Genomic DNA, 70,607 nt, shown 5'->3' on the forward strand with positions numbered 1-70,607 from the left:
CCACCTGGAGCTGCCATGCCTGCGCTAAGGTGGCTGGGCAGCACAGTTGCCACGTGGCAGAGCTGGGAAGGGTGGTCTCCAGGGGGCTCCTGCCACGTGCGGCCAGTAGCGTGCGCGCTCTTTAAGCCCTTGGGTTACGTGGAAGTCCGTTTCTTCTGCTTTTCCGGAAAAGCTGTCTACACTGGCCCTTTTCCGGAAAAGCTTTTACGGAAAAAGGACTTTTGCCCGAGCGGGATCAGCGTAGCGTTTCCGGAAAAGCAGCTGATTTTGTACAGTACAGCGTCGATGCTTTTCCGGAAATTCAAGCGGCCAGTGTAGACAGCTCGCAGCTTATTCCGGAAAAGCGGCTGATTTTCCTGAATCAGTGGCGCAGTGTAGACACACCCTACAGGTATAGCAGGAGTCTAAGGCTAAGTCTACACTATAGGCTTAAGAGCAGATTCGCTCTTCCGTGAAAAAAAGCAGAAGAACAGACGCATTCCCTGTATGTGGCAGAGTTTTTCTGAGATTATCCCAGAAAATCTCCAGTGTACATATAGCTTTAGGGAGAGATGAGAGATTATGATAGCATAAGAAACTGAAGACTTTGGCTATGTCTACACTGTGGGTGTTTTCTGGGATTATCCCAGAAAAACCCCACCATGTCCAGGGAATGCATTTGCTCGTCCACTTTTTTTAGTGGAATAGCAAATGTACTCTTTCAAGGTGCCCAGTATGCCTCTTTCTACAAGGAATAAGGGCTCCTCTGAAAGAGGAGGCTTTTCCACCAGTTGGCCCTGTCTAGACGCAGCCAAATGGTGGGAAAGCCTCTTCTGGAAAAGCAAGCGGAAAAAGCTACACAAATTGCAGAGCACAATTTGCAAATTTTTTTCCTGAAAAAAACAGCAGCCTCAAATAGTCCTTGAAATGTAAGTTTAGAGAGACAGTAAAGAAGGAGTGAGAATGATGATCATGAAATGTGTCTCACTCTATTGGTTGTGCCAGTTTATAGCCTTCTTACATCCGCTAAGATCCAACCCTCAAAGCCAAAAACAGATTTCCACAGCCCAAGATATTTGTGCGTGTTCATGTTGATTGGAGAATTAAATTAAGACACCTCTTTGAATATGCATGAGTTGTTACAGTGTGGCCTCATGCAAAGGGGTGTTTTTGACTAACACATTCCTATTTTTCTGAGAAAGTAGGATGTTTGCCCCTTCAAGTCAAAGTATTGTTAGGGGCCTACCAATCTTAAACTCAGATAACATGTCATGACATTGCACCTGTGAGACTAGCATCAGATACCATGTACGATATTCTGTATACTGAAAAGAGAATTGTCTGCATGCTGTATTGTACGTCAGCATGTTGGTTTCTTGGTGTCGGCGCAATGGCTTTATGGTTAATCCAGCACATTCTGATATTTAGCATTAAATTCTTTAATATTATATTCTATATATTTAATTCCATACTGCCATATTTAAAAAATATCAAATATACGATGTCTTATAATTAATCTACCCTACTGCCAAAGCTAGCTTGTTACAGGATGAGATCTCATAGGTCCTTGCGTCACTGCTAGAATAGAATGAAAACAATGAAAAGTTATAGATTTGCAGGCAAGGACAGGCTACAGAGGGAGTGAGGAGAATTAGGGTTGGGGAGAGTTTGGTTCTCAGCATTCTGAACACCACCAAAATTTCTGCACTCAATGCTCTCTGTGGTTGAATAGGCCAAAGGCTGCACAGAACTGAAACCTCCAGCAGTTTCCAGGGTCATAGAGACTGCAGCATAGACAGTCCACAAGGAGACATGATATAGAATGTGAGGGGGTGAGGCCCCCCCCAGATATCTCAGGGATACAGTTTGAAACAGAATTCCAGCCACCCCACCCAGAACCAGGGTCGGATTCTCTCCCCAGGGAGGGAGCCCAGCGGGAAAGTGAAGATTGGGGCCTCATTGCCAGCATCAATAAATGTTACCTGCCCCCAGTCACAGTCCAGACAAACCCGGATCCTGCTGGGAGTCTGGCTCAGGGGCAAGGGGCTCGCAGGGCAGGTGAGAGCCCGGAATTCTTCCTCATCCTGCTCCACAGCCCAGATCCCCTCCTCAGGGCTAAGGTTGATCCCTCCCTTCCTGCTCACAGACTCTCTGGCCACCCCCACAGCCCATAATTCCCCATCCCCCACCTCCACCTCCCAGCAATGTCTCCCCGAGGTGAATCCTTCACGGCCCAGCACACAGACCCAAGTGTCAAATCTCTCTGGGTTGTCGGGCAGCCACTGTCGTGTGTCTGCTCGTCTCACACTTTTTCCATCTTCAGAGAGAACAAGTTTGGGATGAGCCGTGTCGGGATCCAGAGTCACATTTGCTGGGGAGAGAGAATCAGAGTGTGAAGGGCAGAGCCCAGCCCTATGGGCGTCTGAGGCCATTTCTCACCGTCCCCAGCAGCCTTGATCTGGCAGGGGCAAGCATGGGCAGTGGTTGTAGCTAGGGGCTGGATGAGTGAGTCCCCCAGCCTTACCTACAGCCCCACCCATTCTGCTGAGGCCCCAGCACAGGGAGGAGAGGGGGTGGGGCAGTGCCGAGTGCACATCCTGCCCCCCTCAGGAAGGGGGCAAGTGCACATGCACCTCAGCCTCCCTGGGCCTGGAGTACCAGGGAGGGAGGAGGCTGCATGGCTCCAACCTCCCTGGCCCCAGAACAGAGGGACAGCAGGTATTTGGGGGCAGCAACACTCCGCCGTTGGTATGCCTACAGCAGGTGTTCTGGGGGCAGATGTGGGTGGGGCCATGCCAGGTGGTTTGGGAAGTCTGTGCCTTTCCCGCCTAGGCTACTAGATGACCATGGGGACAGGCCTGGACCCCAGGGAGCTGCCTGTGTCCTGGGCCCTAAGACTGAGCTGAGCTGTCACTGCAGTGTCTCAGCCTGGGCAATGGGGACCCACTTCAATAATTTCTGATTTGTGAACAGAGGCTGCAGTCTCCTGCCCCCCAGCTCGGGCTGCTCCATCCCCAGGGTCAGGCCCAGAGCAGGAGGGTTCTGTGAGGCAGGGGCAGAGGAGGCAGGTACCAGCTTTCAACCGCAGAGGGAAAATCCCTCCCCTGCTGCAGCCTCCAATCCCCGTCCAGGGCACAGAGGGGAGGGTGCAGCGTGGCGGAATAGCTGCCTCACCCCAGAGAGCAGGGCCTGGGCATTGGGTAGGCCAGCCCCAGCCCAAAGAGAAGGGAGGAGCTGCCAGCATCACAGGGCAAGCGTCTCCCCAAGGCAGGTACTTGCCCCAATGGGAGAGGCCAGCCCTGGCCAGAGGAAAGGCCAGATGGAGAAGAGCAATGCGGGGAGGGTGCCCTGCACTGGGGTAAAGCAGAGGGATGGGGCAGCCTCAGGGCAGGGAGCTCCATGCGGGTGCTGTTCAGGGAGAGGGTTTCTGTGCAGCAGCCTGGGCAGAAACTCAGTCCCACAGCTGGTGTCAGGTGTGTTCATGTAACATCAGCTTGGGACACTGCCCCCCAGAATTCTGGAACCTTGGTAGAATTGTGGGAGTGGGGGGCACAAGGTCCCACAGCCTTCGGCCCCACCCCTTTTATAACCACCCCCTCCTCCTCCTCTTCCAACTGAGGTCCCATCCCCGGACAGGCTGGGAGCCTTGGTCATTGTGGAGATCCCCTGACCCTCCACCTGCCTGGGGTCAAGGACTGGGGGCCCGAGAGCAGCCCCTGGTCCATGGCCCCACTTCTTGGAGTGTGCCACCTAGGGCAGGTGGAGGGGCCAGGGCTCTTCTGGGCATCTCGAGCTTGATAGGGGACAGCCCATTTCTACCTTCTGGCCTGGCCAGGGGGCAGAGCCTAGGGAAGAGGAGCTGGAGTCAGGCTACTGGGAGAGACCAGCACAGGGAAGAGGCTACTGCCCTTCCTGAGGAAGAGGGGAGCTGATCAGCTGCCCCAACACAGGGCTTGCAATATGTGGGGTCAACATGGCTCCTAGCCCTCCAACTATCCCAATATTAGGAAGTATTGGGCCCCCTGGTTCCATGGATCTTGTCACTGATAACTAAGGGTATGTCTACACTACCCCGCTAGTTCGAACTAGCGGGGTAATGTATGCATACCGAACTTGCTAATGAAGCCCGGGATTTGAATTTCCCGGGCTTCATTAGCATAAAGCCGGCGCCGCCATTTTTAAAAGCCGGCTAGTGCGAACCCCGTGCCGCGCGGCTACACGCGGCACGGGCTAGATAGTTCGGAGTAGCTTGCTAGTCCGAACTATCTGTACGCCTCGGGGAACGAGGTGTACAGATAGTTCGGAATGGCTTGCTAGTCCGAACTATCTAGCCCGTGCCACGTGTAGCCGCGCGGCACGGGGTTCGCACTAGCCGGCTTTTAAAAATGGCGGCGCCGGCTTTATGCTAATGAAGCCCGGGAAATTCAAATCCCGGGCTTCATTAGCAAGTTCGGTATGCATACATTACCCCGCTAGTTCGAACTAGCGGGGTAGTGTAGACATACCCTATGTTAGTGTTAGGGCTGTGCATGTCATGGTCATGGTCCATTTGGCTGGTAACTTTAGCTACAACCCTCAGGAAGATAAATACAATCTCCACCTGCAAACTCACCTGGTTTGAAAGCTCCCAGGGATTTTCCTCTTGCTCTCTCCAGTGAGGATGGCAGAGTGTCTGGCAGAGAAAAGGATCAGAGAGGTGAGATTCAAGGCTTTCATGTTTATCCCAGTGTCCCCACTCCACACTACTAGAACGGTGTTTTAATTATGACAGAGGAACAGACAGAGACTCACTCAGATATTTTATATGAAAAGGTCTGAAATTTTATATTTCCTCTCATTCAGGTGCTTCCCAGCAATGGAACCAACATCCCTCCGCTTTGGAACCATCGTGGAAACATAAGAAGATGAGAATATCTATAATAGGTCAGACTAAAGGTCTATCTAATCCAGTATTTTGTTTTCCAACAGTGGCCAATGCCAGGAGCTGCAGAGAGAATGAACAGAGCAGGTGATCCTTCTCCTGTCACCCATTGCCAGCTTTTGACAGAGAATAGGGACACCAATGTTGCCTACCCTGGTTAATAGACATTGATGGACCTATCGGCCATGAATTTATGTAGCTATTATTTGAACCCTGTTATAGTCTTGGGCCTCACAAAATCCTATTTCAAGGAGTTCCACAGGGTGACAGTGCATTGTGTGACGAAAAACTTCCTTTTGTTTGTTTTAAACCTGCTACCTATTAATTTTATTTGATGACCACTGGTTTTTCTCTTATGGGAAGGAATAAATAACCCTCTATTCACTTTCTCCACACAAATCATGATTTTATAAATCTCTATCAAATTTCCCTTTATTTGTCTCTTTCCCAAACTGAAAAGCCCCAGTGTTATTTAGTCTCTCCTCATATGGAAACTTTTCCTTACCCCTAATCATTTTTGTTATTCTTTTCTGAATGTTTTCCAAATCCAATATATCTTTTTTGAGATGGGGTGGCCACATTGGCACACAGTATTCAAGATGTGGGCATACACATCTTGAATACTATCGATTTATATAGAGGCAATAAGATATTTTCCTTATTATCTATTCCTTTTTTAATTATTCCCAACATTCTGTTTGCTTTTTTGACTGCTGCTGCATACTGAGTAGATATTTTTGGAAAACAATTCACAATAACTCCAATTCTCTTTCCAAGATCTTTCTCTTGAGCTTATTTAGTCTCCATAATTTCACATGTATAGTTGGGATTATGTTTTCCAATATGCATTACTTTGCATTTATCAACATTAAAATTAATTTGCCATTTTGTTGCCCACCAAGTTTTGTGACATCCATTTGAAGCTTTTCACAGGCAGCTTTGGTCTTAACTATCTTGAACAGTCTTCTATCATCTGCAAATTTTGCTACTTCCCTCTTTATCCCTTTCTCTAGACCAGTTATGCAGAATATGCTGAATATGATTGGTCCCAGGATGGACCTGTAGGGAAAGTGTTTCCTCTTTCCATTTAGAAAACTGGCCACTGATTCCTACTCTTTGTCCATCCCAGGACAGACAATCTCCAAGTGTGATTTACTTTCCACCTCATCATCCCCTCTGGCCTTTCAGAGTCCAGAGAATTGGTTTCTCTTTTTCATTTACTGATGCATCAAGGATAGACTTTGCCATAAAAGCAACTTTACCCCCTTTGATTTTTTTGGTGCTAACATGATGTTAAGAGCAGGAGCGGCTCTAGATGAGCTGCCAGCAACTGGCGCCCTAGGCGAAATGCGCAATTGGCACATGATCGGCGCCCCCACCTCCAAACCCCTCAATGGCCATTTAATTTGGCACCCTAGGCAACCACCTAGTTCATGCCTATGGACGGGCTGCCACTGGTTAAGAGTTTGCAAAATCTTGGCTCTACTTGTGAGCAGTTGGGTCTGTTTACTCAGCTTCTCTCTGCTTTTGGAACAAATAAATTAATCTACCTGAGTGTCCTAGAACCCAAGTGTGTGCCATTCTCACCCCTCAGTTAAATAGAAGCATAATCTAGTTATGAACCAATTGACCAGCACCATTCTCTTTCCTCAGTCTCAGACACTTAACTCACTTTCCCCTCCTCCATCCCTTGTAGGTACCTTTGAACTTCCTCAGAGTCTCTGATAGCTCAATATTTATCTGGAAGAAACCTCTGACTCGCTCTTCCAGTTCAGGATAAATCACATCTGGTGGCTGGAACTGCCCCGTCTCGCATCTGGAGAGAAATAATGTCACATAGTGATACTGCACTGGGTGACCCAGTTCTTAAGTTCCTGTTAATGAGTCACCGGTCTAATGGGCCTGGAGTTAGAATCTCTCCAATTTTCCAGCCTGAGAGCAGAGGCAGCGCAGCCCTTGGCCATGCAATGTCCCCCTCAAAGGTCCCATTAATAGTCTTGCCTGGAGAGACCAACTCTGGGGGACAAAAGGGGAATTGAGTCTCCATGGCTAACTTACTCCTTGGCCTCTAGGCTCTGACAGTCAGGAGGTTCCCAGGTTAAGTGCTGTAGAAATCTGTCATGTAGGAACTAGACTGAGACACCAGATCCCCCCTTTCCAGCCCATTCCACAAAAGTGTCCAAACAGACCTTGGATGGGACAGACTCTTGGTCCCTGCTGCCCTGGGTGAATGGTGCCCAGTGCCCAGCAGTGACAGGCCCATGTTCCACCCCACAGTCCAGTGGCAGCCAGTCCCCAGGGAGGTGACAGCTCTAGGAAACACTTGAGGTCAGACTGTGCCCCTGAATGGGGAATTCCAGAGTCTGCTGTGCAAGGGTGAGATCCTCAGGCTGACGCTGATCAGAGATTTGTGCCCAGCCTGTGACCTTCCTCTCACATCTGGCTGTAGAGCCATGGAGAGAACATAAGAATGGCCATTCTGGGTCAGACCAAAGGTGCATCCAGCCCAGTGACCTGTCTGTTGATAGTGGCCAATGCCAGGTACCCCAGAGGGAGGGAACTCAACAAATAATCATCATGTGATCCCTCCCCTGTCACCCATTTCCAGACAAACAGAAGCTAGGGACACCATTCCTACCCATCTTGGCTAATAGCCATTGTTGGGCCTAAGTTCCATGAATCTATCTAGCTCTTTTTTAAATCCTGTTAAAGTCCTAGTCTTCACAACATCCTCTGGCAAGGCGTTCCATAGGCAGACTGTGTGATGTGTGAAGAAAAAAAGAGAGTTACTCACCCTGTGCAGTAACGTTTTTTTGAGATGTGTGTCCTCATGGGTGCTCCACTCTGGGTGCTTATGCGTTCTTGCACCAGCAACCAGAGATTTTTCTAACAGTGCCCCTGCCTCGCTGCACACACGCCCTGGAGCCTTCTCATGCCATTGGTGTCCGTTAGGCATGAATGCAGCACAGCCCCCTCTGTTCCTTCTCAGTCCTTGTCACTGGACCCAGAAGGCTCCAAAGCAAGGGAAGGAGGGAGGGTAGTGGAGCACCCATGGGGACACACAACTTAAAGAACCCCCTGTCGTTCCTCAGTGTTCTGTACCTCGGTACCTTCGGTGGTCTGAACAGTCAATGTCAGCATCGTCTGGTCAGGGTCATCCTGGCGCACTCCTGACAGGACCTCTACTCCTACGGGGATGATAAACTTTCCGCTGCGTGTGTAATAATCGGTACTCCCTTTATCTAGGGTTTTAGACCCCGTGCTCGAGTCAACATAGGAGATCTCTGAGAGGCCCCGGAAATGATAGATGCAGGCAAGGTTTGAAATAAATCAAGCAGGTTTATTGTCAAATGCCAAGCTCTACCAGTTGGTAACAGAGATCAGTACAACGTTATACCATTGGGCACTATGGCCCACGTTGACAAGGTACCAACACCGGGCAGGCCTATTGCCATATAACAGATATTAACAGCAGTCAGTCAGAGTTAAGCTACTGTGCATTCTGTAAGTTTAGGCAATGATACCTGCTGTTCAGGTGCCTAGTGTGCCCCCCTCCCCTCCCCAAGGTCGGCCGGAGAACACCCTTTGCAGTGTCCTTTTATAGACAGGTCCAAACTTACATCATTTCTTTACCTATCAGGTTACCACTCTCTGTTGCCTAGTTACCACCCCATACCTTACGGAAGGAGGAATAACTTACCATCCTTCATGCTGTCAATCTCAACCTGGTCCTGAACCTAGGTAGGTATGTGCATTAGTTTTGGGGGAGTCTTTGTACCAAGACATTTCTTATTAAGATGTTTCACTACTCCCCTTTGGCTTACAGTCTGTAGCCAGTGCCTCCCTGTGTCCTTCCATGCTCTACCTAACTTACACAATCACACAATTATCAATAGGGTCTCTTTCTTGGTTCCTGTGTTCCTGAACCAAAGTCTTGCTTTCTAGATTCTAGGCCTGTTGCTGCTTTCATGTTACAGGCCTCTATTCAGGCCTGCTGACTCCATGTTACTGACCCTCAACTTACTACACCCCTATTACTGCACAGGATGAGTAACTCTCTTTTCTTCTTCGAGTGATATCCCTATGAGTGCTCCACTCTGGGTGACTACCAAGCAGTAGTCAAATTGTGGAGGCAGGTTTGGAGCTCTGTCCCTGGAGCTGAGGATAATGATGCTTTTCCATCAGCCATAGATTATATGATGGCAGAGGTAAGCATGTAGGCTGTGTCTACACTAGCGTGATCTTGTGCCAAAGTGGCCACTCTTGCGCAAAAACTTGCTGCCTGTCTACACTGGCCGTGTGTTCTTGCGCAAGTAAACTGACGTTCTACTGTATGAAATCAGGGCTTCTTGCACAAGAACTATGATGCTCCCGCTCAGGAATAAGCCCTTTTGCACAACTGTTCTTGCGCAAGAGGTCAATGTAGACAGGCGACATGAATTTCTTGCACAAGAAAGCGCTATGGTTAAAATGGCCATCAGAGCTTTCTTGCGCAAGGGAGAGTCTACACTGGCATGGATGCTTTTGCGCAAAAGAACATCTCTTGTGCAAAAACACATGCCAGTGTAGACGATCTCTTGCACAACTACTTTAACGCAAGAACTCTTGTGCTAAAGAGTTTTTGCACAAGATCATGTCAGTGTAGATGTAGCCCCAGTGTTTTGCAAATGTGTGATCGAATGACCATGTGGCATCCTTGCAAATGTTCTCTAGAGGCACATTTTTGGGGAAAGCAGTTTGAGGCCACAACCTAGTTGAGTATGTGGTGATAGCGTTTGTTTGCTGAAGGACCATTTGCTTTGTACAGTATAGGGTCCGAGATGAGCCCCCATCACATAAGGGATGCATTGGTAGTAATGGTGACTGTCAGGGCCAGCTGATGAAATAGTATGCCCCGTAGTACATTGTGTGGATGCATTCACCATTCCAATGAACTGAAGATACGTGGTGGGATGGTGACTGTCTTGGAGAGGGAGTCCCTGGAAGGGGTGTAAAGTGTGGCCAGCCAGGACTGGAGGCATTTCATGTGTAGCCTGGCCAATCAGACCATATAAGTGGTGGCCTATTCATGGACTGTTGTAGCAGAGGTCGCATGTGACACCAGTATGAGGTTGTAAACAGCCTCAAATCTCTGCACGGGCAGAGTTGCCTTGGCTGCGATGGTGTTGATGTGAGCTCCTATACATTTTACAGTTTGAGTAGGGTGAAGTGTAGACTTCTGGTATGGAAACCGAGATGAAGTAGAAGACCCATGGTATTGTTGACTATGTCTTGCATTTCCAGGAAGGATGTGCCTTTTATGAGACAGTCATCCAGGTATAGGAATATTATGACTCCCCGATGGCGTAGGAATGTCACAACAATGGCTAGAGTCTTGGAAAAAACTCTAGGAACTGTTGAAAGGCCAAAAGACAGTACTCGATATTGGTAATGGTGTATTGGTAATGATTCCCCACTGAAAATCATAGAAAATGCCTGTGGGCAGGATGTATCATTATGAAAATAAATGTTCTAATGGTCAAGAGCTGAAAGCCATACCCCTTGATCTAGCTCTGGAATAATTGTTGTTAGTGTTACCAGCTTGAACCATTGGTATGCGATGTACTTGAGCCTACTTAAATCCAGAATGGGTCTCCATCCACCATTCTTCTTCTGAGTTAGGAAGTATGTTGAGTAAAACCCTCTCCCTTGAAAAGCCGTTGGTACTGGCTCTATCACACCTATGTGTAGGAGGTGGAGGACCTCTTGTTGAAGGAGGGTCTTGTAAAAGGGGTCCATGAAGAGGGACAGGGAGGGAGGGTGGTTAGGAGGACGAGAAATAAAGGGGATGGAGTAACCCACTTTGATGAGTTCCAATACCCATTGGTCTGATGTTCTTTGTGCCTATTGGTGTAAAAAGGGCTGGAGGCAATGGTTGAACTTGTAACTATTTGGTTGGGGGTGTGACAGTAGTAGGGATGTCTTTCTGGCTCTCGACCAAACCATCAAATCTGCTGCTTTGATAAAGAAGTGGAGGGTTGCTATTGTTGGCGCTGAGGTCTGTGCTGTTGAGGCCTGTGTTTCTGGTGGAAGTCGTATCTGGACTGTGTTCAGTATGGTTCCCTGGCCTTTGGTAGGTGTTATATCTTGTTCTCTTGAAAGGGGGTGCATACATGTCCAGAGGGTCATGCGGGAGTCTTCATTGAATGAAGGACTTCATCTGTTTTCACGGCAAATAGGTTGGTCTTGTCAAAGGGAAGGTCTTCTACTTTCTGCTGAAAGCCCCTAAGTACTCCCAGACGCTTGGAGCCATGATGCTCTCCACATAGCTGAGACTGTGACCCAGGCAGCAGTATCATAGAATCATAGGGCTAGAAGAGACCTCGGGAGGTCATCAAGTTCAGACCCCTGCCCAAAGCAGGACCAATCCCAACTAAATCAACCCAGCCAGGGCTTTGTCAAGCCGAGACTTAAAAACCTCTAGGGATAGATATTGCACCATCTCCCTAAGGAACCCATTCCAGCACTTCACCACCCTCCTAATGAAATAGTTTTTTCTAAGATCCAACCTAGACCTCCTCCACTGTAACTTGGGACCATTTCTTCTTGTTCTACCAATTGTCACTACTGTGAGCAGCCTCTCCCCATACTCTTTGGAACCTCCCTTCAGGAAGTTGAAGGCTGCTATCAAATTCCCCCTCACTCTCCTCTTCTGCAGACTAAATAAGCCCATATCCCTCAGCCACTCCTCATAGATCATGTGCTCCAGCCCCCTAATCATTTTGGTTACACTCCACTGGACCCTTTCCAATGCATCCACACCTTTTCTGCAGTGGGCATAATACTCCAGGGCTGCGTCTAGATTGGCATGATTTTACAGAAATGCTTTTAACGGAAAAGTTTTCCATTAAAAGCATTTTTGGAACAGAGCGTCTAGATTGGCACGGACGCTTTTCCACAAATACACTTTTTGCGGAAAAGCATCCGTGCCATTCTAGACGCGCTTTCCCGCAAAAAAGCCCCGATCGCCATTTTTGCGATCGGGGATTTTTTGCAGAAAGCAAGTCTGAGCTCTTTTTTGCGCAAAAGAGACTTTTGCCTGAACGGGAGAAGAATAGTATTTGCGCAAGAAGCACTGATTTCTTACAGTAGGAAGTCAGTGCTTTTGCGGAAATTCAAGCGGCCAGTGTAGACAGCTGGCAAGTTTTTCTGGAAAAGTGGCTGATTTTCCAGAAAAACTGGCCAGTCTAGACACAGCCCAGATGTGGCCTCACCAGAGCAGAATAAAGGGGAATAATAACTTCTCTAGATCTGCTGGCAATACTCGTCCTAATGCAACCTAATATGCCATTAGCATTCTTGGCTACAAGGGCACACTGCTGTCTCATATCCAGCATCTCATCCACTGTAATTCCCAGGTCCTTTTCTGCTGAACTGTTATGTAGCCAGCTGGTTCCCAGCCTGTAGTAATGCTTGGGATTCTTCCATCCCAAGTGCAGGACTCTGCACTTGTCCTTGTTGAACCTCATCAGATTTCTTTTGGCCCAATCCACTAATTTTTTTAGGTCACTCTGGACCCTATCCCTACCCTTCAATGTTTATCTTAGCATTATCTGAAAACTTGCTGAGGGTGCAAACCAGGTCATTAATAAAGATGTTGAACAAAACCAGCCCTAGAACCAATCCTTGGGGCACTCCACTTGAAACCAACCACCAACCAGACATCATGCCTTTGATCACCACCTGTTGAGTCTGAAAATCTAGCCAGATTTCTATCCATCTTACAGTCCATTTATCCAGTCCATACTTTTTTAACTTGCTGGCAAGAATATTGTGGGAGAGAGTATCAAAAGCTTTGCTAAAGTCAAGGTATATCACATCCACTGACTTCCTCATGTCCACAGAGCCAGTTACCTCATCATAGATGCTAATCAATTTGGCTAGGCATGACTTGCTGTTGGTGTCAGCCATGTCCATGGCAGATTGTAATGCCATGTGGGAGATGATATGCACTTCCTGTGCTCCCCAGATGAATGCCCTATGTGATGACAAAGCCCACCCCACCTCCCTATTTCCAGCAAGACCCTTATGCTGCCTTCCTCCAGTCTTGCCTCAAACGTACTATCCTGCACTCCCCAGGAGAATGCCATATCCTTTAAGTCATGCCAGAACCCACTCACTGCCTTATAGCCAGGGGGTCCCTTGTCCCACCTTTGAGAAAAATCAGCCTCTTGTGCTCTGAAAGAAACTTTTAAAGATCCTGGAATTTAGAATAGTAGGAGTAATCATAATTGACCAGTATCACAGTGTAATTTGCTGCTCTAAGGATCAAGGTAGCTGAAGAATAGATGTAACGCTCCCGCCCCCTTTCCTGGGGGGGAGGGGGCCACTAGGCTCCGCTATCTCGCTCTTCACTAGTCCTCCGGTGAACTACCGGGGCGGAGGGGGACCTAGGCCCGCCCCCTCTCCAGGTCCCAGCCCAGGACCCTAAGGGAGTGCGTCCGAGACGTGCTGCCCAACGGGGGGGGGGGGGCTACGGCCGCAACTCACGGGTCCCAGGGGTATCCGACCCCATCCTGGGCTGCTTCCTCCGAACCTTTAGGGCCCGTCAGTCTCAGTCTGGTTCGGCGGGGTGACAGGGGTGACTCACCCACTCTGACCACGGGGCTCTCGGTTGCTCGTCCGGGGTCCGCTGTTGGTCCTGCCACCGCCCCTCAGTCCTCGGCGGGTGTCTGCTGGGCGTCCCGCCAGAGCCTCCTCTCCCCCCCTGTGTCCTAGCTGCCTGGCTTTTAAACCTGGCGCTCTTGGTCAGGGACGCCGGCGCATGCCCCTGGGGGGAGGGCCGGGTGAGTGCGTGGGCAGCCCGTCGTGGAGGCTCCTGCGCCTGTGCCGCCAGTCACTGCGGGACCGGTGCTGCAGAGCCGCTCGGGCGTCCCGGTGGCAGTCTTCCGCGGCGCCCCTGGTGCAGGGCGCGGGATTGGGGCTCATGCTCCCAGCCGCTCTGTTTTCGCCTGCGGCGGCAGCCGCCGCAGAACAGGTGCGGCAGAGCCACTCAGGCGTCTCGGCGCCGGTCCCCCGCGGCGCCCTAGTGCGGAGTTGGGGCGCGCTATCCCCGCCGCCCTGTCACACAAGACCATACAGCCCATGCTATCCATCCATTTATGGTCCTTGTGCTGTGGAGTGGAGCTCATGTTGAGCTGTTTTGCCCTGTATCTGACTGAGTCCACTACTAGGGAATTAGGGGGAGGGTGTGTACAGAGGAAGTCCATGCCTTTAGCTATAAAATATTTGTGGTCCACCCTCTTATTGGTGAGAGTAAAGAATGCTGGGGTTTGCCAGATGATGTTGGCAGGGTCCATAATGGCTTCATCCATTGGGAGGGCGATCCTGGAGGATACGGGAAGCTGTAAGGTGTGCAAGAGGGGATACTGTTTCTTGTTGACCTCCTGCAGGTCCCATTCCTGCACCAGAGCTACTCTTTTAAAAAGTTTTTGGAACTGTTTAGAGTCGTTGGATGGAGGCGGGGTGATAGAAATGATAGCCTTGTCTGGCAAAGAGTAGGAGTTGCACAGGGGGGACCTGTCTTCCCCTTCGAATAGAGAGTCATCCAAGTCAGATTGAATAGGCTCTGAAGAGTTTGGTGCTGTAGCTGACGGTGTAGGTTGGGGAGACTAAGATGGTCTTTTTTATGTTGTTGGTGGAGCCGTGTGGTGGCTCTTACAAGAAGACGCTGACTCCCAGAGATGCCACTGCCCAGGATAGGGTGGTGGTGAACACAGATAATGATGTGAGTTACCAAGGGGGTGGTGGAAGCAGGTGACAGTATCTGGAGGAGTGAGACTCTCAAGGTGGGTGGTGAGTTGAACTAGAGTGCTGAGATGAGAAGCGGCTGTGTGACCCAGTGCCAGCTTCACTGGGGGAGATTAATGAATGGACCAAACCAATGAACATCGAGATGATGGTGCCGATGAGGCCTGGATGGGAGGGGTTGTATGGTGCTGTGCATGCTCAGGTGTCAGTGCCAGGGCTGAGTGTGTGGGGTTTGGTATTGCTGGTGCCATTGGGGATGGTGATTTGGGAGAAAGCATCTTTTTGATGCCATATCTGGTGTGGTTTCTGGTGCCGGCTTCATTGCCGACCTGTGCCTAGCAGGTGTCACAGATTCGGCCGATGCAGTTGGTGCTGCTGGTGCTGAATGTTTTTGTTTGGGCTCAGAGTGGGCCCTTTTTTGTGGTGCTGATGATTTAGGTGGTGCCATGCCAGAGGTACCAGGCCAATGGCTGATGCTCACCCTCAACGAGCTGGGTACAGTAAAACTCCAATAGTCCAGCATCCAATTGTCCAGAATTCCTGATAGTCCGGCATCAAAATGGCAAGAGCTCCTGATGGAACCGGGGCAGAACCTGGAACCACTCAGCTCAGCCGCTATCACGTAGGTTACAGCAGGGAGGGGAGGTGTTTGGCTCTGGGGAAAGGGAGGGGAGAGGGATTGGGTTGCACACAGAGTCCCAGCCAGCTCATTAAGAAGCCAGCCGCTCAGTGCACATGCGTCAGCCAGTGCCTGGAGGGAGACTTGAGGCTGTACTGGCGGCTCCGGGACCCACACACTCAGTGTCTGGAGGGGGATTGGTTTGGGATACTCCTGATACTCTGTCATATATGATAATCCAGCACTACCTAGGTCCCAAAGGTTCCGGATTATCAGAAGTCTACTGTACCAGGGGTAACAATCTGACTGGGGAAACCCGGGTTTTTGACTTTGACTTGCTAGAAGAGGTAGAGGGACGAATTTTGTCCAAACCTTTCAGCTTGTCTGATGGTTTAGGCCTGGGAAGAGAGTTGTCCCATGGTGGCTGAAGCAACTTTTTGTAAAGATATGTTTTCAGCCTATTAGCACAGTTGCAGCATGCTCTCATTGTAAGATTGGAGCAATGCACACACATCTGCATCAGATGGGCCTCTCTCAGACACTTTATACACAGGATGTGCTCATCAGAAATGGCAATAGCATCTTGGCAGGATTCACACCATTTAAAGCCAGGCATGAGGAAAACAGAAGTCTGGGTGAAGGATAAAGAGAAAAACAGGGTTTTTTTAGTTTTTTCGTTTTTTTAAGGTAGGAGATTGGGAGAGACTCAAAACTTGAAAAAACAAGAAAAATTGAGGAGAATTAACTATTTTTGTGGGGGTTTTTTTGTGAAAAAGGGGCAAGATTGAGTAGCTCCATCTGCCACTGAGGGTGGTAGAGAAGTACACCAACAGCATGAGGAGGCGCCAGGGTGCATGCACAGCATACTGGGGCACTGCTGGAAAAATATCCGGTTGCTGGCATGAGGAAGCACCAGCACCCACAGTGGAGTACCTACAGGGACATCACTCAAAGAAAAAACTTCTTTTGTTTGTTTTAAACCTGCTGCCTGTTCATTTCATTTGGTGACCCCCTAGTTCTTAGATTATGGGAACAAATAAATAACTTTTCCTTAGTCACTTTTTCAACATTAGTCGTGATTTTATACTTTCCCCCTTTAGTGTTCTCTTTTCTAAGCTGAAAAGTCCAAGTCTTTTTAATCTCTCTTCATATGGGTCCTGTTCCAAACCTCTAATCATTTTTGTTGTCCTTTTCTGAACCTTTTCCAATGCCAATATATCTTTTTTTAGATGAGGTGACCACATCTATACGCAGTATTCAAGATGTGGGAGTACTATGGTTTTATACAGAGGCAATAAGATATTTTCTTTCTTATTCTCTTTCATTTTTTTAATGATTCCTCACATTCTGTCTCTGAAATTAAATGCCACAGTGTTGGCTGCTGAGGTGTTACAGCATAGTCACTATTTCCAAGTGGTCCAATTATATTTACCTCTTGAACCAGATCCTTCACTCCACTTAAGCCTAAATCAAGAATAGACTGTTCCCTTGTGGGTTCCAGAAACAGCTGCTCCAAGCAGCAGTCATTTAAGTTATTAAGAAATTTTATCTCTGCATGAGGTGACATGTACCCAGTCCATATGGGAATAGTTGAAATCCCTTACTATTACTGAGGTTTTTGTTTTAGCATTTAATTGTCACTATAACTATCCTGGTCAGGTTGTCGATAATATATCCCTACTGCTATATTCTTATTATTGAAGCATGGAATTACTATCCATAGAGATTCTGTGGAACATTTTGGTTCATTTAAGACTTTTACTTCATTTGATTCTATATTTTCTTTCATATCTAGTGCCACTCTCCACCCCAAGCACAACCTGTTTTGTCCTTCAGATATATTTTGTACCCTGGTATGACTGTGTCCCATTGATTGTCCTCACAAGTTCCCATGATGCCTAATATATCAATATTCTCCTTTGATACAAGGCACTCTAGTTCAGCCAGCTTATTTTTTAGATTTCTAGTGTTTGTGTATAAGCACTTAAAAATTTATCACTATTTATCTGTCTGCCATTTCCTGATGTGTTAGACTCTTTTTCATTTGATTGTGTCTCATCTGATCTGACCCAGACTTTATCACCTACCATTCTCTCCTTCTGAGGGTGACACTGAGAAGTTTTTAAAGATGTGATGCTAACATAATTTCCTAGTTCTTTCCCAGTGTCATGCAGTGGCAGGTATAAAGGGGAGTGAGAGCCACATACCTGCTCAAGGTGCTTTTAATATCCTAGGGGAGGGGGAGAGAGAGAGAGAGAAAAGAACGTCAGTCCCATACAACACACTGTGGACACCAATAGACACACAAAGAGGACTCCAGAGAAGGGATCTTGTAAATATGAGAAACAAAGGCTCCTCCTTAGCTCCTGAGTGAATGGGACTTTGCCATCTCTAATAGCTCTGTGCTGGTAACTCTGTAAAGCACAACAGGCACTCACATGGCAGCAATGCACATGCCGAGTTACACCCAGGTCTGACAGCTGGACCCCAGTGCTTGTGATTCAGGAGCCTCCCTTCCCTGTGTGGGGAGCTGGGATGTTTCTCCCTCAGTCTCACCTGCAGGAATTCACTCGCTGGCTTCTGATACGTCCCCTCCAGCTCACCGATCCGCTTGCAGAGACAGGAAATCTGCATGGAGAGTTTTTTGACAGCGTCAGTCTGGAGCCTCCCAATCTCCTCGTCCAGTTTCATCAGCTGGGCCAGCAGGAGTCGCTCTTGTTCCTCCAGGAACTGCTGCAGCTGCTGAAACTCTGCCACAATCTTCTGCCTCTCGGCTTGTGTCTGTTTCTATAAGAGATAAGGAAAGGGCTGGTCAGGACATGGACAGAGGCTGAGGACCTTTAATATAGTCTGAAAAGAGAGACCATTTCTAAGACGTCTGTGTAGGGACCAGGACATGAGTTGTCAGGCCTAGAGCAGTGGCTGTAAATCAGAAACTAAAGCTAGAGTCAGGCCTGGAGCCAGAGTCAGGATCTCACTAAGGCTATATCTACACTGTGGCAGTGGCAGCATCCAGGCCCTTTCAAATGTCACTGGAACACTGGACTTCACCCCTTTCAGGAGCATGGATCTACCTTCCCACCTGGCTCAGGGCCCTGGGGAGGGTGTTAGCTTCCTGCCTGGGGTTCAAAATTTGTGATCCTTCACAGCCTCATATTTGACTATACATTTTGATCACAAGGGGGAGGACTTTTTTTACAGCTTGGGTCCCAATATTCCCTAAAGGGCTGTGTCCATGTCTCCTGGGAAATAATCGTTGTTCACAAAAAACTTCTCCCAAGTCACATCATAATAAATAGTAATTAATTTGTTAATTAAAATGGATGTTTCATTTTTTTCCAGGGAGGGAATATTTGTGACATACACACACTATCCCATGATCCTGGAGAAACACATAAACACACATTCACCAAGGCCACAGAGAAAGCAAACAATAAACAACCCTCCCAACTCCATGTCCTCGCTGGTGAAGAACAGCAGACACCTACCAGATACTTCTGGCTTCTTTCCTCACAAATCACCTTTAATCCTAGCAGCTTCTCTCTCTCTTCCCTGAGAGTCGTCAGATGGGCCTGGAGCTTTTCCTGACAAACACAAATGAGTTGGTGGTTTTATTCTGAGTGGTGACTGTTTTATTCTGAGTGGTGACTTGTTTGTAGGGGGCGTTTTCCCACCCAAACTGCAAGACAGTGTCAGTCTCCCTAGACAGACTCAGTGAGGGAGGCGATAGCTTCTGCTGGTCCAGCTCCTGTTGGTGAGAGAGCCAAGCTTTTGGGCTTTCAGAGAGCTCAGCTCTGGGGAACAGACTCTTTCCTGGACCTCAAGAGAATCTCTTTGTAAGCTTCAAAACTTGTCTCTCACCCAGAGAAGCTGGACCATGAGCAGATATGACTTCACCTTCCTTGTCTGTGTGACCTCCCAGGACCAACACAGTCACAGCAATACTGGGCACAGCAATGGGATTGTGGAGAAGATGTAGGACCTCAGACACCAAGGAAATGGAACTTTATTCAAGCAGCCCAGCTCCTCTCATTTTCAGCCTTGAATCCCTGTAGCTTGGACTGGTTGGGCAGCAGTGATCTAAGCCCTAGGGCAAGGCTCCTGAACATGTTGGTTTGTGTTAAGAACAGCTGGAGTTTGCCATTGTGCTGTTCCTACCGCTCTTTGTGGCACGGGCCCCAGAGTACATTGGCTGGTCCTTGCCCACATACCCATTAGCACAGGTCAGCACCATTCAGCATCAATGTTTTGCTACAATCTGGTCTGGTCCCAGTGGTACCTGGCATGGACTTGTGCTGCCTGGAGCCCTTGTAGAGGCAGACTCCAGGTACTTGGGGTCCAGACAGTATTTAGCATAGCTCAGCTCGGTGACTGAGTTCAACCTTTCATGGAGCAGCCCAAGAGTTCAGCATCCCAGAGGGAAACCCCTCTCTGCAGGGCCTGGAAGCTTTATCAAGGCACTTTTCCCTTCGAATGTCTCCACTTCATCACTGCTCAGTACTGCTGGGGGGCGGGGGAGGGAGTACATATCCTTGTGGTTAGGACACTGGCCTGGGCCTTGGAAAATTGGGGAAGTTAGACCAAGATATGCCACTGACCTGCTAAGTGTCCTTGGGAAAGTCACTTCCCCATACTGTGCCTCAGTTTCCTCTCTCACCTCTTTTTTCTAGTTAGACTGTAAATAGCTCAGCACAGAGACTGTCCCGCACTGACTTTTGGACAGCCTTTCCCCTGCCCTCCCCCCCCCCCCCCCCACACACACACATAATAGAAATAATCTAGAGCTTGCAGAGGCTTCTGGGAAGAATTAATAATAATAATAATAATAATATGTCTCTTTTCTGCACTGTCTCAGCAATTGGGGGTGGAGGGGGGGGGGCATGCTGAACACACAGGGAGCACAAGAGTCCCTGACCTGCTCCCATGCCCAACCACCCCCTCTCCTACCTGCAGCCTCCTGTGGAAAGAGGAAGTTGCACTCTTCCAGCAAATGGGGGATGCTGAACACACAGTGACCATGAGAATCCCTGCCCTGTCTCCACACCAGTCTGCACCCCCTTTGCAAACACAGGCTCCTGCCTACCTGTGGGAGCTACTGTCACTATGTCACACATGTTTTCAAAGCAGAAGCAAAAGAGTGAGCCCCAACCTGTTTCTTACCATGCCTAGTCCAGCTGCTCCCTTGAGATCTCTGTGCTATATCTGCTGCATAAGTGGGTACCTACAGGATATCTTTTGCCTTGTAACTCACACATGCCTATTGCATTGGACATTCTTTTTCTGCTAAGACAGTGGTCACCAACCAGAAGATGACAGTCAGTATTCCCAGCCTCCCTTCACTTCCCCCACCTGCAACTAGGAGCCTGCCACCCCTCACAAAATTGGATCCAGCGCTGGCTTCTGTGTGTGTGTGGGGCGGGGGAAGGGGTCCTGAAACTTTGCACAAGATCTGGCTTGTCAGGAAATGTGCATGCTGCTCCTCCCCTCCCCACAGCAGTGTGCACACTTTCTTATTTTCCCTTCCATTCCCCCCGCTCCAGGGAGGCAGGGTCCAGGGTGGAGGGGACGGGGGAGGAGGGGAGAGGGCTAAGATGGCAGCAGAGAATCTGGACATTGGGTATGAGGAGTGGCTGGATTTCTTAAAGGACTGGCACATGCGTTTCTTCCAGTACTTCCTGAAGATCCTGCCCAAGAGATACTTGTCCCTGGAAACCCCCAGGTACTGGCAGAGCTGCTCCTGTCCCCTCCCCACTTGTTAGAGACCCACCAGCACCCTGCTTCTGCCCCCTTCCCCCAGCCAGACACCTAGCCCCTGCTTGCTCCAGCACCATACCTACCACACAGATTCGGCACCCTTATCCCACTCACTGGACCCCTCATTTTTGGTCCCACCTCAGAGCCTAGGCAAGACCACAAAATCCACTAACCCTTGGAACCTCAGAAGAGTTAACCCAGGTCTGAAACCTTGACCCTCAGTTCTACCTACCCGCTCCCCGCTCCCCGCACCCCTCATGGGGCTGGAGTGCCAGGGGAGGGAGGTATCTCAGTTGGGGCTACATCAGTGAGCCTTGGGGTTTTTTTGAGCATTTTTTTTTAATCTCACTTGTGTGGTCCCTGAGGGTACGTCTACACTACAGCGCTAATTCGAACTAACTTAGTTCGACAGTGGACCCAGAACTTCAGGATGAGGAGGGACACCTTCCTGGAGCTCTGCGAGTGGCTCGCCCCTGCCCTGCAAAGAAGGGACACTCGCATGAGACCCGCCATCCCCCTCCAGAAGCGGGTGGCCATCGCCCTCTGGAAGCTCTCCACGCCGGACAGCTACCGATCCGTCGGGAACCAGTTCGGCGTGGGGAGATCCATCGACGGAGCGGTGCTCATGCAGGTACGGCACTCGTCAGTCACTGAGCCGGAGGGGAGGGGGGCTGCGAGGAGGGGATGGGCCGCCCCAGGGACAAAGGGGGGGCGGGAGGAGGCAAAAGTGCCCTGCACCGGAGGGGTCGGGCTGTCCCGGCCGTACTACACGCCGCCAGGGGGGTTGCTTCCGGGATTGGGGCGCGGGGCACTGCCAGGACACGCACGCTCCCAGCCACCCGGGCGCCCCACTGATTGGCGCTTTGCTGTGTCTCTCTCCGCAGGTGGTCAAGGCCATCAACCGGGTGCTGCTTCGCAGGGTGGTCCGCCTCGCCGACCCGGACGCCGTCATCCGGGGCTTCGGCGCCCTCAGCTTCCTCAACTGCGGTAGGGCCATCGACGGGACGCACATCCCAATCTGTGCCCCGGAACACCAGGCATCCCGTTACGTGAACCGCAAGGGGTACTTCTCCGTCATCCTGCAGGCCGTGTGTGACCACTGGGGACAGTTCACGGACATTAATGTGGGCTGGTCCGGCAAAGCACACGACGCCCGGGTGTACCGCAACTCCTCCGTGTGCCAGTGGCTGCAGGCCGGGACCTTCTTCCCCGACCGCCACATCAGGGTTGGGGACGTGGACATGCCCGTGTGCCTGGTGGGGGATGCCGCCTACCCACTGCAGCCCTGGCTCATGAAGCCCTACACGGGGCACCTCAATCCCTCCTGCCAAGCCTTCAATGCCAGGCTGACCAGGGCCCGCATCGTGGTGGAGGGGGCCTTCGGGCGACTGAAAGCCCGCTTTCGATGCCTCCTCACCCGTCTGGACCTGGCCGAGCACAACATCCTTCCCATGGTGGCAGCATGTTGTGTGCTCCACAATTTGTGTGAGCGAAAGGGGGAGGCTTTCCTGCCAGCCTGGATGGCTGAGGCTGACCGCATGGCTGGACACTACGGTCAGCCCCGCACCGCCGCCATCTGGAAAGCCCAGCGGGGGGCCATCCGGATCCGGGAAGCCCTGCGGGAGAGCTTCCTGGTGGAGGAGGAGGACTGACCTCTCCCTGCATGCCCCACTGGGGCCTTCTTCCACCCTACCCCCCTTCCCCTTTCCCCTCCCTACCTACTGTAAAATAAAGACACCTGTCTGTTTTTATTAATAAAATGTCTGTTTATTTCACATAACTGGGTGGTGGAAGGAAGGAATGAGGGTGGGAGAGGGGAGGGGGAAACCTGGGACGAGGGAGCTGGAAGGGGAGGGAAGGGAGGAAGGGAAAGGAAAGCTCAGGGGTGGGAGTCCGGCTGCCTCTCCCGTCTCGCCACACTGCGGGTCCGGGGGCGTCGGTGGGAAATGGTTGTGGAGGGGGGGGCAGGAGGGACGGGGGGTGTGGAGGAAGCAGGAGCGGAAGCAGGAGCGGGAGCAGGAGGAGCAGGGGGAGCAGGCGGAGGAGGAAATGGGAAGCGGTTGAGCAGGCTCTGGAGGTGGCCTGGCAGGGCACGGCCCTGCTCCTCCAGGGCCTCCAGACTCCTCCGGCGCAGCCTCAGGTCCTCTTGGACCCAGTGGTCCTGGGTGCGGATCTGGTGGTCCATGAACCGGAGGTGCCACCTTTGGTACTCCTCCTCGTTCCTGGCTCTCCTGCTTGCCCGGGCACGGGCAGCTGCTGCAGGCGGTGTGGTGCGCCCTGCAGGCCCAGGTGCTGCAGCTGTGGTGCAACAAGACCAGCGGTCAATTACCCCAGGGGCCCAGGTGTGTGAAACCCAGCTCCCCTCTGCAAGGCCAGGGCCCCTGCAGGATCCCCAGCTGCTGCTCCTTGGTGGGCAAGGCCCAGGCGCATGGTCCCAGGGCTGCCTCTCGCCCCAGCCCCCCATACACATAAGGGGAACACGATGGTACTCACAGGTGAACGCCTCCCCGGCCTCAGACGACACAGGCGAGCGGCTCTGTGGGGTGCCTCGGGGGTCCCGGGTCCTGGGCAGGCTGGCGGCAGGCTCCTGGCTCTCAGAGCCCTCCTCCTCCGTCTCCAGGAGCGGGCCCTCTGCCCCGGGGTCAATCACGTCCCGGGGGGTAGGGACGGCATGAGGCCCCAGGAGGCGGTCCAGGGCGTGGAAGTGGGGGCAGGCCTCCGGGTCGGCCCCTGGCTGGCAGGCCCGGGAGTAGGACTGCCGCAAGTCCTTAATTGTGCACCGGACCTGCTCCCGGCTGTGCTGGTGGCCCCTGGCAGCCAGGCTGGCAGCCATGCGGCCATAGACGGCCGCGTTCCTGTGGCTAGTGCGGAGATCGTGGACATTGGAGGCTTCCCCCCAAACCTCGATGAGGTCCACGATCTCCGCACTTGACCAAGCGGGCGCCCGCCTTTTGCGCCCCCGGGCAGGCTCCTGGGAGCCGCCAGGCTGGTCCTGGGGAGCAGTGGAGGGCTGGGTGTCCTCGGGTGGATGGCTCATGGTGTGGCAGGTGCAGGGTCTGCTGGCACGGGTGCTTGCAGCCTTGCAACTGGCACAAACTGTGTAGCCAGCCCGTGGCCCTTTAAGGGCTCCGGGGCCGGGAGGGGGGCAATAGAGTTTCCCTGGTGTTGGCCAGAGTGGCCACCAGGGAAACTTGGGAAGCCTTAGCCTCCCACTAGTTCGAATTAAGGGTCTACACAGCCCTTAATTCGAACTAGCTAGTTCGAACTAGGCTTAATCCTCGTAAAATGAGGTTTACCTAGTTCGAACTAAGCGCTCCGTTAGTTCGAATTAAGTTCGAACTAACGGAGCGCTAGTGTAGCGCCTAGGAAAGTTAGTTCGAACTAACGTCTGTTAGTTCGAACTAACTTTGTAGTGTAGACATACCCTGACTGATTTTCCTATGGGTCAGTAACCCTGACCCAAAACAGGTTCCCTGCCACTCCCATAAATAAAAACAATGATGAAACATTTGTGTTGGCCCCCCATCTTGCTGCAGCATGATAACACTCCTGCACCCCCACATCCTCAGTCTTCTACCACAACACTCCTGCACCATCCACACACTACAAATCTGTGTCCTGAGCCCATCATACTCCCAACCCCCCTGCCCTAAGCCTCTCATACACCCGAACCCAAACTCCTGCATCCTCACATCCACAAGCCTGCGGCTTGCTCAGCACCCCAACCCTCCACCTGACCCCAACACGCTCCAGCCTGGAGCCCCCTCCCTGAGCCAGCATCTCCTTCTCCACCTCCTCTTGCATTCAAATTCCCTCCCAGAGCTTGCACCTCTCACCCCTTCCCAACGCAAATCCCTCATTCCCTCCCCAGAGCCTCCTGTCTCAACCCAGTGAAAGTGAGTCAGGGCTGGGGAGAGGAGGGGAATGGAGTGGGTAGAGCCTTAAGGAAGGAGTGGAGTCTTGGGGAAGAGATGGGGTAGATCTTGGCTTGCTCTGACATTTAAAAAGTGATCTTGGGTGTAAGAAGGTTGGAAACCACTGTGCTAAGAGATTAGCTTCTACATTGTATCTTCTCTAAAGCTAGCCCTTCTGTTTTTTTAGTACAGTGGATGCAACAGTGAGTCCGTTGCCCACTCCCCTGGCTCTTCCAGCTGTTTAGTGAGAACAGATCTCAAGGCAAAAATGTAATTGGATGACATATTCCATGAACAAATGCACTGCACCCACATGAACAGGGTGTGATTAAATGTGTGGAGGAGAACAATGGTGCAGAAGATGTGAGCATAGGATGAGGAGAGGAAAGTTGCAGGGAATGTAAAGTAAAGACCCAGGAGGAGATTGTGAGACAGCAAACAGAACTGCTGACATATCTGGTAAAGGCACAGGAGGGGCAAAAGGAGCACAGAACCTCCCTCAAGTCTACAATGAACCACGTGCCCTCTTTATCAAGTTCTATAGTCTCCCTTCCCAGATGCCCTAGAATATACGGGGGAAGGAGAGGGATGAGGTGAAGAAGTCAAGGGAAGCCTTCTAGTCAAGGGAAGCCTTCTAGTCAACCTCCAGGGATTTATCCCAGAACAAACGGATGTCCTTCCCCCATGTGTGATTGCTGAACAGGAGAATTGTAATGTGTTATTTGCATATGTTCCTCTACCCCAAAGTTCCCACTCAGAACTCCATTTCTGTGCTTGCTTCCTTGTGTTTCCTAAAAAAAAAAAGCATGATTTCTCAACATCAGTATCTTTATTTCTTGTCTTGCATGGCACACAGGGAAGCTTTACAGGATTTACAGGCCAGCACACTTACTGCAGGGAGCTCCTCATTAAGAGCAACATACGTGACTGTTATATCACTATCAGGTCATTCACAAAGCTATTTTTCAAAGCCTCTCTGATTTGCAGTGCCTCTCAATGTGCTGTCCTTATTGCTGCTCATAATTAGTGGTGAGATGATCTGACTGGACCTTCCTTCCTGACATACAATTTTCCCCTTTACTTTGACAGGTATTATGGAGCACACAACAGGCTGCCACAATGAGAATGTTTTTGATGATGTCTAACCTAGTCAATAAACTACAAAATCTTCCCTTTACATTCTACCAAAAGCACATTCTACCATCATTCTGCACTTGCTCAGCCTATAGTTGAATTACTTCCCACTGATGTCCAAGCTGCCTGTGTACTGCTTCAAGAGCCACAAGAACAAGAAGTAGGCTGGGTCTCTAAAGATAATTATTGGCATTTCAATGTCTCCAGGGGTAGTTTTCCAATTGGAAAGAATGTTCCATCTTATACCTTTTTGAATTCAAATCCCGGGCTTCATTTGCAACTGCGGTATGCCTACATTACCCTCCTAGTTCGAACTAGGAGGGTAGTGTAGACATATCCCCACTGACTTCTGTCAACATAACATCAACAGAACTCAGCAGTTTTATTGATGGCAGTAAACCTCATTCTACGAGGAATAACACCTTTTGTCGACAGAGTTCTGTCGACAGAAGGCGTTATTGCATCTACACTGTCCTTTGCGTCTACACTGTCATGTCAACAAAGAGACTTGCTTTGTCAACAGAACTGGCTGTAGTCTAGATGCTCTTTGTCAACAGAAGCTTTGTTGACAGTAACTTACAAAAGCCTGTAGTCTAGATGTAAGGGTTTCATTCTGGAATTGCTACACTTCAGGGCAGAATAAAGCAATTCGCAAACCTCTATGAAAGTTACCTTGCACATGTGAAAGTTTTGCAGCCACTGGCCATCGTCCCATAGCTGCATAAATATGGTGTCCCACCATACTCTGCTTGTATCCTGGGACCAGAGCTGGCATTTCACTGTATCAAAAGAATCAACTGCCGCTAGCCTCTCCATTCAAGTGTTTCATATATGTCTGTGGTTGTGGCCTCCTCACATTCTTCCTTGCTCCTGGCTAGGCTCTGGAATTACCGCAGCATAATGCGTGAGGTGTTTGCAATGATGACCATAGCACTTTGTAGATGAATGGGGTCCATGCTTGCCCTGCTATGGTGTCTGCCCAAATAACCCATAGGAAAAAGGTGTGAAAAGGTTGTTTGCCATTGCTTTCAAGTGGGGGGAAGGGGAGGAGGGAGGAAATGAATGCATTATGGGGCACTGACAACGTACCCAGAATCACCTGTCACACTGTCGTCCCCCCACCATCAGGCCTTGGGAGCCTAAACCAGAAAGCAAACGGGTGCAGGAACAGTGGGATAGATATGCACAGTGTATTGCTATCAAATTAACAGTAACCACCCCAACGGGGACATGTATGTCAAACTACATCCTACTCACAAGCATAGTGGGGACATACACCTTCAACTTTACAAAATCGGGTGCTAAAAAAAAACCAATTTGCATAAATTTGATCTAATTTAGAAATGTAGACATAAGCTAAGTACTACAGGCTGGGAACCAGCTGGCTACATAACAGTTCAGCAAAAAAGGACCTGGGGATTAGAGTGGATGAGAAGCTGGATATGAGTCAACAGTGTGCCCTTATAACCAAAACAGCTAACAGCATAGTGGGATGTATTAGTATGAGCATTATTAGCAGTTATAAGGAAGTAATTATTCCCCTTTATTTGGTACTGGTGAGGCCGTATCTGGAGGGTGGTGAAGCACTGGAATGGGTTTCCTAGGGAGGTGGTGGAATCTCCATCCCAAGAGCTTTTTAAGTCCTGAATTCACAAAGTCCTAGTTGGGGTTGGTCCTGTTTTTAGCAGGAGACTGCATTTGATGACTCCTAAGGTCTCTTCCAACCCTATGATTCTATGATTCACACACAGGACATAGTTACACAGGGCGCAGAGGGAGGAGGGGACTTATGATGCCATTAATTAGTAATTAAAATCCAAAGTTATTATATATTAGACTGAACAGCAACTTAGAACTCTGTATTCCTGGGTAGCTTCCTCTAAGGGAACCACCATGTGAACATGATAAGCCCAGGAATAGAGGCCAAGGCAGACAGACCGAATTCTGATCGTCTTCACAGAACAGTTTCAGAACCTCCTGGTGTTCCCTACACACCCTCTTAATCCTTTGCTGCCTATGAACATTGTTTCTGTTTGTCACCAACTGCCTGCTTGGCCTGAGATTTCTGTCTTGCACCATTTGGCTACGTCTACACTGGCATGAATTTCCAGAAATGCTTTTAAAGGAAAAGTTTTCCATTAAAAGCATTTTCAGAAAAGCATGTCTAGATTGGCAGGATGCTTTTCCTAGATGCGGTTTTCCGCAAAAAAGCCCTGATCGCCATTTTCGCAAGAGGGGCTTTTTTGTGGAAAACAATACTATGCTGTCTACACTGGACCCTTCGCGCAAAAGTCTTTCGGAAAAAGACTTTTGCCTGAATGGGAGCAGCATAATATTTCCGGAAAAGCACTGATGATTTTACAGGAGATCGTCAGTGCTTTTCCAGAAATTCAAGGGGCCAGAGTAGACAGCTGGTAAGTTTTGCCACAAAATCAGATGATTTTGCAGAAAAACTTGCCAGCCTTTGTCTTTACTGAGGGTCATACATTGTGGTGGTGGCCTTCTTTCTGGCCTGGCAGCAGCACAGACACATCTTGCCTCACTCATGTGTGTATGGAAAGTGCTTCTCACAGAGCTGTGTTGCCCACCTCTCCCTAGTGACAGAATCATAGCTCTGGAAGGAACACTGAGTGGTCATCTAGTCCAGTAACCTGCACACACAGCAGGGGTTGGATGCCAGGAGTGTTCTGGGCTTCCTGCACCTGCCCAAAGGAAGGAACCTGCAGGGGACAGATTTAGGTGGCGCCAGAGATCAGGGGAGGAAATCTGAGAAATGAGAGATTCTGGCTCGGTGATACTGAGCGTGAACAGGGAAGGATGGAATTAATCTGGATCCAGAGTCTGTCCTACCTTGTCTGTCTGGGCAGCCTCATCCAGGAGCAGTACTGGGTGAGAGCTGTGCTCAGATGATTTCTCACAAACCACACTCATGGCTTCCCCGTCCTCACACAACAGATCCAGGGCTTTGCTATGTCTCTCATTCAGATGGGTGGTCTCTGTGTCTGTAAGACATTCCAGGCAGGTGGGACATTTGGATTTCTCTTGGATTTCCTGTACAGGAGTTGCTGTGGCCATGGCTGCTTTTGTTCTCTCTGCTTCTGTTCTAGATCCTCAATTGTTTGTAATACAAACAAAGACACTCTGCTAGTTTTTATTCCATTCCGGCTGTTTTCTGAAAGATGTTGTTTTGAGCTGATTCACTGAAAAACATAATTTTTTTAGAATGAAACTATCATAGTTTTGTTCACAAACGATGATGAAAAATAATGTCCATTTTTTAATCACTCCTGCAGACTTGCTTCTGAAAACAAGGCTTGTTTCCTGCAGTGGGAAAATCTCTCTCAATGTTTGTAACATTGTCTCTCTTATAGTGAGGTCATGAAATCTTCCTTAAAGGCAGGACCATAGTCCACCCCTGCTCACCTCTCTTCCATAGTGGTTCCCCTCCTGGATCACCCTCCCAACCATGCTTTGTGAGACTTGTATTATGAATATGCATAATTGTGACGAGGTGGCGGCATGGGCCGCCACCCCATCTGCTTGTAACTCGATTATGCTCAATGCACTGCCCGGTTCCAAATCTCCCGGGCGGAGTGGGGGGTCCGGGCCCACCCTTACTCCGGACCCCGACCCAGGGCCCTAACACCGAGAGTGTGCCTCTCAGTGGTAGCAGAGGGGCTAATACCCCAAACACACCTGCTCCCGGGTTCCACTGCCCGCCCTGGGTCCTTCTCCACTCCGCCGGCCCTTGGCCGCGCCGGTCACCCGCTGGCTCCCGTGGGCTGCCTGCCTCCTCCGCTTCCCCCTTGCCCGGGCCTCTCGGTCGCCTCCTCTCCCTCCTGACCTCCTGATTCCCCTGGCTCCGACCGCCCTTCCCCGGTCGCTGCCGCCTCCTTTATGCTCCCCCTCTCTTCCGGGTTCCCCGGCGTCGCGCCCGTGACGTCATCAACGGTGCGCCCAGGCACCACGTGATGACGCGTCTCTCCCTCGCGCGGGCCGGCCGCGCTTGTTATCTCCCTCTCGGCTACCCCGGTCGGCGGTAACAAGTGATGGGGTTGCTCCACCCCGTCACAATAATTCAAAGACATGTTAGTCAAAATGCACCATGTGACATGTCATTTTTAAAGTTACAGTTTTGAATATGTACATTCTATTCCTGTGCATGTATCATGCCTCTCTGTGAAGTTAGAAATATTCAGTGGAAACCTGTTTTATTAATATAGATCTTCTAGTGAAGGGTGCTAAGCTGCTTACGGTGGCAATGACCTGTAAATGACTTTGTTTTTCCTATAAGCCCAAACTGTGGGGCTGTGTCTACACTGGCACCTTTTTCCGGAAATGCTTAAAATGGAACAGTTTTCCATTATAAATATTTCCGGAAAAAGAGCGTCCACATTGGCAGGATGCTTTTCCGGAAAAGCCCTTTTTCTGGAAAAGCGTCCGTGGCCAATGTAGACGCGCTTTTCTGGAAAAAAGCCCCGATCGTCATTTTCGCGATCGGGGCTTTTTTCCAGAAAAGACTACTGGGCTGTCTACACTGGCCCTTTGCCGGAACAGTTTTCCGGAAAAAGGACTTTTGCCCAAGCGGGAGCAGCATAGTTTTTCCGGAAAAGCAGCTGATTTCTTACAGTAAATCGTCACTGCTTTTCCGGAAATTCAAGGGGCCAGTGTAGACAGCTCGCAGCTTATTCCGGAAAAGCGTCTGCTTTTCCGGAATAAGTGGCCCAGTGTAGACACAGCCTGGTTGTTTCTACAAAGTCATGTGACCACGCCAGCTGGTGCTGGAGTCTGTCTTGAACCTGGGATTTTCCATGGGGGATGGGGAGGGATCAACAAAGGGTTCCTGTTCTGGGGAAACTCTATTTAGGAATGGCAGAAGCAATCAGCTTGGTCTTCACCTGGCCTTTGAAATTGACTTCCCACCAAAAAAGGGTACAGAAGTGGCTGAGAGTCACAACCCAGAGAAAGTTCAGCTCTGGTTTGTGAAGAATCTGCATCTGTGGCTCAATTTTGCAGATGCAGATAAATTTTGCATCTGTGCAGACTCTAACTACAGTAATGGCAGCTAGATTTGCAGCTGTATGTTATTTCAGCAAGCTAAATACAGTCAGTTATTTTATTACAAATCTTCCTTTGCCTTCACTGAGAGTAGGATCTGGCCCAGTGCTTTTGAACAAAACGCAATAATATTATGAAGAATGGCTAAGTCAAAGTCTTGTAAAAGTCGTGTTACAGTGCTAGTAATCTGAAATGTGTTTTTATGTACATATAATATAAAAAGTAAAAAATTCTCATGGGATTACCTAATCTTTGTATTATTAACAAGTCCCTGCAAAAAAAAATCAATGGCTCTTAAGAATGCTACAAGTCCTTTTAGTTCAATGGCTTTTGAACAGCCAAGATTCACATACCTGATTTGAGAAGTTTTATGATCTTTAGTGTGTGGCTTGGTCTTCCAAAATCCTCATCCGATAATTGATAGTTTATAGTCCAAAGCCCACGCCATTGTATCAATTTGCACAGCTACGGCTAGCTGTAAAATAGCTACAGAGAGCTATTGTAGCTTTTCCTACAGTTTGTTAAGAAATCTGTTTTGTTCCAAAGGGGTAATTGTGCTTTACTTCTTCTGCTGAGAATGGCCCATTTTGAAAGCGAAAGTGCTAGAGGAAATGTGAAGTCATCATCGTTTCAACCCTTCTGATGTGGGCAGATGAGTCCTCTCTTAAAGAAACAGCCACATTTCTGCTGAAAGAGAAGTGTCAGTAGCAGCAGAGGAAATTTTCCATGTAACCCAGATCACCTGAATGCAGTAAGGATTCAGAAGGGACTCTTCTTCTTGGGGTTCTTTTGTTGGTTTGCTTTTGTAAACTGCAGTAAATGTCACAAATAATAATAATAATATTTATTTTTTAACATCTGATCATCACAATAAAAATTCTCCCAGGGTATGTCTACACTACCCCGCTAGTTTGAACTAGCAGGGTAATGTAGGCATACCGCACTTGCAAATGAAGCCCGGGATTTGAATTTCCCGGGCTTCATTTGCATAAGCGGGGAGCCACCATTTTTAAAACCCTGCTGGTTCAAACCTTGTGCAGCGCAGCTACACGGGGCACGAACTAGGTAGTTCGAACTAGGTTTCCTAGTTCAAACTACCGTTACTCCTCGTGGAATGAGGGTGTTTTTATTTATGAATCAGAAAAAGACAGAGGGACAGACATACAGGGTATGTCTACACTACAGCGCTAATTCGAACTAACTTAGTTCGAATTACTTAATTCGAACTAAGCTAATTCGAACTAACGCATCTAGAACTAAAAACTTGGACCCTGAAGAGGGATTAAGGATGGCCGGAAGCAGTGCCGGTAGGGCATCAGAGGAGGACTTAGAGCATGGAGATGCTGTCTCAGGCTAGCCAAGGGCTGTGCTTAAAGGGTCCCGACCCCCACCCCGGACAGACAGTTCTCAGGGGTGCCCCGCTTGCAAAGCAGTCCTGGCTTGGAGTGCCCTTAGTGCCCACACTGGGCACTTCACAGCACTCGGCCATCAGCCCGGCTGCACTTGCCGCAGGCTGCCATCTGGGGAGAGGGGGCAATTGGGGGGCTACAGGAGAGCTTCCACCCCCAGAAGCCCGCAGAGCCAGCCCAGTCCTCCCCATCGGGGGCTCGTACCCCGTTCCTCCCTCACCTCCTTCCACTTACCCTTCCCTAGCCCCTCTTCTTGATGTACAAAATAAAGGACAATTGTGTTCAAAAATGGAATCTGTCTTTATTGAACAAAACTGGGGGAGACTGGGAAAAGGAGGTGGGAGAGGGGAAGAGAAAGGCTGGGAGAGGGGAGGGCAACTAAAATGATCAGGGGTTGGGAGGGAACAGGTCCCATATGAAGAGAGGCTAAAGAGTCTGGGACTTTTCAGCTTAGAAAAGAGGAGACGGAGGGGGGACAGGATAGAGGTCTCTAAAAGCAGGAGTTGGGTGGAGAGGGTGCATTCAGAAAAGTTCTTTTTTAGTTCACATAAAGAAGGACTAGAGGACACCAAAGGAAAGGAATGGGTAGCAGGCTTCAAACTAGAAACAGAAAGTTGTTCTTCACAAAGCAAAGAGTCAACCTGTGGAACTCCTTGCTGCAGGAGGCTGTGAAGGCTACAACTGGAACAGAGTTTAAAGGGAAGTGAGATCAAGTCACGGAGGTTGGGTCCATGGAGTGCTATTAGCCAGGGGGTAGGAGTGGTGTCCCTGCCCAAGGTTTGTGGAAGGCTGGAGAGGGATGGCACGAGACAAATTGCTTGGTCACTGTCTTCGGTCCATCCCCTCCAGGGTCCCTAGGGTTGGCCACTGTCGGCAGACAGGCTACTGGGCTAGATGGACCTTTGGTCTGACCCAGGACGGCCATTGTAAGCTCAGGGCTCAGGGTCGGGGGTCTCAGTGGACCCCCTTGATTCTCTTGCACACCTGCTCGTGGGTGGCCAGGCTGGCAGCTATCCTGCCCAAGCCAGCCACTTTCCTGTGCCTAGTGCGGAGATCGTGGACAAGGTCCACGATGTCCGCACTAGCCCAGGCGGGTGCCCGCCTCTTGCAGTCCTGGGCAAGCTCCCGGGAGCCGCCAGTCTGGTCCCGGGAAGAGGGGGAGGGCTGGGGGGCATCGGGTGGATGGCTCGATCCTTGCCAGTTGCAGGGTCTGCTGGCTGGGTGCTGGCAGGCTTGCACCTGGCACGGGCACCATAGCCAGCCCGTGCCCCTTTAAGGAGACCGGGGCCGGGAGGGGGGCATAGAGTTTCCCTGGTGTTGGCCAGAGTGGCCACCAGGGAAACCTGGGGAGGGCTAGCCTCCCACTAGTTCGAATTAAGGGTCTACACAGCCCTTAATTCGAACTAGCTAGTTCAAAGTAGGCTTAATCCTCGTAAAATGAGGTTTTCCTAGTTCGAACTAAGCGCTCCGCTAGTTCGAATTAAATTCGAACTAGCGGAGCGCTAGTGTAGCGCCTATTAAAGTTAGTTCGAACTAACTTTGTAGTGTAGACATACCCACAGAGAATGCTAATAAATATCTGGGACTCATATGAGCTAGATAAAGTGTTTGGGTGCTGGTGGAGACAGTATTTCTGGTTACTAGTGTCTTTTCGTTTGTGTTCATATTTCTTTAATTAAGAACTTTCCATGGGAATTTTCTCTTAATGTAAATATAAACACCCCCTGACACTTCACCCCTTGTCTGTGATGCCAGAGATCTCCCACTGTTCTTCTCCAAGTTATAGACCAGAGCATCTGGAGGGAATAAAAGGACAAATGAAATTTTGTTCTGTGACATGCACTACTGTTAACTGCCATAATAATGTTCAGATTATTACAGAGGGATACAGGCCCTCACAACTTTCTAAAGAGGCCTGTCAAAATTATTCTAAACTCCTGTTTCCTGGAATCAACTGTCTGGAAACCTCATAGCCATATTGAGAAATAGTCTGTGGGGAAGATTTCCTGTTTCCACATCCATCCTGCCTGCCCTCCCCACATCCCCAGTTTGTTCTCTCACTCTCCCATTTCAGCATCTCCTGCTGACACTCTGCTCAGGCCACACTGCAAAGGTGTGTGATGCAATTTGGTTCCTTTGCTGAGATTGGAACTTTGACCTGGTGCAGGGCCTGGCCCCGTGAGCTCCTTGGGGGTATTTACTTAGTGCCTGTGCAGAGCACAGCACAATGGGGCCCTTGTCCTCCACAGACTGAAATACAAAACAATTATTGTGTAGATGGGGAGACTGAGGCAGGGGCTGGTTTGGTCAATGGGCCAGATTCACTCTAGTGCTGGCAAAGGGAGGGGAGGGAGTTTGTGGCTCCCCTACTCAGGAGCTGGGGCAGAGCTTGGCACAGACTGAGGAAGCCCTGAGGTCCAGCCTGAGTTGCCCCTCTGTGCCACTGGCCTCTTCCCCTCCCCCCAAAAAATCATGAAATTAGCCCCCAAATCATGGTTTGGTGTCTGAGCTCCTCCTCATGCCAGTGTGTGTGTGTGTGTGTGTGTGTGTTTCCTGTGCCCCATTTCCAGGTCTGGACGCTAGACGGTTGCAGTGGGGTCCCTGCTCCTCATCCCTAAGCTGGAGGTTGTGATCTGGGAGAGGAGCAGAGGAGCTGGGCTGCTACTCTCAGGCAATGCCAGTGCCTCAGAATCTGCTTCCCATGAGAATTGGCTCCTTTGCTACTGCTGAACATCTGCCAGTGACTAGAACATGCCCAGTAACATCCACTGAAGTAACATGCCCAGTAACATCCCTCATTTCACGAGGGTCGAACCAGCGGGGTTTTAAAAATGGCGGCTCCCCGCTTATGCAAATGAAGCCCAGGAAATTCAAATCCTGGTCTTCATTTGCAAGTGTGGTATGCCTACATTACCCTCCTAGTTCGAACTAGGAGGGTAGTGTAGACATACCCCAAGAAAGGAAGGAGCATCTTCGCGGGCAGGCTTGCAAACCTAGTGAAGAGGTCTTTAAACTAGTTTTGTTGGGGGACGGTGACCAAAACCCTGAGGGGAGTGGGAAAGTTGGATACATGGAAGAAATGCAGAGAGGAACGAGCAAGAAAGGAGGACCCCTGATTCGAATGGAGAAGATAGGGTGATCAACTGGTTATCTGAGGTGTTTGTACACTAATGTGAGAACCCTGGCCAACAAACAGGAAGAACTGGAGGCACTGGCCCAATCCAAGAAATATGATTTAATTGGGATAACAGAGACTTGGTGGGATGACTCACATGACTGGAGTGCTGTCATGGAAGGGTATAGATTGTTCAGGAAGAACAGGCAGGGGAGGAAAGGAGGAGGAGTTGCACTGTATGTAGGAGAGTACTATGATTGCTTTGAACTCCAGTATATAGAGGGAGAAAAACCTTTTGAGAGTCTATGGGTTAAGTTTAGACGTGTAAACAAATGCGGTGATGTTGTGGTTGGTGTCTACTACAGGCCACCGAATCAGGTGGATGAGGTAGACGAGGCTTTCTTCGGACAACTGAGAGAAGCTTCCAGATTGCGGGCCCTGGTTCTCATGGGGGACTTTAATCACTCACCCTAACATCTGTTGGGAAACCAATACAGCAGTACACAGGCAATCCAGGAAGATTTTGGAGAACGTTGAGGATAACTTGGTACAAGTTGTGGTTGGCCCCTCCCGCCTGCCCTCTTGAGTCCAAGGCCCCCTGGCCTGAGTCCACAATGCAGTTTATAGCTGGCCCTTCAAGCAAGGACAAGGCCCTCTGGCCTGAGTCCACAATGTAGTTCTGGGTTGTAGCGGGGATGCACCCCAGGTAGAGGGACCTGGGCCCACCCTGCTCCACCAGGTCCCAGCCCAGGCCCCTGTGAGCGACCGGGTAACAGGTCACTCCCTCGGTGGGGCAATCTGACCGAAGCGTGCCGAGGTTCTCTGGGAGGGAGAGGCGGCTCCCGCTCCTGCCCTGGGCCACTTCCTACCTGGTCCCCTGGGGTTCCTTCCCCAGTACTTGCCCAACTTGCTGCGAGCTCCGTGCCGGCATCCCCTCGGCAGGTAGTCCCTGGGTTACACCAACTCGCCTCCGCGTCCCTTCCGGCCTCTCCTGGAGACCCGGCAACCACTGAGTGGGAGCGCCCGGTACAAGTCCTCCTCCTCCAACTGTCTCCCCTGACTGAGTCCTTCCCCAGGCTTTTATTGCACAGCTACAGCCCGGGCATGCTCGGTAGGGCTGTGGGGGAGGGGCTTCTGCAGCCAGGTAACCCTGGCTGGGCCCTGCAGGTCCAGTGTGGGGCTGCCTCGCCCCGTCACACACCCTCTCCCTTAAGAGGGTTGGTGAGGGGTTTCGGCCGACCCCTCCTCACTAGTCCTTGAAAAAAAGTCTGCGTTAGTATGGGCTTTTCCCGGCCGATGCACTACCTGAAACGCAAACGATTGTAATGATAAGTACCACCGCATGACCCGTGCATTTGAGTCTTTCATGGCGTGGAGCCATCTCAGGGGGGCATGGTCAGTGACTAAAGTTAACAGGCTCCCCAACAGGTAATATCTAAGGGTATGTCTACACTACAAAGTTAATTCGAACTAACGGATGTTAGTTCGACTTAACTTTGATAGGCGCTACATTAGCGCTCTGCTAGTTCGAACTTAATTCAAACTAGCGGAGCGCTTAGTTCGAACTAGGAAAACCTCATTTTACGAGAATTAAGCCTAGTTCGAATTAGCTAGTTCGAATTAAGGGGTGTGTAGCCCCTTAATTCGAACTAGTGGGAGGCTAGCCCTCCCCAGGTTTCCCTTGTTGCCACTCTGGCCAACACCAGGGAAACCCGTCTGCCCCCCTCTCAGCCCCGGACCCGTTAAAGGGGCATGGGCTGGCTACGGTGCCCGTACCAGGTACAAGCCTGCCAGCACCCAGCCAGCAGACCCTGCACCAGGCACGGATCGAGCCACCCACCCGATGCCCCTCAGCCCTCCCCCTCTTCCCGGGACCAGGCTGGCAGCTCCCGGGAGCTTGCCCGGGACCGCAAGAGGCGGGCACCCGCCTGGGCTAGTGCAGACATCGTGGACCTCGTCCACAATCTCCGCACTAGGCACAGGAAAGTGGCCGGCTAGGGCAGAAGAGCTGCCAGCCTGGCCACCCAGGAGCATGTGTGCAAGAGAATCAAGGGGTTCCACTGAGACCCCCGACCCTGAGCCCTGAGCTTACAATGGCCGTCCTGGGTCAGACCAAAGGTCCATCTAGCCCAGTAGCCTGTCTGCCGACAGTGGCCAACCCTAGGAACCCTGGAGGGGAAGGACCGAAGACAGTGACCAAGCCATTTGTCTCCTGCCATCCCTCTCCAGCCTTCCACAAACCTTGGGCAGGGACACCACTCCTACCCCCTGGCTAATAGCACTCCATGGACCCAACCTCCGTGACTTGATCTCACTTCCCTTTAAACTCTGTTCTAGTTGTAGCCTTCACAGCCTCCTGCAGCAAGGAGTTCCACAGGTTGACTCTTTGCTTTGTGAAGAACAACTTTCTGTTTCTAGTTTGAAGCCTGCTACCCATTCCTTTCCTTTGGTGTCCTCTAGTCCTTCTTTATGTGAACTAAAAAAGAACTTTTCTGAATGCACCCTCTCCACCCAACTCCTGCTTTTAGAGACCTCTATCCTGTCCCCCCTCCGTCTCCTCTTTTCTAAGCTGAAAAGTCCCAGACTCTTTAGCCTCTCTTCATATGGGACCTGTTCCCTCCCAACCCCTGATCATTTTAGTTGCCCTCCCCTCTCCCACCCTCTCTCTTCCCCTCTACCACCTCCTTTTCCCAGTCTTCCCCAGTTTTGTTCAATAAAGACAGATTCCATTTTGGAAGACACGTTATCTTTATTTTGTACATCAAGAAGAGGGGCTAGGGAAGGGTAAGTGGAAGGAGGTGAGGGAGTAATGGGGCATGAGCCCCCGATGGGGAGGACTGGGCTGGCTCTGCGGTCTTCTCGGGGTGGAAGCTCTCCTGAACCCCCCCAATTGCCCTCTCTCCCCAGATGGCAGCCTGCGGCAAGTGCAGCCGGGCTGATGGCTGAGTAGTGTGATATGCCCAGTGTGGGTAGTCCGGACAATCCAAGCCAGGACTGCTTTGCAAGCGGGGCACCCCTGACAACTGTCTGTCCGGGGTGGGGGTCGGGACCCTTTAAGCACAGCCCTTGGCTAGCCTGAGACAGCATCTCCATGCTCTAAGTCCTCCTCTGATGCCCTGCCGGCACTGCTTCCGGCCATCCTTAACCCCGGTTCAGGGTCCACTTAATGTGGACATGCTAGTTCGAATTAGCAAAACGCTAATTTGAACTACTTTTTTGTCTGGATCCGTTAGTTCGAATTAGCTTAGTTCGAATTAACTAATTCGAACTAAGTTAGTTCAAATTAACGTTGTAGTGTAGACATACCCTCCGGGACTCTATGGCCCATTTTGCCGCAAGGGCCTTCTGCTCTATCGTCGAGTACCTAGTCTCTCGCAGGAACAGCTTGCGGCTAAGGTATAGGATAGGCTGCTCCTCCCCCTCTATAACCTGGGATAATACCGCTCCTAGTCCTACTCGGAATCTGTCTGCAAAAGAAACGGCTTGTCGAAGTCTGGCTGAACGAGCACCGGCCCCTGAGCTAGCTGCTTCTTCAAGGTCTGGAAGGCAGCTTCGCACTCCAGGGTCCACTCTATACGGCGCTCTCGGGGATTCTTCGTGTGGTCTGTAAGGGGTGCTGCGATGGTCACAAAGTTGGGTATAAAGCGGCGGTAGTATCCTGCCAGCCCCAGGAACTGTCGTACTTGCCTTTTCGTGGTAGGCGTAGGGCTCTCCTGTAGAGCCTGGACTTTGTCTATCAAGGGTCGGAGCTGCCCCTTCCCCACCGTATAGCCGAGATAGCTCACCTCCGGATATCCCCAGTGGCACTTGGCCAGGTTGGCGGTGAGGCCATCCTCCGCTAACGCCTGCAGCACTTGGGACAGATGTTGGAGATGTTCTGTCCAGCTCCGGCTGTATACCACAATATCATCAATATACGCCACTGCGTAGTCATTATGTGGCTTCAGTACTTTATTCATGAGCCTCTGGAAAGTGACTGCTGCCCCGTGGAGGCCGAAAGGCATTGTTGTAAATTGGAAGAGTCCAAACGGGGTTGGGAAGGCCGTTTTCTCTCGAGATGCTGGTGTCAGGGGGATTTGCCAGTAGCCCTTAGTTAAATCAAGGGTGGATATGACTCTGGCATGCCCCAATCACTCCAACAGCTCGTCGACCTGTGGCATCAGGTAGGCATCAAAGCAGGAGATGGAATTTACCTTCCTGAAGTCCACACAAAACCAGACCGACCCATCTGCTTTTGGCATCAGTACTATGGGGCTCCTCCAGTCACTTTGGGATTCTTCTACCACGCCCAGAGCTAGCATCTGGTCCAATTCCCTTTGCACTGTGTCCCACAACTTCCGGGGCAGCAGGCGAGGATGGTCGTGCACCCTCTGCCCCGGGGGGGGGGGGAGGGTGGCTATTTGGTGGCTCGCCAGGTTCATCTGGCCAGGTTTCGACGACAGGACCTGGGGAAAGCCGGCGGAGCTGTTCCTGCTGTCCAGTCTTGAGGTCAGGACTGATGTCCAGGCGTGCGGATGTGCGGTCCTCCTCTGCGGATGGCCCCAACTCCAGTTCCATAGGGAATGGGGTGATCATCTCACTCTTTCCACCCATTAAGCAGGTTTACGTGATATATCCGCACTTCTTTCCTCCGCCCTGGCAGCCGTACTGCATAGTCCACCGGACCCACCCGTCTCACCACCTCAAATGGGCCTTGCCATTTTGCTAGCAGCTTGGATTCTGAGGAAGGGAGCAACAGTAGTACCCGGTCTCCTGGCTGGATCCCTGGTTGTAATGAGAGGTCTGGATCTCCTGGGCTCGGTATAGATTCTCTTGGGCCACATGCCCTAACTCCCAGAGCCGATCCCGCAAGTGCAGGATGTAGTGTACGGCGCCTCAAGCAGGGGTCTCTTGTTCTTCCCAGGCCTCTCGGATGAGGTCTAGGACCCCTCTGAGTTGTCGTCCATACAGGAGCTCGAAGGGCGAGAACCCTGTACAGGCTTGAGGCACCTCTCGCACTGCAAACATCAGCGCTGGGAGCATCTTATCCCAATGACGGGCGTTGTCCTCCACAAACTTGCGCAGCATTGACTTCAAGGTGCGGTTGAAGCGCTCCACCAACCTGTCCGTCTGTGGGTGTTAGACCGAGGTCCGGAGCGCACGGATGTTCAGCAACTGACACAGCTCTGCCACTAGGCGGTAGAGAAGGTCCTGCCGTACCTCAAAGCGGGGCCGTTGGGGCTGACCTGAAGCCGGCTCCTCCCCTTTCGGGCACGTAACTACTTGCTCCCAGGCCCGGCTGAGCATGGGGTCATTCCGTTGCTCTTCCAGGAAGTCCTCATCTAGCTCTAGGTCGATGGGTGGGGAACCTGTAGGGGCGCCACCTGTGCTCGCTGCCGGGGCTCCGGGCGTAGCGTGCTGTGAGGCCCCTTCCCCTGTCGCTACCTCGAGGGGTGGGCTTAGCGGGGCCCGGCAAGCTTGCCATGCCCGGACAATATTTGCCCTTAGACCACTCCCTTCTTGTAGTAGTTCATTAAACCCGGGCCAGTCCTGCCCCAGGATCACCAGGTAGGGCGACTTCGGGGCCACCACCACTAGCCTGCGTGCCCCCCGCTGCCCGTCTTCCTACGACACAGCGTGGGTGAGGTTGGACCGTACATCTCCATGAACACACATCATTTGTACGGGGGATCCCAGCTGGTCCATTCCTACAGCCACCCCCATCCGGACAATGGTTTGGCTACAGCCAGAGTCCACCAGGGCAGTGGTGGGGGTTCCATTCACCTGCACGAGTACTATAATTTTGGCCTCGTCCCAACTCCAGGCCCTCTGGCCGACCATCAACACCTGCCCATAGTTACAGCTCTGGGGGCACTTCCTCTTTCTAAGCTGCCCCATCTCTTATTCTCCCGTTTTTCTCTTTTTTTTTCCTTAAGTGGGTTTCCCTACCTTCCCCTCGTTGCAGGGGAAGAAACTACCCACATTCTCCACCACGTGTGGCGGGCCCCTCCCGCCTGCCCTCTTGAGTCCAAGGCCCCCTGGCCCGAGTCCATAATGCAGTTTTATAGCTGGCCTTTTAAGCAAGGCCACAGCCCTCCAGCCTGAGTCCCCAACACAGTTACAATGCAGTTTTATAGGTGGCCCTTTAAGCAAGGCCACGGCCCTCCGGCTTGAGTCCCCAACGCAGTCACAATGCAGTTTATAGCTGGCCCTTTAAGCAAGGACAAGGCCCTCTGGCCTGAGTCCACAATGTAGTTCCGGGTTGTAGCAGGGACGCACCCCAGGTAGGGGAACCCTGGCCCACCCTACTCTACCGGGTCCCAGCCCAGGACCCTGTAAGCGACCGGGTAACAGGTCACTCCCTCAGCGGGGCAATCTGGCCAAAGCGCGCCGAGGTTCTCTGGGTGGGAGAGGCGGCTTCCGCTCCTGCCCTGGGCCACTTCCTACCTGGTCCCCTGGGGTTCCTTCCCCTGTACTTGCCCAGCTTGCTGCAAGCTCCGTGCTGGCGTCCCCTCGGCAGGCAGTCCCTGGGTTACACCAACTCACCACCGTGTACCTTCCAGCCTCTCCTGGAGTCCCCAGCAACCGCTGAGTGGGAGCTCCCGGCACCAGTCCTTCTCTAGCTGTCTCCCCTGACTGAGTCCTTCCCCAGGCATTTATAGCACAGCTACAGCCCAGGCATGCTCGGTAGGGTTGTGGGGGAGGGGCCTCTGCAGCCAGGTAACCCTAGCTGGGCCCTGCAGTTTCAGTGAGGGGCTGCCTCGCCCCGTCACACAAGTGCTGAAGGATCCCACCAGGGACCGTGCGCAGCTTGACCTTTTGCTCACTAACAGGGAGGAACTAATAGGGGAAGTAGAGGTAGGTGACAACCTGGGAAGCAGTGATCATGAGATGGTAGATTTCAGGATCCTGACCAAAAGAAGAAAAGAGATTAGTAAAATACACATCTTGGACTTCAGTGAAGAAGATTTTGACTCCCTCAGGGTATGTCTACACTACAGCACTAATTTGAACTAACTTAGTTTGAATTAGTTAATTCAAACAAAGCTAATTCGAATTAGTGCATCTAGATTTAAAAACTAGTTCGAATTAGCATTTTGCTAATTCGAACTAGCATGTCCACATTGAGTGGACCCTGAACCAAGGTTAAGGATGGCCGGAAGCAGTGCCGGCAGGGCATCAGATTAGGACTTAGAGCATGGAGTTGCTGTTTCAGGTTAACCGAGGGCTGTGCTTAAAGGGACCCAACCCCCACCCCGGACAGACAGTTCTCAGGGGTTCCCCGCTTGCAAAGGACTCCTGGCTTGGAGTGCCCTGAGTGCCCACACTCGGCACATCACAGCACTCGGCCATCAGCCCGGCTGCACTTGCCGCAGGCTGCCATCCGGAGGGTGGGTCAATCAAGGGGCTTCAGGAGAGCTTCCACCGCGAGAAGCCCACAGAGCCACCCCAGTCCTCCCCATCGGGGGCTCGTACCCCATTCCTCCCTCACCTCCTTCCACTTACCCCTCCCTAGCCCCCGTTCCTGATGTACAAAATAAAGGACATGTGTGTTCAAAAATAGAAACTCTCTTTATTGAACAAAACTCACGGAAACTGGGAAAAGGAGGTGGGAGAGGGGAAGAGAGAGGCTGGGAGAGGGGAGGGCAACTAAAATGATCAGGGGTTTGGAACAGGTCCCATATGAAGAGAGGCTAAAGAGACTGGGACTTCTCAGCTTAGAAAAGAGGAGACTGAGGGGGGATATGATAGAGGTCTATAAAAGCATGAGTGGTGTGGAGAGGGTGCATAAAGAAAAGTTCTTCATTAGTTCCCATAATAGAAGGACTAGAGGACACCAAACAAAATGAATGGGTAGCAGGCTTCAAACTAACAACAGAAAGTTCTTCTTCACAAAGCAAATAGTCAACCTGTGGAACTCCTTGCTGCAGGAGGCTGTGAAGGCTAGAACTAGAACAGAATTTAAAAAGAAGTTAGATAAAGTCATGGAGGTTGGGTCCATGGAGTGGTATTAGCCAGGGGGTAGGAGTGGTGTCCCTGCCCAAGGTTTGTGGAAGGCTGGAGAGGGATGGCAGGAGACAAATGGCTTGGTCACTGTCTTCGGTCCATCCACTCCAGGGTTTCTAGGGTTGGCCGCTGTCGGCAGACAGGCTACTGGGCTAGATGGACCTTTGGTCTGACCCAGGACGGCCATTCTAAGCTCAGGGTTCAGGGTCGTGGGTCTCAGTGGACCACCTTGATTTTCATGCAAACCTTCTCCCGGGTGGCCAGGCTGGCAGCTATCCTACCCTAGACAGCCACTTTCCTGTGCCTAGTGCAGAGGTCGTGGACGAGGTCCAGGATCTCCGCACTAGACCAGGCGGACACCCGCCTCTTGCGGACCCGGGCAGGCTCCCAGGAGCCGCCAGCCTGGTCCTGGGAAGAGGTGGAGGGCTGGGTGGCAGCGGGTGGCTGCCTCGAGCCGTGCCGGGTGCAGGGTCTGCTGGCTGGGTGCTGGCAGGCTTGCACCTGGCACGGGCACCATAGCCAGCCCGTGCCCCTTTAAGGGGTCCGGGGCCGGGAGGGGGTCAGACGAGTTTCCCTGGTGTTGGCCAGAGTGGCCACCAGGGAAACCTGGGGAGGGCTAGCCTCCCACTAGTTCGAATTAAGGGGCTACACAGCCCTTAATTTGAACTAGCTATTTCGAACTAGGCTTAATCCTCGTGGAATGAGGATTACCTAGTTTGAACTAAGCGCTCCATTAGTTCGAATTAAATTCGAACTAACGAAGTGCTAGTGTAGCGCCTATGAAAGTTAGTTCCAACTAACATCTGTTAGTTCGAACTAACTTTGTAGTGTACACATACCCAAAGTGATCAGAGAGGGTATGTCTACACTACAGCGCTAGTTCGAACTAACTTAGTTCGAACTAAGCTAATTCGAACTAACACGTTTAGAACTAAATACTAGTTCGAATTAGCGTTTTGCTAATTCAAACTAGCAAGTCCACATTGAGTGGACTCTGAACAGGGCTTAAGGATGGCCGGAAGCAGTGCCGGCAGGGCATAAGAGGAGGACTTAGAGCATGGAGATGCTGTCTCAGGCTAGCCGAGGGCTGCGCTTAAAGGGTCCCGACCCCCACCCTGGACACACAGTTCTAAGGGGTGCACCGCTTGCAAAGAAGTTCTGGCTTGGAGTGCCCGGAGTACCCACACTGGGCACATCACACCACTCGGCCATCAGCCCGGCTGCACTTGCCGCAGGCTGCCATCTGAGGAGAGGGGGCAATTGGGGGGCTGCAGGAGAGCTTCCACCCCCAGAAGCCAGCCCAGTCCTCCCCATCGGGGGCTCGTACCCCATTCCTCCCTCACCTCCTTCCACTTACCCTTCCCTAGCCCCCCTTCTTATTGATGTACAAAATAAAGATAACGTTTCTTCCAACATTGACTCTGTCTTTATTGAACAAAACTGGGGGAGACTGGGAAAAGGAGGTGGGAGAGGGGAAGAGAAAGGCTGGGAGAGGGGAGGGCAACTAACATGATCAGGGGTTGGGAACAGGTCCCAGATGAAGAGAGGCCACAGAGACTGGGACTGTTCAGCTTAGAAAAGAGGAGATGGAGCAGGGACAGAATAGAGGTCTCTAAAAGCAGGGGTTGGGTGGAAAGGGTGCATTCAGAAAAGTTCTTTTTTAGTTCACATGAAGAAGGACTAGAGGACACCAAAGGAAAGGAATGGGTAGCAGGCTTCAAACTAGTAAGAGAAAGTTGTTCTTCACAAGGCAAATAGTTAACCTGCGGCAAATAGTTAACCTAGAATTTAAAAAGAAGTTAGATAAAGTCATGGAGGTTGGGTCCATGGAGTGGTATTAGCCAGGGGGTAGAAATGGTGTCCCTGGCCTCTGTTTGTGGAAGGCTGGAGATGGATGGCACGAGACAAATGGCTTGGTCATTGTTTTGGTCCATCCCCTCCAGGGTCCCTAGTGTTGGCCACTGTCGGCAGACAGGCTACTGGGCTAGATGGACCTTTGGTCTGACCCAGGATGGCCATTGTAAGCTCAGGGCTCAGGGTCGGGGGTCTCAGTGGACCCCCTTGATTTTCATGCACACCTGCTCCTGGGTGGCCAGGCTGGCAGCTCTCCTGCCCTAGACGGCCACTTTCCTGTGGCTAGTGCGGAGATCGTGGATGAGGTCCACGATGTCCGCACTAGCCCAGGCAGGTGCCGGGAAGAGGGGGTGGGCTGGGGGACATCGGGTGGGTGGCTCGAGCCGTGCCAGGTGCAGGGTCTGCTGGCTGGGTGCTGGCAGGCTTGCACCTGGCACGGGCACCGTAGACAGCCCGTGCCCCTTTAAGGAGACCGGGGCCGGGAAGGGGGCATAGAGTTTCCCTGGTGTTGGCCAGAGTGGCCACCAGGGAAACCTGGGGAGGGCTAGCCTCCCACTAGTTCGAATTAAGGGGCTACACACCCCTTAATTCGAACTAGCTAGTTCGAACTAGGCTTAATCCTCGTAAAATGAGGTTTACCTAGTTCGAACTAAGCGCTCCGCTAGTTCGATTCAAATTCGAACTAGCGGAGCGCTAGTGTAGCGCCTATTGAAGTTAGTTCGAACTAACATCTGTTAGTTTGAACTAACTTTGTAGTGTAGACATACCCAGGGTACGTCTACACTACAGCGCTAGTTCGAAGTAACTTAGTTCGAATTAGTTAATTCGAACTAAGCTAGTTCGAACTAACGCATCTAGAACTAAAAACTAGTTCGAACTAGCGTTTTGCTAGTTCGAACTAGCTCGTCCACACTGATTGGACGCAGGGGGCATTTAAGGGCAGCTGAAACCGGTTCTGGCAGGGCATCAGGTCAGCAGTTGCTTTGTGTGGCTGCTGTCTGAGTCTATCTGAGGCTCGTGCTTAGAGGGACCCCCCTGGACAGCCGGTTCTCAGCTTTTCCTGCTTGCTTGCCAACCTCGCCGAGGGACAGCAAAGAGTTGGTCTCTGTGCCCGTCTGTGTCGGTACTTCCCTTCTGGGGGGACCGCCGCAGGTGGCAACATGGAGCCACGGCTCGCCCTGCACCTTCTGGTGCACGTTCTGGAAATGCTGCTGCAAGCCTGCCAGCAATGGCTCGAGGCTGCCTGGCACCACCTGGGGAACGTCAGCCCCCTGCTTCTCCGCCTGGCCGCCCTGGGGGCCGTGGAGGAGCCGCGGCGGCGCCCAGGCACTGGCGTGCCCTGCTGCATCTGGCGTCTGGACACCAGCAGCGACTGGTGGGACCGCATCGTCCTGGAGCGCTGGGACGACCGACAGTGGACCCAGAACTTTAGGATGAGAAGGGACACCTTCCTGGAGCTCTGCGAGTGGCTCGCCCCTGCCCTGCAAAGAAGGCACACTCGCATGAGACCCGCCATCCCCCTCCAGAAGCGGGTGGCCATCGCCCTCTGGAAGCTCTCCACGCCGGACAGCTACCGATCCGTCGGGAACCAGTTCGGCGTAGGGAGATCCACCGTCGGAGCGGTGCTCATGCAGGTACGGCGCTTGTCGGCCACCGAGCCGGGGGGGAGGGGGACTGCGAGGAGGGGATGGGCTGCCCCAGGGACAAAGAGGGGGCGGGAGGAGGCGAAAGCGCCCCGCACCGGAGGGGTCGGGCTGTCCCGGCCGTACTACACGCCGCCAGGGGGGTTGCTTCCGGGATTGGGGCGCGGGGCACTGCCAGGACACGCACGCTCCCAGCCACCCGGGCGCCCCACTGATTGGCGCTTTGCTGTGTCTCTCTCCGCAGGTGGTCAAGGCCATCAACCGGGTGCTGCTCCGCAGGGTGGTCCGCCTCGCCGACCCGGATGCCGTCATCCGGGGATTCAGCGCCCTCGGCTTCCCCAACTGCGGGGGGGCCATCGACGGGACGCACATCCCCATCCGTGCCCCGGAACACCAGGCGTCCCGTTACGTGAACCGCAAGGGGTACTTCTCCATCATCCTGCAGGCCGTGTGTGACCACCGGGGACAGTTCACGGACATAAATGTGGGCTGGTCTGGCAAAGCACACGATGCACGGGTGTACCGGAACTCCTCCGTGTGCCAGCGGCTGCAGGACGGGACCTTCTTCCCCAACCGCCACATCAGGGTCGGGGACGTGGACATGCCCGTGTGCCTGGTGGGGGATGCCGCCTACCCACTGCAGCCCTGGCTCATGAAGCCCTACACGGGGCACCTCAATCCCTCCCGCCAGGCCTTCAATGCCAGGCTGACCAGGGCCCGCATCGTGGTGGAGGGGGCCTTCGGGCGACTGAAAGCCCGCTTTCGATGCCTCCTCACCCGTCTGGACCTGGCTGAGCACAACATCCCTCCCGTGGTGGCGGCATGTTGTGTGCTCCACAATTTGTGTGAGCGGAAGGGGGAGGCTTTCCTGCCGGCCTGGATGGCTGAGGCTGACCGCATGGCTGGACACTACGGTCAGCCCCGCACCGCCGCCGTTCGGGAAGCCCAGCGGGGGGCCATCCGGATCCGGGAAGCCCTGCAGGAGAGCTTCCAGGTGGAGGAGGAGGAGGAATGACCTCTCCCTGCATGCCCCACTGGGGCCTTCTTCCACCCTACGCCCCCCTTCCCCTTTCCCCTCCCTACCTACTGTCAAATAAAGACACCTGTTTTTCAAACAAAAACATCTGTTTATTTCACAGAACTGGGGTGGGGGGAGGGAGGAATGAAGGTGGGAGAAGGGAGGGGGAAACCTGGGACGAGGGAGCTGGAAGGGGAGGGGAGGGAAGGGAGGAAGGGAAAGGAAAGCTCAGGGGTGGGAGTCCGGCTGCCTCTCCCGTCTCGCAACACTGCGGGTCCAGGGGCGTCGATGGGGAATGGTTGTGGAGGGGGGGGGCAGAGGGGACAGGGGGTGTGGAGGAAGCAGGAGCGGAAGCAGGAGCGGAAGCAGGAGGAGCAGGGGGAGCAAGAGGGGGAGCAAGAGGGGGAGCAGGGGGAGGAGGAAATGGAAAACGGTCCAGCAGGCTCTGGAGGTGGCCTCGCAGGGCACGGCCCTGCTCCTCCAGGGCCTCCAGACTCCTCCGGCGCAGCCTGAGGTCCTCCTGGACCCAGTGGTCCTGGAGCTGTCGGTCCAGGAACCGGAGATGCCGCCTCTGGTAGTCCTCCTGGTTCCTGGCTGTCCTGCTTGCCCGGGCGCGGGCGGCTGCTGCAGGCGGTGTGGTGCGCCCTGCAGGCCCAGGTGCTGCAGCTGTGGTGCAAGAAGACCAGCGGTCAATTTCCCCAGGGGCCCAGGTGTGTGAAACCCAGCTCCCCTCTGCAAGGCCAGGGCCCCTGCAGGATCCCCAGCTGCTGCTCCTTGGTGGGCAAGGCCCAGGCGCACGGTCCCGGGGCTCCCTCTCGCCCCAGCCCCCCGTACACATAAGGGGAACACGAGGGTACTCACAGGTGGACGCCTCCCCGGCCTCTGACGATGCAGGCGAGCGGCTCTGTGGCATGCCTCGGGGGTCCCGGGTCCTGGGCAGGCTGGCGGCAGGCTCCTGGCTCTCAGAGCCCTCTTCCTCCTCCTCTGTCTCCAGGAGCGGTTCCTCTGCCCCGGGGTCAATCACGTCCCGGGGGGCAGGGACGGCATGAGGCCCCAGGATGCGGTCCAGGGCATGGAAGTGGGGACAGGCCTCCGGGTCAGCCCCTGGCAGGCAGGCCCGGGAGTAGGACTGCCGCAAGTCCTTTATTTTGCAGTGCACCTGCTCCCGGCTGCGCTGGTGGCCCCTGGTGGCCAGACTGGCAGCCATGCGTCCATAGACGGCCGCGTTCCGGTGGCTAGTGCGGAGATCGTGGACATTGGAGGCTTCCCCCCAAACCTCGATGAGGTCCACGATCTCCGCACTTGACCAGGCGGGCGCCCGCCTTTTGCGCCCCCGGGCAGGCTCCCGGGAGCCGCCAGGCTGGTCCTGGGGAACAGTGGAGGGCTGGGAGCCCTCAGATGGCTGGCTCATTGTTTGGCAGGTGCAGGCTGTGCAGGCACGGGTGCTTGCAGCCTTGCAACTGGCACAAAGTGAGTAGCCAGCCCGTGGCCCTTTAAGGGCTCCGGGGCCGGGAGGGGGGCAATAGAGTTTCCCTGGTGTTGGCCAGAGTGGCCACCAGGGAAACCTGGGAAGCCTTAGCCTCCCACTAGTTCGAACTAAAGGGCTACACAGCCCTTAGTTCGAACTAGCTAGTTCGAACTAGGCGTTAGTCCTTGTAAAATGAGGTTTACCTAGTTCGAACTAAGCGCTCCGTTAGTTCGAATTAAGTTCGAACTAACGGAGCGCTAGTGTAGCGCCTAGGAAAGTTAGTTCGAACTAACGTCCATTAGTTCGAACTAACTTTGTAGTGTAGACATACCCCCAGAGAGTGTGGGGCCCCTACTGGATGAAGGAGGTAACCTAGTGACAGATGATGTGGGGAAAGCTGAAGTACTCAATGCTTTCTTTGCCTCTCTATTCACGGACAAGGTCGGCTCTCAGACTAACGCACTAAGTGACGCAAGATGGGATGAAGATGGATAGCCCTTGGTGGGTAAAGAATAGGTGAGGAACTATTTAGAAAAGCTAAACGTACACAAATCCATGGGTCCGGACTTAATGCATCCGAGGGTACTGAGGGAGTTGGCAAATGTCATTGAGGAGCCTTTGGCCATTATCTTTGAAAAGTCGTGGAGATCGGGAGAGATCCCGGATGATTGGAAAAAGGCAAATGTAGTGCCCATCTTCAAAAAAGGGAAGAAGGACTATCCAGGGAACTATAGGCCAGTCAGTCTTACCTCGGTCCCTGGAAAAATCATGGAAGGGATCCTTAAAGAATCCTTTTTGAGGCACTTGGAAGAGAGGAAAGTGATTAGGAATAGTCAGCATGGATTCACAAAGGGAACGTCGTGCCTGACCAATCTGATTAGCTTCTATGATGAGGTAACTGGCTCTGTGGACATGAGAAAATCAGTGGATGTTATATACCTTGACTTTAGCAAGGCTTTTGATACAGTCTCCCAGAATATTCTTGTCAGCAAGTTAAGGGGTTGTGGATTGGATAAATGGACGGTAAGATGGATAGAAAGCTGGCTAGAATGCCGCACCCAGCGGATAATGATCAACGGCTCGATGTCAGGATGGTGGTCGGTTTCTAGCGGAGTGCCCCAAGGTTTGGTTTTAGGACCAGTTTTGTTCAATATCTTTATTAATGATCTGGATGAGGGGATGGATTGCACCATCAGCAAGTTTGCAGATGACACTAAGTTAGGGGGAGAGGCAGATATGCTTGAGGGCAGAGATAGGGTCCAGAGTAACTTAGACAAATTGGAGGATTGGGGCACAAGAAATCAGATGAGGTTCAACAAGGACAAGTGCAGAATCCCCTCCCCTCCTGATCTGCGGCAGGCACTGGTAGGAAGTGGAAGGAGCTGATCCCGATGCTGCTGGTGGGAGCTGAGCACTCACTATTTTTCAAGGGTTGCTCTGGAGCTGGTGCCTCTGAAAGGACAGGAATGTTCAGTGAAGGGAGGGAGTCACCAGCATTCATGCAGGAAAATGCCACAAGCAGGAATCCCAGAGATAAAACTCTGAGCAAAACACGGCCCCAGAGCACATTGGTCAGAGTCTCTGCCTCCTGTCCTTGTGTGCTGTAATGACACATTCCTTTACCATGCCACTCTCTGCTCTTCCCATACCTGCCCTCAGTGCTTCTCCTGGGCCAGGGAATGCTCAGGGTTCAGAGGTGCTTGAGAAGGGGGGGTTCTGGGCCCTGTCAAGGTGTGTTTCCTCCTCTCCCGGGGCTGACCCCTCCCTCCTGTGGCACAGGGGACCCCCCACATTCCTCCTCCCCCGGGGCCGACCCCCCCTCCCATGGCACAGGGGAACCCCCCCTCCACGCGCTGCCTCTCCCAGGACTTACCCCCCTCCTGGCCGCAGGGAAGCCGTGCTCCAGGTAAGGCACCAGAAAGGGAATGGGAAATGGAAGGGGCAGGATTTGGAATTTGGTGCCCCATGCAACTTGATGCCCTAGTTTGCCTATAGGCACGCGCCTTCCCTGTTTCCACATCACTGTAACTCAAAATAAGATGCTTCAGAAGTAGCAGAGTTAGGGTATGTCTACACTAGCCCCCTAGTTCGAACTAGGATGGCTAATGTAGACATTCGAACTTGCAAATGAAGCCCGGGATTTAACTATCCCGGGCGGGCACCATTTTTAAATCCCCTTAGTTTGAACTGATTGCCCGCGGCTACATGCGACAGTCAGAAGTTAATCCAAACTAAGTTCGGATTAACTGTTACTCCTCCTGCAATGAGGTCTGCATATGGTGCCATCAGCACCCCACTGCAGCGGGACCTCCCACCTTGAGGGTATGTCTACACTATAAAGTTAATTCGAACTAACAGACGTTAGTTCGAATTAACTTTAATAGGGGTTACACATGCAAACCGCTAGTTTGAATTTAAATCGAACTAGCAGAGCACTTAATTTGAACTAGGTAAACCTCATTCTAGTAACGCCTAGTTTGAATTAAATAGTTCAAATCAAGAGCTGTGTAGCCACTTAATTCAAACTAGTTGGAGGCTAGCCCTTCCCAGGTTGCCCTGGTGGCCACTCAGGGCCAAACCAGGGAAACTCTTCTGCCCCCCTCCTGGCCCTGGAACCCTTAAAGGGGCACGGTCTGGCTACAGTACTTGTGCCAGTTGCAAGCCTGCCAGCACCCAGACAGCAGACCCTGCACCTAGCACAGCATGAGCCAGCCACCCGCTGCCACCCAGGCCTCCGCCTCTTCCCAGGACCAGGCTGGTGGCTCCCAGGAGCCTGCTTGGGGCTGCAAGAGGTGGGCGCCCGCCTGGTCTAGTGCAGAGATTGTGGACCTCATCGAGGTTTGGGGGGAGGCCTCCAACATCCACGATCTCCGCACTAGCCAGAGGAACGTGGCCGTCTACAGCTGCATGGCTGCCAGCCTGGCCACCAGAGGCCACATGCGGACCCGGGAGCAGGTCCGCTGCAAAATCAAGGACCTGCGGCAGGCCTACTCCAGGGCCTCCCAGCCAGGGGACAGCCCGGAGGTACGTCCTCATTATGAGGCCCTGGACCACATCCTGGGGGCCCACGCAGTCCATGCCCCCCCCGGGTGGTGATCGACCCTAGGGCAGAGGGCCCCGTCCCTGACACGGAGGAGGAGGAGGAGGATGCTGAGAGCCAGGAGCCTGCAGGGATCCTGCCCAAGACCCAGGACCCCCGAGGCATCCCACAGAGCACATCGGCTGTGTTGTCCGAGGCCGGAGAGGGCTCCACATGTGAGTGCCATCATGCTCCCCTTATGTGTATGGGTGGGGTGGGAGGAGAGGGAGTCCAGGGACTGTGCACCTGGGCCTTGCCCAGCATGGAGCAGCAGCTGGGTGTCATGCAGGGGTCCTGGCCCGTTCCCACACACCGACCTCGCCTTGCAGAGGGGGGCTGGGTTTCACCCACTGTATCCCCAGGGAGAACTGACCATCGCTCTTGTTTTACCACAGTCGCAGCACCATCCCGCCTGCAACAGCCACCCGCACCCGGGCCAGCAGGTGCACCTGCAACCTGGAGGACTACCAGCAGCAGCACCTGTGGCTACTGGAGCACGAGCTCCACACCCAGGACCACTGGGTCCGGGAGGACCTGCAGCTGCAGCTGCAGCAGCAGAGCTTAGAGGCACTGAAGGAGCAGGGCTGTGCCCTCATAGGCCACCTCCAGACCTTGGTGGACAGGTTCCTGCCTCCTCCTTCTCCAGCCCTGCGGCCGCCCCAGCTCTCGCTCCTCCTCCCACCCCTGTTCCCCCTCTCGCTTCCTCCGCACCCTCCATCCCTCCTGCCCCACCTGCCACACCCACTCCCTCCCGACGCCCTCGCACCCACAGTGCTGGGAGACAGGAGAGCCAGAAGGACCCCCAACCCTGAGCTTTCCCTTCCCTTCCTCCCCTTCCAGTTCCCTCCTCCCAGGCTTCCCTCTCCCCTCTCCCACCCTCATTCCTCCCTCCCCCACCCCAGTTATGTACAATAAAGAGACTTTTTTTAGCAAAACAGGTTTTTTATTTTACATTAGGAAGTGGGGTTAGGGAGGGGAAAGGGGAAGGAGGGGAGGGTGGGAGAAGGCCCCAGTGGGGCATGCAGGGAGAGTTCAGTCCTCCTCCACCTGGAAGCTCTCCTGCAGGGCTTCCTGAATCTGGACAGCCCCCCTGCTGGGCCTCTGGGACGGTGGCAGTGTGGGGCTTCACGTAATTGCCAGCCATGCGTTCAGCCTCAGCCATTCAGGCTGACAGGAAAGCCTCCCCCTTGCGCTCACATAAATTGTGCAGCACACAACATGCTGCCACCACGGGAGGGATATTGTGCTCAGCAAGGTCGAGGCGGGTGAGGAGGCATCTAAATTGGGCTTTCGGGCCCTGGTGAGCCTGGCATTGAAGGCCTGCCGGGAAGCGTTGAGGTGCCCCGTGTATGGCGTCATCAGTCAGGGCTGTAGGGGGTAGGTCGCATCCCCCACCAGGCAGATGGGCATGTCCACATCCCTGACCCTGATGTGGCGGTCGGGGAAGAAGGTCTCGGAGTGAAGCCTCCGGCACACGGAGGAGTTGCGGAACACTCTAGCGTCGTGTGCCTTGCTGGACCAGCCCACATTAATGTCCGTGAACTGGCTCCGGTGGTCAGACACGGCCTGCAGGAGGACGGAGAAGTACCCCTTGAGGTTGATGTACTGGGAGGCCTGGTGTTCCGGGGCACGGATGGGGATATGTGTCCCGTCAATGGCCTCCCTGCAGTTGGGGAAGCTGAGGGCGCTGAACCCCTGGATGACTGCATCCGGATCAGCGAGGCAGACCACCCTGTGGAGCAGCACCTGGTTGATGGCCTTGACCACCTGCAGAGAGACACAGCAAACTGCGAATCCCTGGGGCACCCAGGTGACTGGGAGTGTTCATTCCCTGACACTGCTCCGTGCCCCACTCCCAGAAGCAACCCCCGCTGTGATCTTAGCCGCTACAGGCGGCGTGTAGTATGGCTGGGACAGACCGAACCCTCCTGTGCGGGGCACTTTCGCCTCCTCCCCCCCTGTTTTCCCTGGGGCGGCCCATCCCTTCCTTGCAGCCTCCCTCCCCCCCGGCCCAGTGGCTGGTGAGTGCTGTACCTGCATGAGCACTGCTCCAACTGTGGATTTCCCCATGCCGAACTGGTTCCCGACGGCACGCTGGCATCCAGGTGCTGCTGCGGCTCCTCCACGGCCCCCAGAGAGACCAGGAGGAGAGGCAGGGGGCTGATGTGCACCAGATAGTGCCAGGCAGCCTCCAGCCATTGCTCGCAGGCTTGCAGCAGCAAATCCAAAAACTGGAGCAGCATGCCCAGGGCGAGCTCTGGCTCCATGGTGCCAACTGCGGCGGCGTCCCCAATGGGAACCAGCAACACAGGCAGGCGGAGAGGAAAATGTTTTGCTGTTCCTCGGCGAGGTAGGCAAGCAAGTGGAAAAGCTGAGAACCGGCTGTCCAGGGAGGTGCCTTTAAGCACAAGCGTCAGATAGCCTCAGACAGCAGCCACACAAAGCAACTACTGACCTGATGCCCTGCCGGAACCAGTTTCAGCTGCCCTTAAATGTGACCCAACGTCCAATCAGTGTGGACGCACTATTTCGAATTAGCAAAACGCTAATTCAAATTGGTTTTGGGGTCTAGATGTGTTATTTCGAATTAGCTTATTTCGAATTAACTAATTCGAAATAAATTAGGGTACGTCTACACTACCCCGCTAGTACGAACTATAACCAGCACATAGAAACAATAACCAGCACATTATTCAAAAGATTGACATTTAAGCAATTGAATAAAGTCCATTTGTAAATTCAGAAATGGTCCCAAAGGCGGAGGTCTGGTTGCCGGAACTGTTTTTACAGGTTTACCCACGTTGTGGGCTTGGCAGACAGGGCAAGCCAGACAGTAATCTTTGGCTGCTTGGGAGAATTTGGGAGCAAACCAATTTTGTTTTAAGAATTGCTACCATCCCCCCTTTGCCAACGTGCGACAATCCATGGAGCACGGAGGCAAGGTGAGGTAGCAAGACCACTGGGGCAACAATGCGGCCATCAGAGCTGCACCACAAGTGGTCTGGATGCAAGGTGCACCCTGCCAGTCTCCACTCCTGCTTTTCCGATTCTGGGGCTTGGTCTTGCAGGAGGGCCAGTTCTGACAGAGATGGCAAAGGAGCTGGCGATGGTAGGAGAGAAGGGTACAATGCTTCAGCCCGAGGAGGACATAGGGCGGCTGCCTTAGCAGCCCGATCGGCCATGTCATTTCCTAATGCAACTTCATTAGAGGAAGAGGAATGAGCTACACACTTAACAATAGCAAGAGCCGAAGGTAAAAGTACTGCATCAAGTAAAGCGGCTACATAAGGCCAATTCTTTATAGAGTGGCCAGAGGAAGTAAGGAAACCTTGCTGCTTCCAGAGCGTACCAAAATCATGAACTACGCCAAAAGCATACCGGGAGTCAGTGTAGATAGTAGCAGACGCTCCTGCGGCAATGTGACAAGCCCTTGTGAGAGCCGTTAATTCCGCTACCTGTGCGGAAGAAACAGCAGGTAGAGGGGCAGATTTCACTACATTCTAGACAGTACAAACTGCATAGCCTGCTACTAAAACTCTACTAGAATTATAAAAGCAAAAAAGCCATCTGTGTAAAGCACGAAGTTAAGATTATTCAAGGGACTTAAATTATTCTTTCATTAAAACAACAATATTGTACACACAACAATGTTAGAAATACATATATCAAAATTAAGACACAAACAAGACAAATCTGGACAGAACACAGAACACAAACTTATTATGTCATGACACAGAACCATGATTTTTTTTCTTCAGTTAATTTTCAGATGATATTAGTGCTTCTTGGTGATCTGAAAGACAAAGAAAACATTTCTACCCACATTGGGGTGGTGCATTATATTTTAGAACACTTTTTCTTTACAGATTTTTGCTACTTCTTGATCAGCCTGCTGTTACCCAATGGTATGCTTTTATTTTGAACACTAGCTTCAGAGGGTTTGAGTAAATTACTTCATTGTTTAATTATTAAGTTAAAGGTGGCATGCCTCAGTTTCCCTCTTGTATTGCAGACCAGGCTTTTTTTTTACTTCTACAGAAACTCTTAGAACAAGGTGCTTGCTAGTTACTATTCCAGCAAGCAAAAAGGTTTTCCTTTCCTGAAAAGAATCACATGCAATGTTACAGACTTACTTATGGGGGACAGTGCTCCCCCCCCCTTCCAGAACAGACAGGCAGTTTGCAGACACACACAACCTTGGATCTGAAAGCAAGCCAAAAGTGCTATCAGCTCAGCCTTGAACAGAAACACTGTGAAGTTTCTGGGCTTGGATTTTTTTAAACAATAATTAGGTTCCTTGGAAGACACATTTAACCCTTAGGGTGCAGGTTTTACAAATTTACAATGTATAGATTCTATTCTTTTATGCGGTTAACCAATTAAGCTTCAATAGAATTCTTTATTTTCTCTTTAATAGATTTAACAAAGTGTCTGTAGCCAAATGTTTAATTTGACTTTCATTACTAAGATGATTAAAAGAGGCTGCAAGAAACAAGGAGTCATTTCTTAAAGCAGGTTTTTTTCCCTCCCCCTTATGATTTGGAGGAACACTTTCCTTAAACTGTTAAACTTATTTTAAACTTTGTGTTTTGCTTTGGATCGGGCAAGTTTGTTACAGGAGCCCGTGTTTTCAAAGGGAAGAGCTAATTCCTTTCAGTTATTTTTCATGTTTCCTCTCTATCTGTGTATGCGTTATAAAGAGGGATAGAGGGGTGATGTTGTGCCAAATTTTCCCCCCAAGCTTGGTTGATATGGGTGTGCCAACTGAGAAATCTCTTTTCTTTTTTTTCCACTTCTTGTGCATTATTTTGGCACAGAGGTGCTGCAGCAACTTTTAAAGTTACCTATCTTACTGCAGGGAGGATTTTTGCTTTTCTGAGCTTTACTTTCATCCCTCAGGGCTTTAATTTTTCCTCTTTTCCAATTTGTTAAATGCTTACAGGTCCTTGGACCATTATGCACGTACATGTAGTACACAGGGGTGCCTTTCGGCAGAGTGTGGGGGGGGGTGCTTAGACTAACCCCCACCTAAACTAACTTTACACACTCCAAAGAAAGAGTCTGCCGGGTCTAGAGTGTCAGACCTTAGCAGATCATGAAATAAGGGGAGTCGTCACTCCCTCACATATCCGCTGAGTCTCGAGGTTCAGCTGACCCCCCTCCTTGCATTCAGAGCTCCCTCGTGGGAGAGCCCTGGTGCAGCTGGGATCAGCTCAAGTCTCAGACCTATGCAGAGGCATTCATTCTTCACTCATTACATTCATACTCATTTTTCACACACATTTTTTTTCTCCTTTTTCACATTTTTCCTACAGTTTCCACATTTAGATGCATCTTTCTTTATTGTCCAATTCTCATGGGTGTTTCTATTAAGTGGTGCTGCCCTAAGACATCCGGCACTTAATATCAGACTTCATTAGGATCCTATACCAGAAGGCTCTTATCATAAAGGCACTGGAATTCCTGTAGACTGACCTACCCCCATTTTCTGCACGCGCTTAATTCTGTAAGGCACCGAACTAAAAGTCCGCCTGCTTACACCTTCTTCTGCAAGTCACCAAATCAGAATCCGCCTGCTCGCTCTGCAAGTCACCGAATTAAGAATTCACCTGCTCGCACTGGTCCCCCCCCTTTTGGTTGTGAGGCACTGGACTCAAAGTCCACCTGGCTCGCAGGGGTTTCCGGCACCTGCCCCAGCCTGGCAGAACACCACATCCTGGCGCCTGAAGACAGCCTGGCGGAATGGGGTACTATGGCCTGGGGTTAGCCTCAGAGGTCAGTACTACGCCCACAAATAACAGAGAGACACAACAAAGCTTCCCCACAGTTCCGTGTGCCGAGAGAGAGTAATGGCACCACACCAGCTTTTAGCGTCCGAACACAGAGGGTCCAGCGCATGGCTGCCTCACTAGAGACACCGGAGTGCCTTTTTGGAACTGTGACACATAAGACAGGCCTAATAGACAAAGACAGACACAGACAGACAAAAATGTCAGCCGCTCCACAAAATTGAATTCCGTAGCTCCCCTTACCCCGATGGCCGGCCGTCACTCCAAATCCTAAGCCCTCACCAGGAGATTTCATAACAGGTATCTCCTTATCTTCTATTGAGTGCTCTGAGAGGTTTGGATGTGGAGTGCCGGTCCATCCATATGGGCAAGTGGCGCGTTAGGAATCTCGGTGGAACCTCCAAATTGTCGAAGCAAAAACACGCTCCTCTCTGTTTAGGTGGCTTGATCAGTAAAGCAAAGTGAGCCAGTAAAGCAAAGTGAGCCAAACGTGGTCCCAGCAAAGTCGGGCCCAGTAAAGCTGCTAATACAACCAATCCTAGAACCTTTATACCCTTAGCCAAACAGTCTGATGTCAGGGCATCCAATTACAGAAATCCTCAATTAAATTTGGAAAAACAAAGCCTTATCAACAAGATGGCAGACAGGTATGAGAGAGTACATCTCCTGTCCCAACCAGCCCAATTAACACATACCAATAGCCCATCCTGTAGGCCTCTTCTCACGGAGTGACAGAAAGTTCACTCTGGTCTACGTCCTTGAGAGAAAAGCTGAAATGGTTTCTGATATACAAGATGGCTTCTAGCTAAACATAAAATAGCTTCTACAGAGCCTAGGAGGTCATCAAGTCCAGCCTCCTCCCCAAGGCAGGACCATTCCCAACTAAATCAACCCAGCCAGGGCTTTATCAAGCCAACACTTAAAAACCTCTAGGGATGGAGATTCCCTAGTGAAATAGTTTTTCCTAATGTCCAACCTAGACCTCTCCCACTGTAACTTGAGTCCATTGTTCCTTGTTCTGCCTTCCGTCACTATAAAAATCAGTCTCTCTCCATCCTCTTTGGAACCTCCCTTCAGGAAGTTGAGGGCTGCTATCAAATCCCCCCTCACTCTTCTCTTCTGCAGATTAAAGAAACCCAAATCCCTCAGCCGCTCCTCATAAGTCATGCACTCCAGCCTCCCCCAATCATTTTGGTTGCCCTCCACTGGACCCTCTCCAATGCGTCCCCATCTTTTCTACGGGGGGGGGTCCAGAACTGGACACAATATTCCAGATGTGTCCTCACCAGAGCCAAATAAAGAGGAATAATCACTTCTCTAGATCTGCTGGCAATACACCTAATGCACCTTAATATGCCATTAGTCTTCTTGGCTAGAAGGGCACACTCTTGACTCACATCCAGTTTTTCATTCACTGTAATTCCTAGGTCTTTTTCTGCAAAACTGCTACTTAGCCATTCAGTCCCCAGCCAATACTTGGGATTCTTCCGTCCCAAGTGCAAGACTCTATACTTGTCCTTGTTGAACCTCATCAGATTTCTTTTGGCTCAATTCTCTAATCTGTCCAGGTCACTCTGGACCCTATCCCTGCCCTCCAGCATATCTACCTCTCCTCTTAGCTTAATGTCAGCTGTGAACTTGCTGGGGGTGCAATGCATCCCCTCACCCAGATCATTAATAATGTTGAACAAAATCAGTCCAAGAACAGATCCTTGTGGCACTCCGCTAGAAACCGACCGCCAACCTGACATTGAGCCATTGATCACTACCCATTGGGCCCCACAGTCTAGCCAGCACTCCATCCATCTTACAGTCCATTTATCCAATCCATATTCCCTTAACTTGCTGGCAAGAATATTGTGGGAGACCGAATCAAAAGCTTTGTTAACATCAAGGTATATCACATCCACTGACTTTCCCATATCTACAGAGTCAGTTACCTCATCATAGAAGCTAATCAGATTGGTCAGGCATGACTCTCCCTTTGTGAATCCATGTTGACTATTCCTGATCACTTTCCCCTCTTCCAAGTGCTTCAGAATAGATTCCTTGAGGATCCCTTCCATGATTTTTCCAGGGACTGAGGTAAGGCTGACTGGTCTGTAGTTCTGGTCTGTAGTTCCTTGGAAAGTCCTTCTTCCCTTTTTAAAAGATGGACACTACATTTGCCTTTTTTCCAATCATCCAGGATTTCTTCTGATCTCCAGGAGTTTTCACAGATAATGGCCAAAGGCTCCGCAATGACATTTGCCAACTCCCTCAGTACTCTCAGATGCATTAAGTCTGGGCTAATGGATTTGTGTATGTTTAGGTTTTCTAAATAGTTCCTAAGTTGTTCTTTCCTCACCAATGGCTGCCCACCTTCTTCCCATAGGCTGTGTCTAGGCTGCATCCCTTTTCCATAAAAGGAATGCAAATTAGACACATCGCAATTGCAAATGAAGCAGGGATTTAAATCCCCCCTGCTTCATTTGCATAAAAATGGCTGCCGCTTTTTTCCAGCTCGGAGATTTGCTGGAAAAAAGCGCCAGTCTAGACGCGGATCTTTTGGAAAATAAAGCCTTTTCCAAAAGATCCCTTATTCCTCTTAAAATAAGGAATAAGGGATCTTTCGGAAAAGCTCCGAGCCGGAAAAAAGCAGCAGCCATTTTTATGCAAATGAAGCAGGGAGGATTTAAATCCCCACTTAATTTGCAATTGCAATGTGTCTAATTTGCATCCCTTTTACAGAAAAGGGATGCAGTCTAGACACAGCCCACTTGTTGTGCAGTGCTTTTCTTTTTAGAACCTTTGGTAGGTAAACATAGTATGGTGGTGTGCACTATTTCAGGTCACAACCTGACCAGACCAGACCCAGGGAAGACAGGACTTAAACCCACAACCCTGTCCCCCCCGTAAGTGCCCTTTCCCTTAGGCCACATAGGAAAGGGTATAAAGGAGATGCGTGCCTGGTGCAATTTTGGTACTGAGTGCAGACACTCAAGGCAGGAAAAGTTCAACTGTCCTGTCCAGAAACTCCATTTTTGTATTCCTAGACTCCATTTTGTTTTCAGTAACTGATGGCAGCAACCGCTCCTTTAAGTGTGCACTTTACCCACATCATAGAATCATAGAATCATAGAGCTGGAAAGGTCATCAAGTCCAGCCCCCTGCTCTAGGCAGGACCAATCCCAACTAAATCAACTCAGCCAGGGTTCCTGAAATGTGGTGCTCAGAACTGGACACAATACTACAGCTAAGGTCTGATCAGCGCAGAGCAGAAGAATGACTTCTCGGCTACATCTACATTGGCATGTTCTTGCGCAAATATACTTTAACGCAAGAGTTTTTGCGTTAGAGTATTTGCTCAGGAGAGTGTCTACACTGGCATGTGCCTTTGCGCAAGAGAAGTGCTTTTGCGCAAGAGCATCCATGCCAGTGTAGACGCTCTCTTGCGCAAGAAAGCTCCGATGGCGATTTTAACCATCAGGCTTTCTTGCGCAAGAAATTCATGTTGCCTGTCTGCACTGGCCTCTTGCGCAAGAACAGTTGCTCAAGAGGGTTTATTCCTGAGCGAGAGCATCATAGTTCTTGCGCAAGAAGCGCTGATTTCACACATTAGAACGTCAGTGTTCTTGTGCAAGAATTCCCCGCCAGTGTAGACAGGTGGCAAGTTTTTGCACAAAAGCACCTACTTTTGTGCAAAATCATGCCAATGTAGACACAGCCCTCATGTCTTGCTCACAACACTCCTGAGAATCTGCCTCCCTGGTGCCTGCTCTTCTTTTGTCCCCTCGGCCTGCCTGGTGTCTCTTCCCTGCCCGCTGCCCCAAGGGTCCTGTGGTGTAGGCCCCACCCCATCTCTGCTACACTGGTGCCCACATCTCCTCACCTCTCTGCCTCCCTAGGGCCTGACCTTCCCCACCCCCTCTCTGATCCTTGAGCTCCTCTGCTCCCTTGCTCCCACTCTGCCCCCAGTGCCTGCCTCTCCCTCAGTGCTCTCCTTGCATTTATCCCTCCCCCAGGCTCCCAGCCCTCTTGGGAATTACCCCTTCCCTCACCCCTCTGTCCCCTTGTGCCTGTTTATCTTGCCCCATATTTGCCCTATGATTGTTCCCACCCCTCCCCCTCTGTCCCATCATCTGCCCCTCCCCTTCCCCCACTGACAACTTCCCACCTCTCCCCGGTTCCTCCTGCCTGTTCCCTGCTCATTGTCCCCCCACAGTCAGAAGGGCCCTGACTCCCCTCAGACAACAACCCCCCCCCAGTGATTAATGGGGGAGGCAGGTTAGTTTCTCGCTAACCCCAGACACCAGCCCCTGCCCTCACTCTGTGACTCTCTCCCCAGTGGATGTAACTCTGGATCCAGACACAGCTCATCCCTACCTCATCCTGTCTGAGGATTGGAAATGTGAGAGAGTCTCAGACACATGCCAGGCTCTGCCCAACACCCCTGAGAGATTTGATCTTTGTCCCTGGTTGCTGAGGGGTTCGCGGGCAGGAGTTGTTACTGGGAGGTAGAGGTGGGAGTTAAGACTGACTGGACTCTGGGGGTTTGCAGGGAATCTGTGTGCAGGAAAGTGAAGGTCACACTCATACCTGGGAATGGATACTGGGTCATGTGGCTGAGGGACAGGGGATACAAGGCCTGTACCTCCCCCTCCCCGTGAGCGCCAGGCCAGATTGTGTGGGGATTTTCCTGGACTATGAGGGTACGTCTACACTACAACGTTAATTCGAACTAACTTAGTTCGAATTAGTTAATTCAAACTAAGCTAATTCGAACTAACAGATCTAGACTAAAAAACTAGTTCGAATTAGCATTTTGCTAATTCGAACAAGCATGTCCACACAGAGTGGACCCTGAACCGGGCTTAAGGATGGCCGGAAGCAGTGCCGGCAGGGCATCAGAGGAGGACTTAGAGCATGGAGATGCTGCCTCAGGCTAGTCCAGGGCTGCCCTTAAAGGGACCCAACCCCCACCCCGGACAGACAGTTCTCAGGGGTGCCCCGCTTGCAAAGCAGTCCTGGCTTGGAGTGCCCGGACTACCCACACTGGGCACATCACAGCACTCAGCCATCAACCCGGCTGCACTTGCTGCAGACTGCCATCTGGGGAGAGGGGGTAATTGGGGGGCTGCAGGAGAGCTTCCACCCCCAGAAGCCCGCGGAGCCAGCCCAGTCCTCCCCATCGGGGGCTCGTGCCCCATTCCTCCCTCACCTCCTTCCACTTACCCTTCCCTAGCCCCTCTTCTTGATGTACAAAATAAAGATAACGTGTGGACAAAACTAGAAACTCTGTTTATTTAACAAAACTCGGGGAAACTGGGAAAGGGAGGTGGGAGAGGGGAAGAGAGAGGCTGGGAGAGGGGAGGGGGAAAACTGGGAGGAGGGAGCTGAAAGGGGGAAGCAAGGGAAAGGAGGGGGTGGGGAAACTGAAGGATCAGGGGTGGGGGTCTCGCCAGGCCAACCGCCTCCCAGCACGGCGAGGGAGGGAGGAATGGGGTACGAGCCCCCAATGGGGAGGACTGGGCTGGCTCTGCGGGCTTCTGGGGGTGGAAGCTCTCCTGCAGCCCCCCAATTGCTCCCTCTCCCCAGATGGCAGTCTGCGGCAAGTGCAGCCGGGCTGATGGCTGAGTGCAGCTGTAGAGAAAGAAGAGAAGTGGTCAGTTCTCCCTGGGGACGCAGAGAAGTGGTCAGTTCTCCCTGGGGACGCAGTTCTCCCTGGGGATGCCCAGCCCCCTCCCCAACTCCACAACGTGAGGGTGACCATGTCCTGCACCGTCACAGCCGCTGTGCTTGTACAGAGGTCATGGTCAGGATGTCTGGCTCTCCCCGGGACTGGGAGCTGCCCCAAGACCGCACCCATGTCCCTGTGCCATGTATAGTGTGGCTGGGGTGGCAGGGGGGAGGGGGAGATGTCCCCTGCCTCCGTGTAGAGGGGACATGTGAAGGGAAAGCATCCTGCGGGGTCCTGCCCTGGGGTCGGGAGCATGTCACGTCTCTTTGCACAAGCATGTGCCTATTGGGCAATGGCCCCGGGGTGTCACGCAGCTGGAGCCACCTGCCCAAGGGTGGCATGGCACGTGCTAGCATGTGCACAGGTGTCTGCGTGATCCGTGGAAGGCATGGCCCACGCACGCGGTCTCTGGTCTCCCTCCCACCTTCCCCCCCCCCCGAACTACTTAATTCAAAGTACTTACCCGGTACGGTCTCCCTGGACGACCCTGCTGGAACAGCTGGCGGTGGCCCCTCTGGTGTGCCCAGGTCAGGGCCCTCTGGTCCCGGCTCGCTGTCCCCCGGGCTGGCACGGACCACCCTGCCCCCCAAGAGTTGGTGGAGGGCAGCGAAGTAGGGGCAGGTGGCAGCCCCTGCAGCGGCGCCGCCCCTTGTGGACCTGGCGAACCCCTGCCGCAGCTGATTTAACTTAATTCGCACCTGCTCCTGGGTGCGCCTGTGTCCCCTGCTGGTCATGGTGGCTGCTATGCGGCCGTAGACGGCCGCGTTCCTCCTCCTAGTGCGGAGATCATGGACATTGGGGGCCTGCCCCCAAATCTCAATGAGGTCCATGACCTCTGCACTAGACCAGGAGGTCTAGTGCCCCTGTCTACGGCCCCTGGCTGGCCCCTGGGTGCTCGGGGACTGGGCAGGGGATGGCTCACTGACACTGGCTACCTGGCTCATTGTGGGGCCACTGGCTCAGGGGCAGAGACTCCTGGCAGGGCTGGCTGACTCCAGTGCCGTCTGGCCAGAGTCTACCCCTTTAAGGGCCCGGGGCTGGGGGAGAGGAGAAGAGTTTTCCTGGTTGTGCCCAGAGAGGCCACCAGGGGGAACCTGGGAAGGGCTAGCCTCCCACTAGTTCGAACTAAAGGGCTACACAGCCCTTAGTTCGAACTAGTAAGTTCGAACTAGGCTTAATCCTCGTAAAATGAGGTTTACCTAGTTCGAACTAAGCGCTCCGTTAGTTCGAATTAAGTTCGAAGTAACGGAGCGCTAGTGTAGCGCCTATGAAAGTTAGTTCAAACTAACATCCGTTAGTTCGAACTAACTTTGTAGTGTAGACATACCCTGAGGCAGGTGAGGTCTCATTTTACAATGTGACTCACAGGTCCCGTATCTTCACTTTCACTGGGATGCTCTGCTCTTATTTCTATCCCAGTCTCAATGCTTGGGGCACCAACACAGCTCCCCTGACAATCTGCCTGGTCCAGCCCAGGTCAGAGGGAATCTCTGCCCCTGGCAGTGACCCCACAGCACTGACTGGCACCTCTCAGTGCTGTGGCTCTTCCCCCAAGGGTGGGGCTGGTTACTGCAGGTACCTGGATGTTTTGTGCTAACCGGTCACTGTCCCTTTCCCTTTGCAACTGGAGCTTTCAGTGGAAAACTGGACACCTGGAAGCCCAGCCCAGGCTGAGTGAATGGGACACCCTGGCTGGAAGGAGCCCAGGCCATTTCCCCCCCCCATCCCCACCCCATGTTTGCTGCACCCTAGCACAGAGTGATGCACGGCCAGACAGTGGGTGGAGTTTGCTGCCCTCATCTAGCCCCGTCCCTTGCCCCTAGGGTTAGCAGATGGTTGGGGAGGAAGAAGGGGTCTTTCACTCCTGTCAGCATTTTCTAACAATGTCAAATATGAAGGAAAAAATGGATGCTAATTTAGAAACTGTTGCTGTAACAAGGTGTCCACACACAAATTTTTTCCTTTACAGTTCACCAGCTGTTTATTAAAACACTATTTTTAGAAATGGAATGATTGACCTTTATTCTTCCCTCATTGATATTGACATTTGATGGGTTTACATTTGTATACATCCTTGGCACTTCAAGAAATCCAAAACATTTCTCTAAACCCAATTCATTATTGCATTGTCAGACTGTTCAGTGATGTCCATGTGTAACAGCACAGGTGTCATAGACAGCACAGTGACACACGTGTATGGCTGCTCCCTTACTCTCGTCTTGACCATCTCTCTCTAGAAAGCAGGACACATACACCCCCTCCTGCACTGCACCTTTGAAAATTCATAGGTAAAAAAACCCATAGAATGAATTAACCAATCTACTTAGAGTCACATGATTTTATAACATTCTGGCTGTCTTAATTCATGCGATTTTCAACTTTCTAGCTACATATAATTTGTAATCAAGATATGGCCACTCCTTGCCTACTCTGGCATCAGTTAACACCACTCAGTCCCCAACTTCACAAGCTGTCTTCCTCTCCATAGAAATCACTGCTGCAATAACCTCTTTTTAGTTTATTTTTCTTTAGAAATTTTATTTGCAACCAATGTACTGTCAGTGTCCACTGTTGATTTTAATGCAGCATCACCCTCTTCATGTCCTTCATGTCTACACAGCAGCATTCTTTTGGAATAACTGACATTATTTTGAAATAAGTGCTTCTACACAGCAAGAAGTTATTTTGAAATACTGTCGAGCTGGAGGACTTCTTACTCTGACTCCTGTGATCTGCATTTCACAAGGAGTAAGGGAAGTTGAAGGGTGAGAACTCTTCCTTTGACTTCCTGCTGTGCAGACAGCACCAAAAGTCAAGTTAAGCTACTTCAACTTCAGCTACACAATTGACTTTGCTGAAGTTGCGTTGTTTAATTCAACTATAGCCCTGCTGTGTAGACACACCCTTAGAGGGAAAAGATAAAAACACTGCTCCAGGAAATTCATCACAATTCCTCTGGATTCTGTCCTCCACTGTCTAGAAGGCTCTGTAACAATAGTGACTGACTGATTGGCCCGATGCCTTCAAATCAGTGACTGAAGCGGATTTCTTGAGGAACTGGCTGAGGGAGGCACATATCATTACTAGGCCTACCTGTTACTTTCAACGTGATGCAAGATGAGCATTTTCGATGCAAGAATTCAAATTTGAAGATTGATTCCCAATACACCATTCATGGCAGAGAACCCTAAACTTGATTATTTGAAAAGAAATGCCTTGAAATGAGCTTGTGATGGATTCATTTGTGTTTTATCCAGTCTGCTGGGGTCTAGGGGTATGTCTACACTACAGTGCTAATTCGAACTAACTTAGTTCGAATTAGTTAATTCGAACTAAGCTAATTCGAACTAACGCAACTAGAACTAAAAACTAGTTCGAATTAGCGTTTTGCTAATTCGAACTAGCATGTCCACTTTAAGTGGACCCTGAACCGGGTTTAAGGATGGCCGGAAGCAGTGCAGGCAGGGCATCAGAGGAGGACTTAGAGCGTGGAAATGCTGTGTCAGGCTAGCCTAGGGCTGTGCTTAAAGGGACCCGACCCCGACCCCGGACAGACAGTTCTCAGGGGTGCCCCGCTTGCAAACCAGTCCTGGCTTGGAGTGCCCAGAGTGCCCACACTGGGCACATCACAGCACTCGGCCATCAGCCCGGCTGCACTTGCTGCAGGCTGCCATGTGGGGAGAGGGAGCAATTGGGGGGCTGCAGGAGAGCTTCCACCCCCAAAAGCCCGCAGAGCCAGCCCAGTCCTCCCCATCGGGGGCTCGTACCCCATTCCTCCCTCACCTCCTTCCACTTACCATTCCCTAGCCCCTTTTCTTGATGTACAAAATAAAGATAACGTGTCTTCCAACATTGACTCTGTCTTTATTGAACAAAACTGGGGGAGACTGGGAAAAGGAGGTGGGAGAGGGGAAGAGAGAGGCTGGGAGAGGGGAGGGCAACTACAATGATCAGGGGTTTGGAACAGGTCCCATATGAAGAGAGGCTAAAGAGACTGGGACTTTTCAGCTTAGAAAAGAGGAGACGGAGGGGGGACAGGATAGAGGTCTCTAAAAGCAGGAGTTGGGTGGAGAGGGTGCATACAGAAAAGTTCTTCATTAGTTCCCATAAAGAAGGACTAGAGGACACCAAAGGAAAGGAATGGGTAGCAGGCTTCAAACTAGTAACAGAAAGTTGTTCTTCACAAAGCAAAGAGTCAACCTGTGGAACTCCTTGCTGCAGGAGGCTGTGAAGGCTCGAACTGGAACAGAGTTTAAAGGGACGTGAGATCAAGTGATGGAGGTTGGGTCCATGGAGTGCTATTAGCCAGGGGGTAGGAGTGGTGTCCCTGCCCAAGGTTTGTGGAAGGCTGGAGAGGGATGGCACAAGACAAATGGCTTGGTCACTGTCTTCAGTCCATCCCCTCCAAGGTCCCTAGGGTTGGCCGCTGTCGGCAGACAGGCTACTGGGCTAGATGGACCTTTGGTCTGACCCAGTACGGCCATTGTAAGCTCAGGGCTCAGGGTCGGGAGTCTCAGTGGACCCCCTTTATTTTCATGCACACCTGCTCCTGGGTGGCCAGGCTGGCAGCTCTCCTGCCCTAGACGGCCACTTTCCTGTGCCTAGTGCGGAGATTGTGGACAAAGTCCACGATGTCCGCACTAGCCCAGGTGGGTGCCCGCCTCTTGCGGTCCCAGGCAAGCTCCCGGGAGCCGCCAACCTGGTTCTGGGAAGAGGGGGAGGGCTGGGGGACATCAGGTGGCTGGCTCGAGCCGTGCCAGGTGCAGGGTCTGCTGGCTGGGTGCTGGCAGGCTTGCACCTGGCACAGGCACCGTAGCCAGCCCGTGCCCCTTTAAGGGGTCCGGGGCCGGGAGGGGGGGCAATAGAGTTTCCCTGGTGTTGGTCAGAGTGGCCACCAGGGAACCCTGGGGAGGGCTAGCCTCCCACTAGTTCAAATTAAGGGGCTAAACACCCCTTAATTCGAACTAGCTAGTTCGAACTAGGCTTAATCCTCATAAAATGAGGATTACCTAGTTCGAACTAAGCGCTCCGCTAGTTCGAATTAAGTTCGAACTAGCGGAGTGCTAGTGTAGTGCCTATGAAAGTTAGTTCGAACTAACGTCCGTTAGTTCGAACTAACTCTGTCGTGTAGACATACCCTAGGTGACTTGGGCTGCTGAAGCCATGTTTTTAAACACAGGGACATGTTGCTGCAATAATAAATAAATAATTTTCCCCTAAAATTTCCCTCAATTATTTGCCTTCCTTTTTTGGTTGTTCACTGAATGATGTGCAATTACAAAGGTTTCTTAGCCAATTGTGTGGTGTTATTATATGGGAAAACATGTTGGCAAGTAGTAAAGCCATGTTGTATAGCAAGCTATCTGATAAGATCTAACAATTGTCACTAACAATTTACAGCAGGAAGCGTCATATCAAGAGTGCCGGCAACATTCCCTTTTACGGGTTGAATGATGAATGGGCTCCCTGACAATTCCTGCAACCGCTGCCTGGCAGAGTAGCCTGCCAGGGAACCTCCACCAAGCAGATGTCTACACAATAGCGTTATTTCAGAGTAACTGACATTATTCTGAAATAACATGGTCCACATCTACACAGCAAGCTGTTATCGTGACATAATGTTGAAATGATGGTGAGCTGGAGGACTTCCTTCTCTGTCTCCTGTATTCCTTATTTTACAAGTGAGGAAAGCCAGAGGAAGAGCTTTGGGGTGGGCCGTGTGGCAAACAATGCTTGTTCTAGAGGCCCTCATCAGGGCCAGGGCAAGAGCCACAGTGGATGCCTGTTCCAGTAGCCTAGCTGGAGCCAGAGCTGCAACTGTCATGGGTGGTGTGAACTTTGGTGGCCTTGGCCAGGGCCTGAGCTGCAGGGTCATCACAGGCCGTGCATGTTTCAGAGGCCCTGGCCCAGAGCCATGCAGTGGTGAGGGACTGGGCTGCTCTAGTGACCAAGGCCGTGTGGTGAGGAGGTCTGGTTCCAGCTCCATTTCACTAAAGAGCTCCACTTCAGAATCTCAAAAGGTAAAGCTGCAGGTTATCTGAGGACTAAAATAAATGGCAAATGACTAGAGAAATGTTATGCACCCTGTTCATATTTATTTAAAAGCCTAAACCACATTAAGGAGAATAGTTCTGTCTGACCCTCTATATTCTTGTCACTTTTTGAAGGCAGCAATCATGTCAATAGTGTTGATTGTGCCAATGACTATTTTTCTCTCTGTGGAAGTTATTTCTCTCACTCTCTCTTTCTCACACACGCACACTGTGTAAAAGCAACTAAAACTTTCTTAATGAATATTGATTATTTTGTATTGATCAATATGCAATTGATAATGATATATTAAAGGGACTTTTCTATGA

General features: G+C 51.7%; 2 protein-coding genes across 2 annotated transcripts in view; both read right to left on the reverse strand.

Annotated features, from left to right (window-relative positions):
• Window positions 1–1,551: 1,551 nt before the first annotated feature.
• LOC102445624 (E3 ubiquitin-protein ligase TRIM7-like) lies at window positions 1,552–29,980 on the reverse strand. The gene is made up of 9 exons (XM_025180053.2): window positions 29,807–29,980; window positions 28,961–29,310; window positions 18,797–18,892; window positions 17,865–18,095; window positions 17,516–17,538; window positions 6,601–6,716; window positions 4,592–4,651; window positions 2,169–2,350; window positions 1,552–1,557 (listed from the first exon to the last, which is right to left on the reverse strand). Exons 2-9 carry the CDS (start codon window positions 29,183–29,185, stop codon window positions 1,552–1,554), a joined length of 939 nt encoding a protein of 312 aa, XP_025035838.2. The 5' UTR covers window positions 29,186–29,310; window positions 29,807–29,980.
• A 36,212-nt stretch (window positions 29,981–66,192) lies between these two features.
• LOC106733052 (uncharacterized) overlaps window positions 66,193–70,607 on the reverse strand; it is a 21,092-nt gene continuing 16,677 nt past the window's right edge. Inside the window, exon 7 of the mRNA XM_075912598.1 lies at window positions 66,193–70,607. This exon is cut by the window's right edge and continues 2,949 nt beyond it. The gene's annotated coding sequence lies outside the window, so the exon portion shown is untranslated.

Source organism: Pelodiscus sinensis, chromosome 31, assembly GCF_049634645.1.
Source record: "Pelodiscus sinensis isolate JC-2024 chromosome 31, ASM4963464v1, whole genome shotgun sequence".
Classification (NCBI taxonomy): Eukaryota; Metazoa; Chordata; order Testudines; family Trionychidae; genus Pelodiscus; species Pelodiscus sinensis.

What these genes read in the sequence shown, in the direction of transcription:
- LOC102445624 (XM_025180053.2), bottom strand. Translation starts at nt 29,185, where the DNA reads ATGGCCACAGCAACTCCTGTACAGGAAATCCAAGAGAAATCCAAATGT. An exon ending in AGGCTGCCCAGACAGACAAG is followed by an intron (nt 18,893 to 28,960) that starts GTAGGACAGACT and finishes TGTGTTTGTCAG; the next exon opens with GAAAAGCTCCAGGCCCATCT. An exon ending in CCTGGGAGCTTTCAAACCAG is followed by an intron (nt 2,351 to 4,591) that starts GTGAGTTTGCAG and finishes CTCTCTCCCCAG; the next exon opens with CAAATGTGACTCTGGATCCC.